The sequence below is a fragment of the Vigna angularis genome, chromosome 7, assembly GCF_016808095.1.
Source record: "Vigna angularis cultivar LongXiaoDou No.4 chromosome 7, ASM1680809v1, whole genome shotgun sequence".
In the NCBI taxonomy this organism is placed as follows: Eukaryota; Viridiplantae; Streptophyta; class Magnoliopsida; order Fabales; family Fabaceae; genus Vigna; species Vigna angularis.
This window is the reverse complement of record NC_068976.1, coordinates 13,083,897-13,155,985: the sequence shown is the minus strand read 5'-3', so window position 1 is coordinate 13,155,985 and position 72,089 is coordinate 13,083,897. Positions and strand designations below refer to the sequence as shown.

Sequence of the window (72,089 nt, the reverse complement as noted above, 5' to 3'; positions counted from 1 at the left end):
GAACACCACATCGATGTTAAGACTAAAATGACACCGTCGTAATCTTTTAGTTTTGTTAGAATTCAAAAACTTAATTATCGATCATTCGGTCTCCATCATACTCACTACTGCTCGGTCTCAACTTAATTATCGATCGCTCGATCTCATTCATGTCCGCTCGGTCTCAACTTAATTATCGATCGTTCGATCTCCATCATACTCACTACCGCTCGGTCTCATTCATGCTTCCGTTTTTGACCACTCGACTCTTCATTCATCACTACTCGGTTCCATCTTCCACCACTCGATTCTTCATCACCGCTCGGTCTCATCTTCCACCACTCGGTTCTTCATCACCGCTCGGTTCCATCTTCCACCACTCGATTTTTCATCACCGCTCGGTTTCATCTTTCATCACTCGGCTCTTCATCCCCACCACTCGGTTTCATCTTTCACCACTCGGTTCCTCATTCCACCGCTCGGTTTCCTGACCATCATCGCTTCTCTGACCAACTACTTATTGTTATGTGTAACTGCTTATTGTTTTCGTTTTTCTCTTTTCCTCTGTATAAATAGGCATTAACGCCTATCTCTTTGTATCGTTTTTCACATTAATCAAAATAATTTTCATTCTATCTTCTCATAGCGCTGTCTTTGTTCTTCTTCTCTTTCAGTCTCAGTTTGTAAGTTTGCTTTCTACTTTCTGCCATAATGCCTGCAAATGCACAACAATTTTGTCTACAATTTTTCTCGTGATGGTATCAGAGCTCTTCGAATGAAGAGCTCTATTGCGCCACTCTGATCCCTTATATTTTTTTTTCTTCTTCTTCTTGGTCTTCTTTTTGCTTTATTTGTTCATTCTTTCACAGGTTTTCTGCAAAAATTACGGATGTTCATGACCAATACTCCAATTACCTCTACCTACATCCTAGTGAAAGCCCTCATGTTTCTCTCGTTTCCCCTCTCCTTGAATAAACCAATTATCTCGCTTGGAGCAAATCCATGTTCACTGCCATGACAGATTTGTTCAATTATGAAGGCATCATACGTCAAACATCTTGCATTAAAACCCCTCAACAAAATGGTATAGTTGAGAGGAAACATCAACATCTTTTAAATGTTACTAGAGCTTTACTTTTTCACTCTAAAACTCCTCTGCATTTCTGGACTTATGCTCTTAACTATGCTGCTCTCCTCATTAATATTATGCCTACTTCTTTTCTCAATAATAACTCTCCACATGACATGTTATATCATACAATTTTTTATTTTTCCAGATTAAAGGTTTTTGGTTGCCTTTGTTATGTTAGCACCCTTCAAGCCAATAGGAAGAAACTTGATCCCCGTTCCAAACCTAGTCTCTTTCTTGGTTTGCATCCCACTACAAAAGGTCACATTACATATGACCTTGCCACTCATGATATTAAAGTTTCTCGAAATGTTGTCTTTCTTGAATCTGAATTTCCTAATCTTACTCATGATGGTGCTACTGACATTCCTTTTTCTCTACCTTTACATAATAACACACATGTTTATGATGATGATAACGTTCGGCCAATCGTTCCCCCTCATAATCCACCTATAATTGATAACCATGCCCGAGATAATGCAGAAAACAAATCTCACACCCCTAGACAAACGAATAGAGTTAGAAAAATCCCTACATACCTAAAAGATTTCCAAATATCTTCATACAGCACCACCAAAACTAAATATCCTATTGATAGTGTTTTTACTTTCGACAGATTATCGCCTGCCTATAAGTCCTTCATTTTTTCCATAGATAGTCTTGTTGATCCCCAAGACTACAAAGAAGCCACACAACATGCTCATTGGCGGAAAGCGATGCAAGAAGAACTCAATGCACTCGCTCAGAACAAAACTTGGACTCTCACCACTCTCCCTCCTCACAAGAAAGCCATCGGATGTAAGTGGGGTTATAAAACTAAGCACAAAACCGATGACACAATCGAAAGATTCAAGGCTCGTCTTGTCACAAAAGGGTATACACAATTAGAAGGTATTGATTATTTTGACACTTTCTCACCAGTTGTTAAACTTACTACCGTTTGGTTAGTTTTATCTCTGGCGGCTGCAAAGAATTGGCATCTAAGACAAGTAGACGTCAACAATGCCTTCTTGCACGGCGACTTAAACGAGGAAGTCTACATGCAACCCCCACCAGGTATCACTCTTTCCGCTCCAAATCAAGTGTGTCTCCTACACAAATCTCTCTATGGCTTGAAGCAAGCCAGTAGACAATGGTATGACAAGTTGTCTTCTTTCCTTCTCTCTCATCATTTTACTCAAACATATGGCAACCACTCTTTATTTACTCATCACAATGGTGATACAATCACTATATTATTAATTTATGTCGATGATATTATCCTTACTGGCAATAACATGCATACAATTGATAATATTACTGCTATGCTAAATGACAATTTCAAAATAAAAAATATGGGTAACTTGTGTTACTTCTTGGGTTTCAAGGTTGCTCGTAACTCTGCAGGAATTCGTTTATCGCAACGCAAATATGCTCTTGATCTTCTCAACGAAACTGGGATGCTCGCTGCTACCCCTGTTAGCACGCCCATGAATTTCTCCACAAAAATATCTTTTGAAGGATAGCTGCTTGACGACCCTACTGTTTTTCATCGATTGATTGGGCGCCTCATTTACCTAACCAACACCCGTCCGGACATCACATATGTCATTCACCGTCTTAGCCAGTATGTTGCATCACCAACTCAAGCTCACTACCAAGCTGCCTTCCGCATTCTTATGTACATCAAAAGTACTCGTGGTCAAGGTATATTTCTCAAAGCCACCAGCAATGTTGCCTAAAAGGCCTATAGTGATTCTGATTGGGCTGGATGTCCCAACTCTCGTAAATCCACCACCGGCTATATTGTCTACCTAGGAGATTCACCAATTTTAGGGAGGTCTAAAAAGCAATCCACTGTCTCTCGTAGTTCCTCTAAAGCCGAATATCGTGCCCTTCCACAATCCGTCTGCAAAATTCAATGGCTTAGCCACCTCATGAGTGATCTCCACCTCCCTTTCTCCCAACCTGCCACCATCTTCTGCGATAATCAATCCGTCATCAAGATTGCTACTAATCAAGTCTTCCACGAACGGACAAAACATATTGAGATAGACTGCCATTAAATCTGCGATAAAGTTCAGCAAGGAATCGTTAAAATTCTCCCTATTCATTCCACTCTCCAACTTGCTGATATTCTCACAAAACCGCTTCCTCCTTCTCCATTCCACAACATTAATTCCAAGCTTGGCACTATAGACATCTATGCCAACCTTGAGGGGGGCTCTCAGAATTCAAAAACTTAATTATCGATCGTTCGGTCTCAATCATACTCACTACCGCTTGGTCTCAACTTAATGATCGATCGCACGATCTTATTCATGCCCTCTCGGTCTAAACTTAATTATCGATCACTCGATCTCCATCATACTCACTACCGCTCGGTCTCATTCATGCTTTCGTCTTTCACCACTAGGCTCTTCATTCATCAACGCTCGGTTCCATCTTCCACCACTCGATTCTTCATCACCGCTCGGTTTCATCTTCCACCACTCTGTTCTTCATTACCGCTTGATTCCATCTTCCACCACTCGATTTTTCATCACCGCTCGGTTTCATCTTTCATCACTTGGCTCTTCATCCCCACCACTTGGTTCCATCTTTCACCACTCGGTTCCTCATTCCACCGCTTGGTTTCCTGACCATCATCGCTTCTCTGACCAACTACTTATTGTTATGTGTAACTGCTTATTGTTTTCTATTTTTCTCTTTTCCTCTGTATAAATAGGCATTAACGCCTATCTCTTTGTATTATTTTTCACATTAATCAAAATACTTTTCATTCTATCTTCTCATAGCACTGTCTCTGTTCTTCTTCTCTTTCAATCCACGATAAGTTTACCCACGATAGTTCACCCATGATAAGTTCACCCACGATAAGTTCACCCACCTATACGTTCACCAAACGATAAGTTCACCCACGATAAGATCAACCACGATAAGATCACCCATGATAAGATGACCGACGATAAGATCACCCACGATAAGTTCACCCACGATAAGTTTAGTCACGATAAGTTCAGCCATGATAAATTCACCAACGATAAGTTCACCAACGATAAGTTCCCCAAACAATAAGTTCACCACACATATGTTCACCCGCGATAAGTGCACCCAACGATAAGTTCACCAACGATAAGATCACCCACGATAAGATCACCCACGATAAGTTCACCCACGATAAGTTCATCAACGATAAGTTCACCCACGATAAGTTCACCCACAATAGTTCACCCACGATAACTTCACCCACGATAGTTCATCCACCTATACGTTCACCAAACGATAAGTTCACCCACGATAACTTCACCCACGATAAGATCACCAACGATAAAATCACCCATGATAAGATCACCCACGATAAGATCATCCACGATAAGTTCACCCATGATAAGTTTAGTCACGATAAGTTCAGCCACGATAAATTCACCCACGATAAGTTCACCAACAATAAGTTCCCCAAACGATTAGTTCACCCAACAAATGTTCACCCGTGATAAGTTCACCAACGATAGGTTCATCCAACGATAAGTTCACCAAACGATAAATTCACCAAAACGATAAATTCACCAAACGATAAATTCACCCGCCATAAGTTCACACAACAATAAGTTCACCCACGATAAGATATCCCATAACAAGATCACCAACGCTACGTTCACCCACGACAAGTTCACCCACCATAAGTTCACCCATGATAGGTTCACCCACGATAAGTTCACCCACGATAAGTTCACCCACGATAAGATCACCGACGATAAGATCACCCATGATAAAATCACCCACGATAAAATCACAGAAGATAAGATCATCGCACGATAAGTTCTCCCATGATATATTCACCGCACGATAAGTTCACCAACGATAAGATCACCCACGATAAGTTCACCCTCACCCACGATAAGATCAACTACAATAAGTTCACACAACGATAAGTTCACCCACGATAAGATCACCAACGATACATTCACCCACGACAAGTTCAGCCACTATAAGATCACCCATGATAAGTGTACCCACGATAAGATAACCCTGGATAAGATCACGTACGAGAAGATCACCCACGATAAGATCACCACGATAAGATTATCCACGATAAGATCACCCACGATAAGATCACGTTCGAGAAGATCACCCACGATAAGATCACCATGATAAAATTACCCACGATAAGATCACCCACGATAAGATCACACACGTTAAGTTCACCCACGTTAACTTCACCCACGATAAGCTCACCTACGATAAGATCATTCATAATAAGATCACAAACAATACGTTCACCCACGACAACTTTAGGGACAATAAAGTCACCCATGATAAGTTCACCAACGATAAGTTAACTCGCGATAAGTTTACCCACGATAAGATCACCCACTATAAGATCACCCAAGATAAGATCACCTACCATAAGTTCACCCACGATAAGTTCACCCTCACCCACGATAAGATCAACTACAATAAGTTCACACAACGATAAGTTCACCCATGATAAGATCACCAACGATACGTTCACCCACGACAAGTTCAGCCACTATAAGATCACCCATGATAAGTTTACCCACGATAAGATAACCCTAGATAAGATCACCCACGAGAATATCACGCACGATAAGATTACCCACGATAAGATCCCCCACGATAAGATCACCCACATTAAGTTCACCCACGTTAACTTCACCCACGATAAGCTCACTCACGATAAGATCACCCATAATAAGATCACAAACGAGACGTTCACCCACGACAATTTCAGGCACAATAAATTCACCCGTGATAAGTTCACCAACGATAAGTTAACTCACGATAAGTTTACCCACGATAAGATCACCCACGATATGATCACCCAAGATAAGATCACCTGTCATAAGTTCACCCACGAATACATCACACAAGATAAGTTAACTCATTATAAGTTCACCCATGATAAGATCACCCACGATGAGTTCACCCCCGATAAGTTCACCTACGATAAGATCACCCATGATAAGTTCACCGACGATAAGTTCACCCATGATAAGTTCACCCACGATAAGATCACCCACGATAAAATCACCGACGATAAGATCACCCACGATAACATCACCCACGATAAGATCAACTACGATAAGTTCAGCCACGATAAGTTCTCCCGTGATATGTTCACCGCACGATAAGTACAGCCACGATAAGTTCTCCCACGATATGTTCACCGCACGATCAGTTTACCCACGATAAGATCACCTACGATAAGTTCACCCTTACCCACGATAAGATCAACTACAATAAGTTCACACAACGATAAGTTCACTCACGATAAGACCACCAAAGATACGTTCACCCACGACAAGTTCAGCTACTATAAGATCACCCATGATAAGTTTACCCACGATAAGATAACCCTAGATAAGATCACCCACGAGAAGATCAACCACGATAAGATCACCACGATAAGATTACCCACGATAAGATCACCCACGATAAGATCACCCACGTTAAGATCACCCACGATAAGCTCACCCACGACAAGATCACCCACGACAACTTCAAGCACAATAAATTCACCCATGATAAGTTCACCAACGATAAGTTAACTCGCGATAAGTTTACCCACGATATGATCACCTAAGATAAGATCACTTACAATAAGTTCACCCAAGATAAGTTCACCCACTATAAGTTCACCCATGATAAGATCGCCCATGATGAGTTCACCCACGATAAGTTCACCCACGATAAGATCACCCATGATAAGTTCACCGATGATAAGTTCACCCATGATAAGTTCACCCACGATAAGATCACCCATGATAAGATCACCCACGATAAAATCACCAATGATAAGATCATCCACGATAAAATCACCCACGATAAGATCACCCACGATAAGATCACCCACGATAAGATCACCCATGATAAGTTTACGCACGATAAGATAACCCTAGATAAGATCACCCATGATAATATCACAACGATAAGATCACCCACGATAAGATCACCACGATAAGATTACCCACGATAAGATTACCCTCGATAAGATCACCCACGTTTAGATCACCCATGTTAACTTAGCCCACGATAAGCTCACCCACGAAAAGATCACCCATAATAAGTACACAAATGTTATGTTCACCCACGATAAGTTTAGCCACGAGAAATTCACCCATGATAAGTTCACCCAATGATAATTTCACCCAAGATATGTTCACCCAAAAATAAGTTCATCCGACGATAAGTTCACCAAACGTTAAATTCACCAAATGATAAGTTCACCCACGATGAGATCACCCACGATAAAATCACCCACTAAAAGATCACCCACGATAACATCACCCAAGATAAGATCACCCACGATAAGTTCACCCTCGATATGTTCACGCATTATAAGTTCACCCACGATAAGATCACCCACGATAAAATCACCGACGATAAGATCACCCACGATAAGATCATCCACGATAAGATCACCCACGATAAGATCACAAACGATAAGATCACCCACGATAAGTTCACCCACGGTAACTTCACCCACGGTAACTTCACCCACGATAAGATCACCCACGATAAGATCAATCACGATAAGATCAGCCACGATAAGTCCACCCACGGTAAGATCATCCAGGATAAGATCACCCACGCTAAGTTCACCCACGATAAGTCACCGACGATAAGATCACCCATAATAAGATCACAAACGATACGTTCACCCACGACAACTTTAGGCACAATAAATTCACCCATGATAAGTTCACCAACGATAAGTTAACTCGCGATAAGTTTACCCACGATAAGATTACCCACGATAAGATCACACTGATAAGATCAACCACGATAAGATCACCCACGATAAGATGACCTACCATAAGTTCACCCACGATAACATCACCCAAGATAAGTTCACCCATGATAAGATCACCCTCGATGAGTTCACCAACGGTAACGTCACCCAAGATGAGTTCACCCACGATAAGTCAACCATGATAAGATCACTCACGATAACATCACCCACGATAAGATCACCCACGATAAGATCACCCACGATAAAGTCACCCACGATAATATAACCCACGATAAGATCACCCACGATAATATCACCCACGATAAGATCACCCACGATAAGTTCACCCACGGTAACTTCACCCAAAATAAGATCACCCACGACAACATCACCCACGATTACATCACCTACAATAAGATCACCCACGATAAGATCACCCACGATAAGATCACCCACGATAACATCACCCACGATAAAATCAGCCACGTTAAGATCACCCACGATAAGATCACCCACGATAAGATCATCCACCATAAGATCACCCACGATAGTATCACCCAGGATAAGATCACCCAAGATAAGTTAACCCACGATAACTTCACTCACAATAAGATTACCGACGATAAGATCAGTCACGATAAGATAACCCACGATAACATCACCCACGATAAGATCAACTACGATAAGTTCAACCACGATAAGTTCTCCCATGATATGTTCACCGCACGATAAGTTCACCCACGATAAGATAACCCACATTTTGATCTCCCACGATATGTTCACCCAAGATAAGTTTAGCCACGATAAGTTAATCCACGAGAAATTCACTCATGATAAGTTCACCAAATGATAATTTCACCCAAGATATGTTCACCCACGATAAGTTAAGCCACAATAAGTTCACCCAACGATAAGTTCAATTACGATAGTTGCACCCACGATACGTTCGCCTACAATAAGTTCACCCACGGTAAGTTCATCAACGATAAGTTCGCTCAACGATAACCACGATAAGTTAACCCATGATAAGTTCACCCACTATAAGTTCACCTACGATAAGTTCACCCAACGATAAGTTCACCCAAGATAAGTTTAGCCACGATAAGTTCAGCCACGAGAAATTCACCCATGATAAGTTTACCCACGATAAGTGCACCCAATAATAAGTTCATCCGACGATAAGTTCACCAAACGTTAAATTCACCAAATGATAAGTTCACCCACGATAAGATCACTCACGATAACATCACCCACGATAAAATCACCCACGATAAGATCACCAACGCTAAGATCACCCACGATATCATCACCCACGATAAGATCACCCACGATAAGATCACCTACGATAAGATCACCGACAATAAGTTCACCCACTTTAAGTTCACCCACGATGAGTTCACCCACGATAAGATCACCCACGATAAAATCACCCATTCTAAGATCACCCACGATAACATCACCCAAGATAAATTCACCCACGATAAGTTCACCCACGATAAGTTCACCCAGGATAAGATCACCCACGATAAGATCACCTACGATAGGATCACCGACGATAAGTTCACCCACGATAAGTTCACCCACGATGAGTTCACCCACGATAAGATCACCCACGATAAAATCACCCATTATAAGATCACCCACGATAACATCACCCAAGATAAGTTCACCTACTATAAGTTCACCCACGATAACATCACCCACGATAAGTTCACCCACGATAACATCACCCACGATAAGATCAACTACGATAAGTTTAGCCACGATAATTTTAGCCACGATAAGTTCACCCACGATAAGATCACCCACGATAAGTTCACCCTCACCCACGATAAGATCACCAACGATACGTTGACCCACGATAAGTTCAGCCACGATAAGTTCACTCACGATAACGTCACCCAAGATATGTTCACCCATGATAAGCTCACCCACGATGAGTTCACCCACGATAAGTTCACCCACGATAAGATCACCAACGATAAGTTCACCCTCGATAAGTTCACGCATGATAAGTTCACCCACGATAAGATCACCCACGATAAGATCACCCACGATAAAATCACCCACGATAAAATCACCCACGATAAGATCACCCACGATAAGATCATCCACGATAAGATCACCCACGATAATATCACACACGATAAGATCACCCACGATAAGTTCACCCAAGGTAACTTCACCCACAATAAGATCACCCACGATAAGATCAATCACGGTAAGATCACCCACAATAAGATCACCCACGATAACATCTCATACGATAAGATCACCCACGATAAAATCACCCACGATAAAATCAGCCACGTTAAGATCACCCACGATAAGTCCACCCACGGTAAGTTCACCAACGATAAGATCACCCACGTTAAGTTCACCCACGATAAGCTCACCCACGATAAGATCACTCATAATAAGATCACAAATGAGACGTTCACCCACGACAACTTCAGGCACAATAAATTCACCCGTGATAAGTTCACCAACGATAAGTTAACTCACGATAAGTTTACCCACGATAAGATCACCCAAAATAAGATCACCTGTTATAAGTTCACCCACGATTACATCACCCAAGATAAGTTAACTCACTATAAGTTCACCCACGATAAGATCTCCTACGATAAAATCACGAAGATCAGATCAGCCACGATAAGATCAGCCACGATAAAATCACCCACCATAAATTCACCCACGGTAACTTCACCCACGATAACATCACCCACGATAAGTTCACCCACGGTAACTTCACCCATCATAACATCACCAACGATAAGATCACCCACAATAAAATTACCCACGATAAGATCACCCACAATAAGATAACCCAAGATAAGATCACCCACCATAAGTTCACCCACGGTAAGCTCACCCACGATAAGATCACCCATGATAACATCACCCACGATAAGTTCACCCATGGTAACTTCACCCACAATAAGTTCACCTACGGTAAGTTCATCAACGATAAGTTCGCCCAACGATAACCACGATAAGTTAACCCATGATAAGTTCACCCACTATAAGTTCATCTACGATAAGTTCACCCAACGATAAGTTCACCCAAGATAAGTTTAGCCACGATAAGTTCAGCCACGAGAAATTCACCCATGATAAGTTCACCCAACGATAATTTCACCCAAGATATGTTCACCCACGATAAGTGCACCCAATAATAAGTTCATCCGACGATAAGTTCACCAAACGTTAAATTCACCAAATGATAAGTTCACCCACGATAAGATCACTCACGATAAGATCACCCACGATAAAATCACCCACGATAAGATCACCAACGATAAGATCACCCACGATATCATCACCCACGATAAGTTCTCCCACGATGAGTTCACCCACGATAAGTTCACCCACGATAAGATCACCCATGATAAGTTCACCCATGATAAGTTCACGCACGATAAGATCACCCACGATAAGATCACCCACGATAAGATCAGCTACGATAAGATCAACCACGATAAGTTCACCCACGGTAACTTCACCCACAATAAGATCACCCACGATAAGATCAATCACGATAAGATCACCCACGATAAGATCACCCACGATAAGTTCACCCGCGGTAATTTCACCCATGATAAAATCACCCACGATAAGATCATAGACGATAAGTTCACCCACAATAACATCACTCACGATAAGCTCAACTACGATAAGTTTAGCCACGATAATTTTAGCCACGATAAGTTCTCCCATGATATGTTCACCGCACGATAAGTTTACCAACGATAAGATCACACACGATAAGTTCACCCACGATAAGTTCTCCCATTCTATCTTCTCATAGCGTTGTCTTTGTTCTTCTTCTCTTTCAATTCGCGATAAGTTTACCCACGATAGTTCACCCATGACAAGTTCACCCACGATAACTTCACCCACCTATACGTTCACCAAACGATAAGTTCACCCACGATAAGATCAACCACGTAAGATCACCCAAGATAAGATCACCTACCATAAGTTCACCCACGATAAGTTCACCCTCACCCACGATAAGATCAACTACAATAAGTTCACACAACGATAAGTTCACCAATGATAAGATCACCAACGATACGTTCACCCACGACAAGTTCAGCCACTATAAGATCACCCATGATAAGTTTACCCACGATAAGATTACCCTAGATAAGATCACCCACGAGAATATCACGCACGATAAGATTACCAACGATAAGATGACCCACGATAAGATCACCCACGTTAAGTTCACCCACGTTAAGTTCACCCACGTTAACTTCACCCACGATAAGCTCACCCACGATAAGATCACCCATAATAAGATCACAAATGAGACGTTCACCCACGACAACTTCAGGCACAATAAATTCACCCGTGATAAGTTCACCAACGATAAGTTAACTCACGATAAGTTTACCTACCATAAGATCACCTACGATAAGATAACCTGTTATAAGTTCACCCACGATTACATCACCCAAGATATGTTAACTCACTATAAGTTCACCCATGATAAGATCACCCAAACCGAGTTCACCGACGATAAGTTCACCCACGATAAGATCACCCATGATAAGTTCACCCATGATAAGTTCACCCATGATAAGATCACCCACGATAAAATCACCGACGATAAGATCACCCACGATAAAATCACCCACGATAAGATCAACTACGATAAGTTCAGCCACGATAAGTTCTCCCGTGATATGTTCACCGCACGATAAGTTCAGCCACGATAAGTTCTCCCATGATATGTTCACCGCACGATAAGTTTACCCACGATAAGATCACCCATGATAAGTTCACCCTTACCCACGATAAGATCAACTACAGCAAGTTCACACAACGATAAGTTCACCCACGATAAGACCACGAAAGATACGTTCACCCACGACAAGTTCAGCAACTATAAGATCACCCATGATAAGTTTACCTACGATAAGATAACCCTAGATAAGATCACCCACGAGAAGATCAACCACGATAAGATTACCCACGATAAGATCACCCAATATAAGATCACCCACGTTAAGATAACCCACGAAAAGCTCACCCACGATAAGCTCACCCACGACAACTTCAGGCACAATAAATTCACCCATGATAAGTTCACCAACGATAAGTTAACTCGCGATAAGTTTACCCACGATATGATCACCTAAGATAAGATCACTTACCATAATTTCACCCAAGATAACATCGCCCAAGATAAGTTCACCCTCTGTAAGTTCACACATGATAAGATCGCCCACGATGAGTTCACCCACGATAAGATCACCCATGATAAGTTCACCGATGATAAGTTCACCAATGATAAGTTCACCCACGATAAGATCACCCATGATAAGATCACCCACGATAAAATCACCGACGATAAGATCATCCACGATAAAATCACCCACGATAAGATCACCCACGATAAGATCACCCATGATAAGTTTACGCACAATAAGATAACCCTAGATAAGATCACCCATGATAATATCACAACGATAAGATCACCCACGATAAGATCACCACGATAAGATTACCCACGATAAGATCACCGACGCTAAGTTCACCTATGTTAACTTAACCCACGATAAGCTCACCCACGATAAGATCACCCATAATAAGATCACAAATGATACGTTCATCCACGACAACTTCAGGCACAATAAATTCACCCATGATAAGATCTCCAACGATAAGTTAACTTGCGATAAGTTTACCCACGATAAGTTCACCCACGATAACAACACCACGATAAGATCACCCAAGATAAGATGACCTACCATAAGTTCACACACGATAACATCACCCCAGATAAGTTCACCCACTATAAGTTCACCCATCATAAGATCACCCGCGATGAGTTCACCCACGATAAGTTCACCCACGATAAGATCGCCCATGATAAGTTCACCCACGATAAGATCCCCCACGATAAGATTACCCACGATAAAATCACCCACGATAAGATCACCAACGATAAGATCCCCCACGATATCATCACCCACGATAAGATCACCCACGATAAGTTCACCCACGATAACATCACCCACGATAAGATCAACTACGACAAGTTCACCCATGATATGTTCACCGCAGGATAAGTACACCCATGATAAGATAACCCATAATTAGATCTTCCACGATAACTTCACCCAAGATATGTTCACCCACAATAAGTTAACCCACAATAAGTTCACTCAACGATAAGTTCAATTACGACAGTTGCACCCACGATACGTTCGCCTACAATAAGTTCACCCACGGTAAGTTCATCAACGATAAGTTCGCCCAACGATAACCACGATAAGTTCACCATGATAAGTTCGCCCACTATAAGTTCACCTACGATAAGTTCACCCAACGATAAGTTCACTCAAGATAAGTTTACCCACGATAAGTTCAGCCACGAGAAATTCACCCATGATAAGTTCACCCAACGATAATTTCACCCAAGATATGTTCACCCACGATAAGTGCACCCAATAATAAGTTCATCCGACGATAAGTTCACCAAACGTTAAATTCACCAAATGATAAGTTCACCCACGATAAGATCACTAACGATAAGATCACCCACGATAAAATCACCCACGATAAGATCACCAACGATAAGATCACCCACGATATCATCACCCACAATAAGATCACCCACGATAAGATCACCGACGATAAGATCACCCACGATAAAATCACCCGTGATAAAATCACCCATTCTAAGATCACCCACGATAACATCACCCAAGATAAGTTGACCCTTTATAAGTTAACCCACGATAACATCACCCACGATAAGTTCACCCACGATAAGTTCACCCACGATAAGATCACCCACGATAATATCACACACGATAAGATCACCCATGATAAGTTCACCCAAGGTAACTTCACCCACAATAAGATCACCCACGATAAGATCACCCACGATAAGATCACCCACGATAACATCACCTACGATAAGATCACCCACGATAAAATCACCCACGATAAAATCAGCCACGTTAAGGTCACCCACGATAAGACCACCCACGGTAACATCACCTACGATAAGTATACCCATGATAAGATCACCCACGATGAGTTCACCCACGATAAGTTCACCCAAGATAAGTTCACCCATGATAAGTTCACCCACAATAAGTTCACCCACGATAAGTTCACCCATGATAAGTTCACCCACGATAAGATACCCCATGATAAAATCACCCACGATAAAATCACCCACGATAAGACCACCCACAATAAATTCACTAATAATAAGATCACTCACAATAAGATCACCCACGTTAACTTCACCCACGATAAGATAACCCACGATAAGATCACCCACGATTAGATCATCCACGATAAGATCACCCATAATAAGATCACAAACGATACGTTCACCCACGACAACTTTAGGCACAATAAATTCACCCATGATAAGTTCACCAACGATAAGTTAACTCGCGATAAGATCACCACGATAAGATGACCTACCCTAAGTTCACCCACGATACCATCACCAAAGATAAGTTGACCCATGAAGCTCACCCACGATAAGTCCACCCACGGTAAGATCACCCACGATAAGATCACCCACGATAAGATCACCCACGTTAAGATCACCCACGATAAGCTCACCAACGATAAGATCACCCACGACAACTTCAGGCACAATAAATTCACCCATGATAAGTTCACCAACGATAAGTTAACTCACGATAAGTTAACTCGCGATAAGTTTACCCACGATATGATCACCTAAGATAAGATCACTTACCATAAGTTCACCCACGATAAGATCAATCACGATAAAATCACCCACGATAAAATCAGCCACGTTAAGATCACCCACGATAAGATCACCCACAATAAGATCACCCACGTTAAGATCACCCACGATAAGCTCACCCACGATAAGTCCACCCACGGTAACATCACCTACGATAAGTTCACCCATGATAAGATCACCCACGATGAGTTCACCCACGATAAGTTCACCCAAGATAAGTTCACCCATGATAAGTTCACCCACGATAAGTTCACCCATGACAAGTTCACCCATGATAAGTTCACCCACGATAAGATCACCCACGATAAGATACCCCACGACAAAATCACCCACGATAAAATCACCCACGATAAGATTACCCATTATAAGATCATTCACGATAAGATCACCCACGATAATATCACACACGATAAGATCACCCACAATAAATTCACCGATAATAAGATCACCAACGATAAGATGACCCACTATAAGATCACCCACGTTAAGTTCACCCACGTTAACTTCACCCACGTTAACTTCACCCACGATAAGCTCACCCACGATAAGATCACCCATAATAAGATCACAAATGAGACGTTCACCCACGACAACTTCAGGCACAAGAAATTCACCCGTGATAAGTTCACCATCGATAAGTTAACTCACGATAAGTTTACCCACGATAAGATCACCTGTTATAAGTTCACCCACGATTACATCACCAGAGATATGTTAACTCACTATAAGTTCACCCATGATAAGATCACCCAAACCGAGTTCACCGACGATAAGTTCACCCACGATAAGATCACCCATGATAAGTTCACCGACGATAAGTTCACCCATGATAAGATCACCCACGATAAAATCACCGACGATAAGATCACCCACGATAACATCACCCACGATAAGATCAACTACGATAAGTTCAGCCACGATAAGTTCTCCCGTGATATGTTCACCGCACGATAAGTTCAGCCACGATAAGTTCCCCCATGATATGTTCACCGCACGATCAGTTTACCCACGATAAGATCACCCATGATAAGTTCACCCTTACCCACGATAAGATCAACTACAATAAGTTCACACAACGATAAGTTCACCCACGATAAGACCACGAAAGATACGTTCACCCACGACAAGTTCAGCAACTATAAGATCACCCATGATAAGTTTACCTACGATAAGATAACCCTAGATAAGATCACCCACGAGAAGATCAACCACGATAAGATTACCCACGATAAGATCACCCACGTTAAGATAACCCACGAAAAGCTCACCCACGATAAGCTCACCCACGACAACTTCAGGCACAATAAATTCACCCATGATAAGTTCACCAACGATAAGTTAACTCGCGATAAGTTTACCCACGATATGATCACCTAAGATAAGATCACTTACCATAATTTCACCCAAGATAACATCGCCCAAGATAAGTTCACCCTCTGTAAGTTCACACATGATAAGATCGCCCACGATGAGTTCACCCACGATAAGATCACCCATGATAAGTTCACCGATGATAAGTTCACCAATGATAAGTTCACCCACGATAAGATCACCCATGATAAGATCACCCACGATAAAATCACCGACGATAAGATCATCCACGATAAAATCACCCACGATAAGATCACCCACGATAAGATCAACCACGATAAGATCACCCATGATAAGTTTACGCACGATAAGATAACCCTAGATAAGATCACCCATGATAATATCACAACGATAAGATCACCCACGATAAGATCACCACGATAAGATTACCCACGATAAGATCACCCTCGATAAGATCACCGACGCTAAGTTCACCTATGTTAACTTAACCCACGATAAGCTCACCCACGATAAGATCACCCATAATAAGATCACAAATGATATGTTCACCCACGACAAGTTCAGCCACTATAAGATCACCCATGATAAGTTTACCCACGATAAGATAACCCTAGATAAGATCACCCACGAGAATATCACGCACGATAAGATTACCAACGATAAGATGACCCACGATAAGATCACCCACGTTAAGTTCACCCACGTTAACTTCACCCACGATAAGCTCACCCACGATAAGATCACCCATAATAAGATCACAAATGAGACGTTCACCCACGACAACTTCAGGCACAAGAAATTCACCCGTGATAAGTTCACCATCGATAAGTTAACTCACGATAAGTTTACCCACGATAAGATCACCTGTTATAAGTTCACCCACGATTACATCACCAGAGATATGTTAACTCACTATAAGTTCACCCATGATAAGATCACCCAAACCGAGTTCACCGACGATAAGTTCACCCACGATAAAATCACCCATGATAAGTTCACCGACGATAAGTTCACCCATGATAAGATCACCCACGATAAAATCACCGACGATAAGATCACCCACGATAACATCACCCACGATAAGATCAACTACGATAAGTTCAGCCACGATAAGTTCTCCCGTGATATGTTCACCGCACGATAAGTTCAGCCACGATAAGTTCTCCCATGATATGTTCATCGCACGATCAGTTTACCCACGATAAGATCAGCCATGATAAGTTCAGCCTTACCCACGATAAGATCAACTACAATAAGTTCACACAACGATAAGTTCACCCACGATAAGACCACGAAAGATACGTTCACCCACGACAAGTTCAGCAACTATAAGATCACCCATGATAAGTTTACCTACGATAAGATAACCCTAGATAAGATCACCCACGAGAAGATCAACCACGATAAGATTACCCACGATAAGATCACCCACGATAATATCACCCACGTTAAGATAACCCACGAAAAGCTCACCCACGATAAGCTCACCCACGACAACTTCAGGCACAATAAATTCACCCATGATAAGTTCACCAACGATAAGTTAACTCGCGATAAGTTTACCCACGATATGATCACCTAAGATAAGATCACTTACCATAATTTCACCCAAGATAACATCGCCCAAGATAAGTTCACCCTCTGTAAGTTCACACATGATAAGATCGCCCACGATGAGTTCACCCACGATAAGATCACCCATGATAAGTTCACCGATGATAAGTTCACCAATGATAAGTTCACCCACGATAAGATCACCCATGATAAGATCACCCACGATAAAATCACCGACGATAAGATCATCCACGATAAAATCACCCACGATAAGATCACCCACGATAAGATCAACCACGATAAGATCACCCATGATAAGTTTACACACGATAAGATAACCCTAGATAAGATCACCCATGATAATATCACAACGATAAGATCACCCACGATAAGATCACCACGATAAGATTACCCACGATAAGATCACCCTCGATAAGATCACCGACGCTAAGTTCACCTATGTTAACTTAACCCACGATAAGCTCACCCACGATAAGATCACCCATAATAAGATCACAAATGATACGTTCACCCACGACAAGTTCAGCCACTATAAGATCACCCATGATAAGTTTACCCACGATAAGATAACCCTAGATAAGATCACCCACGAGAATATCACGCACGATAAGATTACCAACGATAAGATGACCCACGATAAGATCACCCACGTTAAGTTCACCCACGTTAACTTCACCCACGATAAGCTCACCCACGATAAGATCACCCATAATAAGATCACAAATGAGACGTTCACCCACGACAACTTCAGGCACAAGAAATTCACCCGTGATAAGTTCACCATCGATAAGTTAACTCACGATAAGTTTACCCACGATAAGATCACCTGTTATAAGTTCACCCACGATTACATCACCAGAGATATGTTAACTCACTATAAGTTCACCCATGATAAGATCACCCAAACCGAGTTCACCGACGATAAGTTCACCCACGATAAAATCACCCATGATAAGTTCACCGACGATAAGTTCACCCATGATAAGATCACCCACGATAAAATCACCGACGATAAGATCACCCACGATAACATCACCCACGATAAGATCAACTACGATAAGTTCAGCCACGATAAGTTCTCCCGTGATATGTTCACCGCACGATAAGTTCAGCCACGATAAGTTCTCCCATGATATGTTCACCGCACGATCAGTTTACCCACGATAAGTTCACCCATGATAAGTTCACCCTTACGCACGATAAGATCAACTACAATAAGTTCACACAACGATAAGTTCACCCACGATAAGACCACGAAAGATACGTTCACCCACGACAAGTTCAGCAACTATAAGATTACCCATGATAAGTTTACCCACGATAAGATCACCCACGAGAAGATCAACCACGATAAGATTACCCACGATAAGATCAACCACGATAAGATCACCCACGTTAAGATAACCCACGAAAAGCTCACCCACGATAAGCTCACCCACGACAACTTCAGGCACAATAAATTCACCCATGATAAGTTCACCAACGATAAGTTAACTCGCGATAAGTTTACCCACGATATGATCACCTAAGATAAGATCACTTACCATAATTTCACCCAAGATAACATCGCCCAAGATAAGTTCACCCTCTGTAAGTTCACACATGATAAGATCGCCCACGATGAGTTCACCCACGATAAGATCACCCATGATAAATTCATCGATGATAAGTTCACCAATGATAAGTTCACCCACAATAAGATCACCCATGATAAGATCACCCACGATAAAATCACCGACGATAAGATCATCCACGATAAAATCACCCACGATAAGATTACCCACGATAAGATCACCCATGATAAGTTTACGCACGATAAGATAACCCTAGATAAGATCACCCATGATAATATCACAACGATAAGATCATCCACGATAAGATCACCCACGATAAGATCACCACGATAAGATTACCCACGATAAGATCACCCTCGATAAGATCACCCACGCTAAGTTCACCTATGTTAACTTAACCCACGATAAGCTCACCCACGATAAGATCACCCATAATAAGATCACAAATGATACGTTCATCCACGAAAACTTCAGGCACAATAAATTCACCCATGATAAGATCTCCAACGATAAGTTAACTTGTGATAAGTTTACCCACGATAAGTTCACCCACGATAACAACACCACGATAAGATCACCCAAGATAAGATGACCTACCATAAGTTCACACACGATAACATCACCCCAGATAAGTTCACCCACTATAAGTTCACCCATCATAAGATCACCCGCGATGAGTTCACCCACGATAAGTTCACCCACGATAAGATCGCCCATGATAAGTTCACCCACGATAAGATCCCCCACGATAAGATCACCCACGATAAAATCACCCACGATAAGATCACCAACGACAAGATCCCCCACGATATCATCACCCACGATAAGATCACCCACGATAAGATCCCCCACGATAAGATCACCCACGATAAAATCACCCACGATAAGATCACCAACGATAAGATCCCCCACGATATCATCACCCACGATAAGATCACCCACGATAACATCACCCACGATAAGATCAACTACGACAAGTTCACCCATGATATGTTCACCGCAGGATAAGTACACCCATGATAAGATAACCCATAATTAGATCTTCCACGATAACTTCACCCAAGATATGTTCACCCACAATAAGTTAACCCACAATAAGTTCACTCAACGATAAGTTCAATTACGACAATTGCACCCACGATACGTTCGCCTACAATAAGTTCACCCACGGTAAGTTCATCAACGATAAGTTCGCCCAACGATAACCACGATAAGTTCACCATGATAAGTTCGCCCACTATAAGTTCACCTACGATAAGTTCACCCAACGATAAGTTCACTCAAGATAAGTTTAGCCACGAGAAATTCACCCATGATAAGTTCACCCAACGATAATTTCACCCAAGATAAGTTCACCCACGATAAGTGCACCCAATAATAAGTTCATCCCACGATAAGTTCACCAAACGTTAAATTCACCAAATGATAAGTTCACCCACGATGAGTTCACCCACGATAAGATCACCCACGACAAAATCACCCATTATAAGATCACCCACGATAACATCACCAAAGATAAGTTCACCCACTATAAGTTCACCCATGATAAGATCACTCGCGATGAGTTTACCCACGATAAGTTCACCCACGATAAGATCACCCATGTTAAGTTCACCCACGATAAGATCACCCACGATAAGAACACCCATGATAAGCTCACCCACGATAAGATCACCCACGATAAGATCACCCACGATAAAATCACCCACGATAAGATCACCAACGATAAGATCACCCACGATATCATCACCCACAATAAGATCACCCACGATAAGATCACCGACGATAAGATCACCCACGATAAGATCACCTATGATGAGTTCACCCACGATGAGTTCACTCACGATAAGATCACCCACGATAAAATCACCCATTCTAAGATCACCCACGATAACATCACCCAAGATAAGTTCACCCACGATAAGTTCACCCACGATGAGTTCACTCACGATAAGATCACCCACGATAAAATCACCCATTCTAAGATCACCCACGATAACATCACCCAAGATAAGTTCACCCAAGATAAGATCACCCACGATAAGATCACCCATGATAAAATCACCCACGATAAGATCACCAACGATAAGATCACCCACGATATCATCACCCACAATAAGATCACCCACGATAAGATCACCGACGATAAGATCACCCACGATAAGATCACCTACGATAAGATCACCCACGATGAGTTCACCCACGATGAGTTCACTCACGATAAGATCACCCACGATAAAATCACCCATTCTAAGATCACCCACGATAACATCACCCAAGATAAGTTCACCCAAGATAAGTTCACCCACGATAAGTTCACCCACGATAAGATCACCCACGATAAGTTCACCCACTATAAGTTAACCCACGATAACATCACCCACGATAAGTTCACCCACGATAAGTTCACCCACGATAAGATCACCCACGATAAGATCAACTACGATAAGTTTAGGCACGATAATTTTAGCCACGATAAGTTCTCCCATTATATGTTCACTGCACGATAAGTTCACCCACGATAAGATCACCCACGATAAGTTCACCCTCACCCACGATAAGATCAACTACGATAAGTTTAGCCACGATAAGTTCTCCCATGATATGTTCACCGCACGATAAGTTCACCCTCACCCACGATAAGATCACCAACGATACGTTTACCCACGATAAGTTCACCCCGATAACATTACCCAAGATAAGTTCACGCAGGATAAGATCACCCACGATGAGTTCACCCACGATAAGTTCACCCACGATAAGATCACCCACGATAACTTCACCCTCACCCACGATAACATCACCCACGATAAGATCAACTACGATAAGTTTAGCCACGATAAGTTCTCCCATGATAAGTTCACCCACGATAAAATCACCCATTCTAAGATCACCCACGATAACATCACCCATTCTAAGATCACCCACGATAACATCACCCAAGATAAGTTCACCCAAGATAAGATCACCCACGATAAGATCACCCATGATAAAATCACCCACGATAAGATCACCAACGATAAGATCACCCACGATATCATCACCCACAATAAGATCACCCACGATAAGATCACCGACGATAAGATCACCCACGATAAGATCACCTACGATAAGATCACCCACGATGAGTTCACCCACGATGAGTTCACTCACGATAAGATCACCCACGATAAAATCACCCATTCTAAGATCACCCACGATAACATCACCCAAGATAAGTTCACCCAAGATAAGTTCACCCACGATAAGTTCACCCACGATAAGATCACCCACGATAAGTTCACCCACTATAAGTTAACCCACGATAACATCACCCACGATAAGTTCACCCACGATAAGTTCACCCACGATAAGATCACCCACGATAAGATCAACTACGATAAGTTTAGGCACGATAATTTTAGCCACGATAAGTTCTCCCATTATATGTTCACTGCACGATAAGTTCACCCACGATAAGATCACCCACGATAAGTTCACCCTCACCCACGATAAGATCAACTACGATAAGTTTAGCCACGATAAGTTCTCCCATGATATGTTCACCGCACGATAAGTTCACCCTCACCCACGATAAGATCACCAACGATACGTTTACGCACGATAAGTTCACCCCGATAACATTACCCAAGATAAGTTCACGCAGGATAAGATCACCCACGATGAGTTCACCCACGATAAGTTCACCCACGATAAGATCACCCACGATAAGTTCACCCTCACCCACGATAACATCACCCACGATAAGATCAACTACGATAAGTTTAGCCACGATAAGTTCTCCCATGATAACATCACCCACGATAACATCACCCACGATAAGATCACCCACGATGAGTTCACCCATGATAAGTTCACCCACGATAAGATCACCCACGATAAGATCACCCACGATAAAATCACCCGCGATAAGATCACCCACGATAAGATTATCCACGATAAGATCACCCACGATAATATCATACACGATAAGATCACCCATGATAAGTTCACCCAAGGTAACTTCACCCACAATAAGATCACCCACGATAAGATCAATTATGATAAGATCAATCACGATAAGATCACCCACGATAACATCACCCACGATAACATCACCTACGATAAGATCACCCACGATAAAATAACCCACGATAAAATCAGCCACGTTAAGGTCACCAACGATAAGTTCAGCCACTATAACATCAACTACAATAAGTTTACACAACGATAAGTTCACCCACGATAAGATTACCAACGATACGTTCATCCACGATAAGTTCAGCCACTATAAGATCACCCATGATAAGTGTATCCACGATAAGATAACCCTAGATAAGATCACGTACGAGAAGATCACCCACGATAAGATCACCACGATAAGATTACCCACGATAAGATCACCCACGATAAGATCACACACGTTAAGTTCACCCACGATAAGCTCACCTACGATAAGATCATTCATAATTAGATCACAAACGATACATTCACCCACGACAACTTTAGGGACAATAAAGTCACCCATGATAAGTTCACCAACGATAAGTTAACTCGCGATAAGTTTACCCACGATAAGATCACCCACAATAAGATCACCCAAGATAAGATCACCTACCATAAGTTCACCCACGATAAGTTCACCCTTATCCACGATAAGATCAACTACAATAAGTTCACACAACGATAAGTTCACCCATGATAAGATCACCAACGATACGTTCTCCCACGATAAGTTCAGCCACTATAAGATCACCCATGATAAGTTTACCCACAATAAGATAACCCTAGATAAGATCACCCACGAGAATATCACGCACGATAAGATCACCCACGATAAGATCACCCACGTTAAGTTCACTCACGTTAACTTCACCCACGATAAGCTCACCCACTGTAAGTTCACCCATGATAAGATCGCCCCCGATGAGTTCACCCACGATAAGTTCTCCCACGATAAGATCACTCATGATAAGTTCACCAATGATAAGTTCACTCATGATAAGTTCACCCACGATAAGATCACCCATGATAAGATCACCCACGATAAAATCACCGACAATAAGATCATCCACGATAAAATCACCCACGATAAGATCACCCATGATAAGTTTACCCACGATAAGATAAGATAAGATCACCCATGATAATATCACAACGATAAGATCACCCACGATAAGATCACCACGATAAGATTACCCACGATAAGATTACCCACGATAAGATTACCCTCGATAAGATCACCCACGTTAAGTTCACCCATGTTAACTTAACCCACGATAAGCTCACCCACGATAAGATCACCCATAATAAGATCACAAATGATACGTTCACAGACGATAAGTTCAGCCACGAGAAATTCACCCATGATAAGTTCACCCAACGATAATTTCACCCAAGATATGTTCACCCACGATAAGTGCACCCAATAATAAGTTCATCCGACGATAAGTTCACCAAACGTTAAATTCACCAAATGATAAGTTCACCCACGATGAGTTCACCCACGATAAAATCACCCATTATAAGATCACCCACGATAACATCACCCAAGATAACATCACCCACGATAAGATCACCCACGTTAAGATCACCCACGATAAGATCACCCACGACAACTTCAGGCACAATAAATTCACCCGTGATAAGTTCACCAACGATAAGTTAACTCGCGATAAGTTTACCCACGATATGATCACCTAAGATAAGATCACTTACCATAATTTCACCCAAGATAAGTTCACCCTCTGTAAGTTCACACATGATAAGATCGCCCACGATGAGTTCACCCACGATAAGATCACCCATGATAAATTCACCGATGATAAGTTCACCAATGATAAGTTCACCCACGACAAGTTCAGCAACTATAAGATCACCCATGATAAGTTTACCTACGATAAGATAACCCTAGATAAGATCACCCACGAGAAGATCAACCACGATAAGATTACCCACGATAAGATCACCCACGATAAGATCACCCACGTTAAGATAACCCACGAAAAGCTCACCCACGATAAGCTCACCCACGACAACTTCAGGCACAATAAATTCACCCATGATAAGTTCACCAACGATAAGTTAACTCGCGATAAGTTTACCCACGATATGATCACCTAAGATAAGATCACTTACCATAAGATCGCCCACGATGAGTTCACCCACGATAAGTTCACCCACGATAAGATCACCCATGATAAGTTCACCGATGATAAGTTCACCCATGATAAGTTCACCCACGATAAGATCACCCATGATAAGATCACCCACGATAAAATCACCGACGATAAGGTCATCCACGATAAAATCACCTACGATAAGATCACCCACGATAAGATCACCCACGATAAGATCACCCAGGATAAGATCATCCACGATAAGATCACCCACGATAAGTTCACGCATGATAAGTTCACGCATGATAAGGTCACCCACGATAAAATAACCCACGATAAAATAACCCACGATAAAATCACCCACGATAAGATAACCCACGATAAGATCATCCATGATAAGATCACCCACCATAAGATCACCCACCATAATATCACCCACGATAAGTTCACCCACTGTAACTTCACCTACAATAAGATCACCCACGATAAGATCAATCACGATAGGATCACCCATGATAAGATCACCCACGATAATATCACCTGCGATAAGATCACCCACGATAAGTTCACTCACGGTAATTTCACGCGCGATAAGATCACCCACGATAAGATCACCGACGATAAGTTCACCCACGATAACATCACCTACGATAAGAACAACTACGATAAGTTCAGCCACGATAAGTTCTTCCATGATATGTTCACCGCACGATAAGTTCACCCACGATAAGATAACCCACAATTAGATCTCCCACAATTAGATCTCCCACGATAAGTTCACCCAAGATAAGTTTAGCCATGATAAGTTAATCCACGAGAAATTAACTCATGATAAGTTTACCAAACGATAATTTCACCCAGGATACGTTCACCCACGATAGGTTAAGCTGCAATAAGTTCGCCCACGGTAAGTTCATCAACAATAAGTTCGTCCAACAATAACCACGATAAGTTCACCAAAGATAAGTTTAGCCACGATAAGTTCAGCCACGCGAAATTCACCCACGATAAGTTCACCCACGGTAATTTCACCCATGATAAGATCACCCACGATAAGATCACAGAGGATAAGTTCACCCACGATAAGATCAACTACGATAAGTTTAGCCACGATAATTTCAGCCACGATAAGTTCTCCCATGATATGTTCACCGCACGATAAGTTCACCCTCACCCACGATAAGATCACCAATGATACGTTGACCCACGATAAGTTCACCCACGATAAAATCACCCAAGATAAGTTCACCCACGATAAGATCACCCACGATAAGGTCACCCACGATAAAATCACCCACGATAAAATCACCCACGATAAGATCACCCACGATAAGATCATCCACGATAAGATCACCCACGATAATATCATCCACGATAAGATCACCCACGATAAGTTCACCCACGGTAACTTCACCCACAATAAGATCACCCACGATAAGATCAATCACGATAAGATCACCCAAGATAAGATCACCCACGATAACATCACCTACGATAAGATCACCCACGATAAAATCACCCACGTTAAGACAACCCACGATAAGTCCACCGACGGTAAGATCACCCAGGATAAAATCACCCACATTAAGTTCACCCACGTTTACTTCACCCAAGATAAGTCAGCCACGATAAGATCACCCATAATAAGATCACAAACGATACGATCACCCACGTTTAGGCACAATAAATTAACCAACGATAAGTTAACTCGCGATAAGTTTACCCACGATAAGATGACCCACTATAAGATCACCCAAGATAAGATCACCTACCATAAGTTCACCCACGATAAGTTCACCCTCACCCACGATAAGATCAACTACAATAAGTTCACACAACGATAAGTTCACCCATGATAAGATCACCAACGATACGTTCACCTACGACAAGTTCAGCCACTATAAGATCACCCATGATAAGTTTACCCACGATAAGATAACCCTAGATGAGATCACCCACGAGAATATCACGCACGATAAGATTACCCACGATAAGATCCCCCACGATAAGATCACCCACGTTAAGTTCACCCACGTTAACTTCACCCACGATAAGCTCACTCACGATAAGATCACCCATAATAAGATCACAAACGAGACGTTCACCCACGACAACTTCAGGCACAATAAATTCACCCGTGATAAGTTCACCAACGATAAGTTAACTCACGATAAGTTTACCCACGATAAGATCACCCAAGATAAGATCACCTGTCATAAGTTCACCCACGAATACATCACACAAGATAAGTTAACTCACTATAAGTTCACCCATGATAAGATCACCCACGATGAGTTCACCCCCGATAAGTTCACCTACGATAAGATCACCCATGATAAGTTCACCGACGATAAGTTCACCCATGATAAGTTCACCCACGATAAGATCACCCACGATAAAATCACCGACGATAAGATCACCCACGATAACATCACCCACGATAAGATCAACTACGATAAGTTCAGCCACGATAAGTTCTCCCGTGGTATCACCCACGATAAGATCACCGACGATAAGATCACCCACGATAAGATCACCTACGATAAGATCACCCACGATGAGTTCACCCACGATGAGTTCACTCACGATAAGATCACCCACGATAAAGTCACCCATTCTAAGATCACCCACGATAACATCACCCAAGATAAGTTCACCCTCGATAAGTTCACCCACGATAAGATCACCCACGATAAAATCACCGACGATAAGATCATCCACGATAAAATCACCCACGATAAGATCATCCACGATAACATCACCCACGATAAGATCACCCATGATAAGTTCACCCACGATAAGATCACCCACGATAAGATCACCCACGATAAAATCACCCGCGATAAGATCACCCACGATAAGATTATCCACGATAAGATCACCCACGATAATATCACACACGATAAGATCACCAATGATAAGTTCACCCAAGGTAACTTCACCCACAATAAGATCACCCACGATAAGATCAATTACGATAAGATCTATCACGATAAGATCACCCACGATAACATCACCCACGATAACATCACCTACGATAAGATCACCCACGATAAAATCACCCACGATAAAATCAGCCACGTTAAGGTCACCAACGATAAGTTCAGCCACTATAAGATCAACTATAATAAGTTTACACAACGATAAGGTCACCCACGATAAGATCACCAACGATACGTTCATCCACGATAAGTTCAGCCACTATAAGATCACCCATGATAAGTGTATCCACGATAAGATAACCCTAGATAAGATCACGTACGAGAAGATCACCCACGATAAGATCACCACGATAAGATTACCCACGATAAGATCACACACGTTAAGTTCACCCACGTTAACTTCACCCACGATAAGCTCACCTACGATAAGATCATTCATAATAAGATCACAAACGATACATTCACCCACGACAACTTTAGGGACAATAAAGTCACCCATGATAAGTTCACCAACGATAAGTTAACTCGCGATAAGTTTACCCACGATAAGATCACCCACAATAAGATCACCCAAGATAAGATCACCTACCATAAGTTCACCCTCATCCACGATAAGATCAACTACAATAAGTTCACACAACGATAAGTTCACCCATGATAAGATCACCAACGATACGTTCACCCACGATAAGTTCAGCCACTATAAGATCACCCATGATAAGTTTACCCACGATAAGATAACCCTAGATAAGATCACCCACGAGAATATCACGCACGATAAGATCACCCACGTTAAGTTCACTCACGTTAACTTCACCCACGATAAGCTCACCCACGATAAGATCACCCATAATAAGATCACAAACGAGATGTTCACCCACGACAACTTCAGGCACAATAAATTCACCCGTGATAAGTTCACCAACGATAAGTTAACTCACGATAAGTTTACCCACGATAAGATCACCCATAAGTCCACCCACGGTAGGATCACCCACGATAAGATCACCCATGATAAGCTCACCCACGTTAAGATCACCCACGGTAAGATCACCCACGATAAGATCACCCACGATAAGATCACCCACGTTAAGATCACCCACGATAAGATCAACTACGATAAGATCACCCACGACAACTTCAGGCACAATAAATTCACCGATGATAAGTTCACCAACGATAAGTTAACTCGCGATAAGTTTACCCACGATATGATCACCTAAGATAAGATCACTTACCATAAGTTCACCCATGATAAGTTCACCCAACGATAATTTCACCCAAGATATGTTCACCCACGATAAGTGCACCCAATAATAAGTTCATCCCACGATAAGTTCACCAAACGTTAAATTCACCAAATGATAAGTTCACCCACGATGAGTTCACCCACGATAAGATCACCCACGACAAAATCACCCATTATAAGATCACCCACGAAAACATCACCAAAGATAAGTTCACCCACTATAAGTTCACCCATGATAAGATCACCCGCGATGAGTTTACCCACGATAAGTTCACCCACGATAAGATCACCCATGTTAAGTTCACCCACGATAAGATCACCCACGATAACATCACCTAAGATAAGTTCACCCAAGATAAGATCACCCACGATAAGATCACCCACGATAAAATCACCCACGATAAGATCACCAACGATAAGTTCACCCACGATATCATCACCCACAATAAGATCATCCACGATAAGATCACCGACGATAAGATCACCCACGATAAGATCACCTACGATAAGATCACCCACGATGAGTTCACCCACGATGAGTTCACTCACGATAAGATCACCCACGATAAAATCACCCATTCTAAGATCACCCACGATAACATCACCCAAGATAAGTTGACCCACTATAAGTTAACCCACGATAACATCACGCACGATAAGTTCACCCACGATAAGATCACCCACGATAAGATCAACTACGATAAGTTTAGGCACGATAATTTTAGCCACGATAAGTTCTCCCATGATGTGTTCACTGCACGATAAGTTCACCCACGATAAGATCACCCACGATAAGTTCACCCTCACCCACGATAACATCACCCACGATAAGATCAACTACGATAAGTTTAGCCACGATAAGTTCTCCCATGATATGTTCACCGCACGGTAAGTTCACCCTCACCCACGATAAGATCACCAACGATACGTTTACCCACAATAAGTTCACCCCGATAACATTACCCAAGATAAGTTCACGCAGGATAAGATCACCCACGATGAGTTCACCCACGATAAGTTCACCCACGATAAGATCACCCACGATAAGTTCACCCTCGATAAGTTCACCCACGATAAGATCACCCACGATAAAATCACCGACGATAAGATCATCCACGATAAAATCACCCACGATAAAATCATCCACGATAACATCACCCACGATAAGATCACCAATGATAAGTTCACCCACGATAAGATCACCCACGATAAGATCACCCACGATAAAATCACCCGCGATAAGATCACCCACGATAAGATTATCCACGATAAGATCACCCACGACAATATCACACACGATAAGATCACCCATGATAAGTTCACCCAAGGTAACTTCACCCACAATAAGATCACCCACGATAAGATCAATTACGATAAGATCAATCACGATAACATCACCCATGATAAGTTCAACCACTATAAGATCAACTACAATAAGTTTACACAACGATAAGTTCACCCACGATAAGATGACCAACGATACGTTCATCCACGATAAGTTCAGCCACTATAAGATCACCCATGATAAGTGTATCCACGATAAGATAACCCTAGATAAGATCACGTACGAGAAGATCACCCACGATAAGATCACCACGATAAGATTACCCACGATAAGATCACCCACGATAAGATCACACACGTTAAGTTCACCCACGATAAGCTCACCTACGATAAGATCATTCATAATTAGATCACAAACGATACATTCACCCACGACAACTTTAGGGACAATAAAGTCACCCATGATAAGTTCACCAACGATAAGTTAACTCGCGATAAGTTTACCCACGATAAGATCACCCACAATAAGATATACCAAGATAAGATCACCTACCATAAGTTCACCCACGATAAGTTCACCCTCATCCACGATAAGATCAACTACAATAAGTTCACACAACGATAAGTTCACCCATGATAAGATCACCAACGATACGTTCTCCCACGATAAGTTCAGCCACTATAAGATCACCCATGATAAGTTTACCCACGATAAGATAACCCTCGATAAGATCACCCACGAGAATATCACGCACGATAAGATCACCCACGATAAGATCACCCACGTTAAGTTCACTCACGTTAACTTCACCCACGATAAGCTCACCCACGATAAGATCACCCATAATAAGATCACAAACGAGATGTTCACCCACGACAACTTCAGGCACAATAAATTCACCCGTGATAATTTCACCAACGATAAGTTAACTCACGATAAGTTTACCCACGATAAGATCACCCATAAGTCCACCCACGGTAAGATCACCCACGATAAGATCACCCACGATAAGCTCACCCACGTTAAGATCACCCACGGTAAGATCACCCACGATAAGATCACCCACGATAAGATCACCCACGTTAAGATCACCCACGATAAGATCACCCACGATAAGATCACCCACGTTAAGATCACCCACGATAAGATCAACTACGATAAGATCACCCACGACAACTTCAGGCACAATAAATTCACCGATGATAAGTTCACCAACGATAAGTGAACTCGCGATAAGTTTACCCACGATATGATCACCTAAGATAAGATCACTTACCATAAGTTCACCCATGATAAGTTCACCCAACGATAATTTGACCCAAGATATGTTCACCCACGATAAGTGCACCCAATAATAAGTTCATCCCACGATAAGTTCACCAAACGTTAAATTCACCAAATGATAAGTTCACCCACGATAAGATCACCCACGACAAAATCACCCATTATAAGATCACCCACGATAACATCACCAAAGATAAGTTCACCCACTATAAGTTCACCCATGATAAGATCACCCGCGATGAGTTTACCCACGATAAGTTCACCCACGATAAGATCACCCATGTTAAGTTCACCCACGATAAGATCACCCACGATAACATCACCCAAGATAAGTTCACCCAAGATAAGATCACCCACGATAAAATCACCCACGATAAGATCACCAACGATAAGATCACCCACGATATTATCACCCACAATAAGATCATCCACGATAAGATCACCGACGATAAGATCACCCACGATAAGATCACCTACGATAAGATCACCCACGATGAGTTCACCCACGATGAGTTCACTCACGATAAGATCACCCACGATAAAATCACCCATTCTAAGATCACCCACGATAACATCACCCAAGATAAGTTGACCCACTATAAGTTAACCCACGATAACATCACGCACGATAAGTTCACCCACGATAAGTTCACCCACGATAAGATCACCCACGATAAGATCAACTACGATAAGTTTAGGCACGATAATTTTAGCCACGATAAGTTCTCCCATGATGTGTTCACTGCACGATAAGTTCACCCACGATAAGATCACCCACGATAAGTTCACCCTCACCCACGATAACATCACCCACGATAAGATCAACTACGATAAGTTTAGCCACGATAAGTTCTCCCATGATATGTTCACCGCACGATAAGTTCACCCTCACCCACGATAACATCACCCACGATAAGATCAACTACGATAAGTTTAGCCACGATAAGTTCTCCCATGATATGTTCACCGCACGATAAGTTCACCCTCACCCACGATAAGATCACCAACGATACGTTTACCCACGATAAGTTCACCCCGATAACATTACCCAAGATAAGATCACCAATGATAAGTTCACCCACGATAAGATCACCCACGATAAGATCACCCACGATAAAATCACCCGTGATAAGATCACCCACGATAAGATTATCCACGATAAGATCACCCACGATAATATCACACACGATAAGATCACCCATGATAAGTTCACCCAAGGTAACTTCACCCACAATAAGATCACCCACGATAAGATCAATTACGATAAGATCAATCACGATAAGATCACCCACGATAACATCACCCACGATAACATCACCTACGATAAGATCACCCACGATAAAATCACCCACGATAAAATCAGCCACGTTAAGGTCACCAACGATAAGTTCAGCCACGATAAGCTCACTCACGATAAGATCACCCATAATAAGATCACAAACGAGACGTTCACCCACGACAACTTCAGGCACAATAAATTCACCCGTGATAAGTTCACCAACGATAAGTTAACTCACGATAAGTTTACCCACGATAAGATCACCCAAGATAAGATCACCTGTCATAAGTTCACCCACGAATACATCACACAAGATAAGTTAACTCACTATAAGTTCACCCATGATAAGATCACCCACGATGAGTTCACCCCCGATAAGTTCACCTACGATAAGATCACCCATGATAAGTTCACCGACGATAAGTTCACCCATGATAAGTTCACCCACGATAAGATCACCCACGATAAAATCACCGACGATAAGATCACCCACGATAACATCACCCACGATAAGATCAACTACGATAAGTTCAGCCACGATAAGTTCTCCCGTGGTATCACCCACGATAAGATCACCGACGATAAGATCACCCACGATAAGATCACCTACGATAAGATCACCCACGATGAGTTCACCCACGATGAGTTCACTCACGATAAGATCACCCACGATAAAGTCACCCATTCTAAGATCACCCACGATAACATCACCCAAGATAAGTTCACCCTCGATAAGTTCACCCACGATAAGATCACCCACGATAAAATCACCGACGATAAGATCATCCACGATAAAATCACCCACGATAAGATCATCCACGATAACATCACCCACGATAAGATCACCCATGATAAGTTCACCCACGATAAGATCACCCACGATAAGATCACCCACGATAAAATCACCCGCGATAAGATCACCCACGATAAGATTATCCACGATAAGATCACCCACGATAATATCACACACGATAAGATCACCAATGATAAGTTCACCCAAGGTAACTTCACCCACAATAAGATCACCCACGATAAGATCAATTACGATAAGATCTATCACGATAAGATCACCCACGATAACATCACCCACGATAACATCACCTACGATAAGATCACCCACGATAAAATCACCCACGATAAAATCAGCCACGTTAAGGTCACCAACGATAAGTTCAGCCACTATAAGATCAACTATAATAAGTTTACACAACGATAAGGTCACCCACGATAAGATCACCAACGATACGTTCATCCACGATAAGTTCAGCCACTATAAGATCACCCATGATAAGTGTATCCACGATAAGATAACCCTAGATAAGATCACGTACGAGAAGATCACCCACGATAAGATCACCACGATAAGATTACCCACGATAAGATCACACACGTTAAGTTCACCCACGTTAACTTCACCCACGATAAGCTCACCTACGATAAGATCATTCATAATAAGATCACAAACGATACATTCACCCACGACAACTTTAGGGACAATAAAGTCACCCATGATAAGTTCACCAACGATAAGTTAACTCGCGATAAGTTTACCCACGATAAGATCACCCACAATAAGATCACCCAAGATAAGATCACCTACCATAAGTTCACCCTCATCCACGATAAGATCAACTACAATAAGTTCACACAACGATAAGTTCACCCATGATAAGATCACCAACGATACGTTCACCCACGATAAGTTCAGCCACTATAAGATCACCCATGATAAGTTTACCCACGATAAGATAACCCTAGATAAGATCACCCACGAGAATATCACGCACGATAAGATCACCCACGTTAAGTTCACTCACGTTAACTTCACCCACGATAAGCTCACCCACGATAAGATCACCCATAATAAGATCACAAACGAGATGTTCACCCACGACAACTTCAGGCACAATAAATTCACCCGTGATAAGTTCACCAACGATAAGTTAACTCACGATAAGTTTACCCACGATAAGATCACCCATAAGTCCACCCACGGTAGGATCACCCACGATAAGATCACCCATGATAAGCTCACCCACGTTAAGATCACCCACGGTAAGATCACCCACGATAAGATCACCCACGATAAGATCACCCACGTTAAGATCACCCACGATAAGATCAACTACGATAAGATCACCCACGACAACTTCAGGCACAATAAATTCACCGATGATAAGTTCACCAACGATAAGTTAACTCGCGATAAGTTTACCCACGATATGATCACCTAAGATAAGATCACTTACCATAAGTTCACCCATGATAAGTTCACCCAACGATAATTTCACCCAAGATATGTTCACCCACGATAAGTGCACCCAATAATAAGTTCATCCCACGATAAGTTCACCAAACGTTAAATTCACCAAATGATAAGTTCACCCACGATGAGTTCACCCACGATAAGATCACCCACGACAAAATCACCCATTATAAGATCACCCACGAAAACATCACCAAAGATAAGTTCACCCACTATAAGTTCACCCATGATAAGATCACCCGCGATGAGTTTACCCACGATAAGTTCACCCACGATAAGATCACCCATGTTAAGTTCACCCACGATAAGATCACCCACGATAACATCACCTAAGATAAGTTCACCCAAGATAAGATCACCCACGATAAGATCACCCACGATAAAATCACCCACGATAAGATCACCAACGATAAGTTCACCCACGATATCATCACCCACAATAAGATCATCCACGATAAGATCACCGACGATAAGATCACCCACGATAAGATCACCTACGATAAGATCACCCACGATGAGTTCACCCACGATGAGTTCACTCACGATAAGATCACCCACGATAAAATCACCCATTCTAAGATCACCCACGATAACATCACCCAAGATAAGTTGACCCACTATAAGTTAACCCACGATAACATCACGCACGATAAGTTCACCCACGATAAGATCACCCACGATAAGATCAACTACGATAAGTTTAGGCACGATAATTTTAGCCACGATAAGTTCTCCCATGATGTGTTCACTGCACGATAAGTTCACCCACGATAAGATCACCCACGATAAGTTCACCCTCACCCACGATAACATCACCCACGATAAGATCAACTACGATAAGTTTAGCCACGATAAGTTCTCCCATGATATGTTCACCGCACGGTAAGTTCACCCTCACCCACGATAAGATCACCAACGATACGTTTACCCACAATAAGTTCACCCCGATAACATTACCCAAGATAAGTTCACGCAGGATAAGATCACCCACGATGAGTTCACCCACGATAAGTTCACCCACGATAAGATCACCCACGATAAGTTCACCCTCGATAAGTTCACCCACGATAAGATCACCCACGATAAAATCACCGACGATAAGATCATCCACGATAAAATCACCCACGATAAAATCATCCACGATAACATCACCCACGATAAGATCACCAATGATAAGTTCACCCACGATAAGATCACCCACGATAAGATCACCCACGATAAAATCACCCGCGATAAGATCACCCACGATAAGATTATCCACGATAAGATCACCCACGACAATATCACACACGATAAGATCACCCATGATAAGTTCACCCAAGGTAACTTCACCCACAATAAGATCACCCACGATAAGATCAATTACGATAAGATCAATCACGATAACATCACCCATGATAAGTTCAACCACTATAAGATCAACTACAATAAGTTTACACAACGATAAGTTCACCCACGATAAGATGACCAACGATACGTTCATCCACGATAAGTTCAGCCACTATAAGATCACCCATGATAAGTGTATCCACGATAAGATAACCCTAGATAAGATCACGTACGAGAAGATCACCCACGATAAGATCACCACGATAAGATTACCCACGATAAGATCACCCACGATAAGATCACACACGTTAAGTTCACCCACGATAAGCTCACCTACGATAAGATCATTCATAATTAGATCACAAACGATACATTCACCCACGACAACTTTAGGGACAATAAAGTCACCCATGATAAGTTCACCAACGATAAGTTAACTCGCGATAAGTTTACCCACGATAAGATCACCCACAATAAGATATACCAAGATAAGATCACCTACCATAAGTTCACCCACGATAAGTTCACCCTCATCCACGATAAGATCAACTACAATAAGTTCACACAACGATAAGTTCACCCATGATAAGATCACCAACGATACGTTCTCCCACGATAAGTTCAGCCACTATAAGATCACCCATGATAAGTTTACCCACGATAAGATAACCCTCGATAAGATCACCCACGAGAATATCACGCACGATAAGATCACCCACGATAAGATCACCCACGTTAAGTTCACTCACGTTAACTTCACCCACGATAAGCTCACCCACGATAAGATCACCCATAATAACATCACAAACGAGATGTTCACCCACGACAACTTCAGGCACAATAAATTCACCCGTGATAATTTCACCAACGATAAGTTAACTCACGATAAGTTTACCCACGATAAGATCACCCATAAGTCCACCCACGGTAAGATCACCCACGATAAGATCACCCACGATAAGCTCACCCACGTTAAGATCACCCACGGTAAGATCACCCACGATAAGATCACCCACGATAAGATCACCCACGTTAAGATCACCCACGATAAGATCACCCACGATAAGATCACCCACGTTAAGATCACCCACGATAAGATCAACTACGATAAGATCACCCACGACAACTTCAGGCACAATAAATTCACCGATGATAAGTTCACCAACGATAAGTGAACTCGCGATAAGTTTACCCACGATATGATCACCTAAGATAAGATCACTTACCATAAGTTCACCCATGATAAGTTCACCCAACGATAATTTGACCCAAGATATGTTCACCCACGATAAGTGCACCCAATAATAAGTTCATCCCACGATAAGTTCACCAAACGTTAAATTCACCAAATGATAAGTTCACCCACGATAAGATCACCCACGACAAAATCACCCATTATAAGATCACCCACGATAACATCACCAAAGATAAGTTCACCCACTATAAGTTCACCCATGATAAGATCACCCGCGATGAGTTTACCCACGATAAGTTCACCCACGATAAGATCACCCATGTTAAGTTCACCCACGATAAGATCACCCACGATAACATCACCCAAGATAAGTTCACCCAAGATAAGATCACCCACGATAAAATCACCCACGATAAGATCACCAACGATAAGATCACCCACGATATTATCACCCACAATAAGATCATCCACGATAAGATCACCGACGATAAGATCACCCACGATAAGATCACCTACGATAAGATCACCCACGATGAGTTCACCCACGATGAGTTCACTCACGATAAGATCACCCACGATAAAATCACCCATTCTAAGATCACCCACGATAACATCACCCAAGATAAGTTGACCCACTATAAGTTAACCCACGATAACATCACGCACGATAAGTTCACCCACGATAAGTTCACCCACGATAAGATCACCCACGATAAGATCAACTACGATAAGTTTAGGCACGATAATTTTAGCCACGATAAGTTCTCCCATGATGTGTTCACTACACGATAAGTTCACCCACGATAAGATCACCCACGATAAGTTCACCCTCACCCACGATAACATCACCCACGATAAGATCAACTACGATAAGTTTAGCCACGATAAGTTCTCCCATGATATGTTCACCGCACGATAAGTTCACCCTCACCCACGATAACATCACCCACGATAAGATCAACTACGATAAGTTTAGCCACGATAAGTTCTCCCATGATATGTTCACCGCACGATAAGTTCACCCTCACCCACGATAAGATCACCAACGATACGTTTACCCACGATAAGTTCACCCCGATAACATTACCCAAGATAAGATCACCAATGATAAGTTCACCCACGATAAGATCACCCACGATAAGATCACCCACGATAAAATCACCCGTGATAAGATCACCCACGATAAGATTATCCACGATAAGATCACCCACGATAATATCACACACGATAAGATCACCCATGATAAGTTCACCCAAGGTAACTTCACCCACAATAAGATCACCCACGATAAGATCAATTACGATAAGATCAATCACGATAAGATCACCCACGATAACATCACCCACGATAACATCACCTACGATAAGATCACCCACGATAAAATCACCCACGATAAAATCAGCCACGTTAAGGTCACCAACGATAAGTTCAGCCACTATAAGATCAACTACAATAAGTTTACACAACGATAAGTTCACCCACGATAAGATGACCAACTATACGTTCATCCACGATAAGTTCAGCCACTATAAGATCACCCATGATAAGTGTATCCACGATAAGATAACCCTAGATAAGATCACGTACGAGAAGATCACCCACGATAAGATCACCACGATAAGATTACCCACGATAAGATCACCCACGATAAGATCACACACGTTAAGTTCACCCACGATAAGATCATTCATAATTAGATCACAAACGATACATTCACCCACGACAACTTTAGGGACAATAAAGTCACCCATGATAAGTTCACCAACGATAAGTTAACTCGCGATAAGTTTACCCACGATAAGATCACCCACAATAAGATATACCAAGATAAGATCACCTACCATAAGTTCACCCACGATAAGTTCACCCTCATCCACGATAAGATCAACTACAATAAGTTCACACAACGATAAGTTCACCCATGATAAGATCACCAACGATACGTTCTCCCACGATAAGTTCCGCCACTATAAGATCACCCATGATAAGTTTACCCACGATAAGATAACCCTCGATAAGATCACCCACGAGAATATCACGCACGATAAGATCACCCACGATAAGATCACCCACGTTAAGTTCACTCACGTTAACTTCACCCACGATAAGCTCACCCACGATAAGATCACCCATAATAAGATCACAAACGAGATGTTCACCCACGACAACTTCAGGCACAATAAATTCACCCGTGATAATTTCACCAACGATAAGTTAACTCACGATAAGTTTACCCACGATAAGATCACCCATAAGTCCACCCACGGTAAGATCACCCACGATAAGATCACCCACGATAAGCTCACCCACGTTAAGATCACCCACGGTAAGATCACCCATGATAAGATCACCCACGATAAGATCACCCACGTTAAGATCACCCACGATAAGCTCACCCACGATAAGATCACCCACGACAACTTCAGGCACAATAAATTCACCCATGATATGTTCACCAACGATAAGTTAACTCGCGATAAGTTTACCCACGATATGATCACCTAAGATAAGATCACTTACCATAAGTTCACCCAAGATAAGTTCACCCACTGTAAGTTCACCCATGATAAGATCGCCCCCGATGAGTTCACCCACGATAAGTTCTCCCACGATAAGATCACCCATGATAAGTTCAGCAATGATAAGTTCACTCATGATAAGTTCACCCACGATAAGATCACCCATGATAAGATCACCCACGATAAAATCACCGACAATAAGATCATCCACGATAAAATCACCCACGATAAGATCACCCACGATAAGATCACCCATGATAAGTTTACCCATGATAAGATAACCCTAGATAAGATCACCCATGATAATATCACAACGATAAGATCACCCACGATAAGATCACCACGATAAGATTACCCACGATAAGATTACCCACGATAAGATTAACCTCGATAAGATCACCCACGTTAAGTTCACCCATGTTAACTTAACCCACGATAAGCTCACCCACGATAAGATCACCCATAATAAGATCACAAATGATACGTTCACCGACGATAAGTTCAGCCACGAGAAATTCACCCATGATAAGTTCACCCAACGATAATTTCACCCAAGATATGTTCACCCACGATAAGTGCACCCAATAATAAGTTCATCCGACGATAAGTTCACCAAACGTTAAATTCACCAAATGATAAGTTCACCCACGATGAGTTCACCCACGATAAAATCACCCATTATAAGATCACCCACGATAACATCACCCAAGACAACATCACCCACGATAAGATCACCCACGTTAAGATCACCCACGACAACTTCAGGCACAATAAATTCACCCATGATAAGTTCACCAACGATAAGTTAACTCGCGATAAGTTTACCCACGATATGATCACCTAAGATAAGATCACTTACCATAAGATCGCCCACGATGAGTTCACCCACGATAAGTTCACCCACGATAAGATCACCCATGATAAGTTCACCGATGATAAGTTCACCCATGATAAGTTCACCCACGATAAGATCACCCATGATAAGATCACCCACGATAAAATCACCGACGATAAGGTCATCCACGATAAAATCACCTACGATAAGATCACCCACGATAAGATCACCCACGATAAGATCACCCACGATAAGATCACCCAGGATAAGATCATCCACGATAAGATCACCCACGATAAGTTCACGCATGATAAGTTCACGCATGATAAGGTCACCCACGATAAAATAACCCACGATAAAATCACCCACGATATGATAACCCACGATAAGATCACCCACGATAAGATCATCCATGATAAGATCACCCACCATAATATCACCCACGATAAGATCACCCACGATAAGTTCACCCACTGTAACTTCACCTACAATAAGATCACCCACGATAAGATCAATCACGATAGGATCACCCATGATAAGATCACCCACGATAATATCACCTGCGATAAGATCACCCACGATAAGTTCACTCACGGTAATTTCACGCGCGATAAGATCACCCACGATAAGATCACCGACGATAAGTTCACCCACGATAACTTCACCTACGATAAGATCAACTACGATAAGTTTAGCCACGATAAGTTCTCCCATGATATGTTCACCGCACGATAAGTTCACCCTCACCCACGATAACATCACCCACGATAAGATCAACTACGATAAGTTTAGCCACGATAAGTTCTCCCATGATATGTTCACCGCACGATAAGTTCACCCTCACCCACGATAAGATCACCAACGATACGTTTACCCACGATAAGTTCACCCCGATAACATTACCCAAGATAAGATCACCAATGATAAGTTCACCCACGATAAGATCACCCACGATAAGATCACCCACGATAAAATCACCCGTGATAAGATCACCCACGATAAGATTATCCACGATAAGATCACCCACGATAATATCACACACGATAAGATCACCCATGATAAGTTCACCCAAGGTAACTTCACCCACAATAAGATCACCCACGATAAGATCAATTACGATAAGATCAATCACGATAAGATCACCCACGATAACATCACCCACGATAACATCACCTACGATAAGATCACCCACGATAAAATCACCCACGATAAAATCAGCCACGTTAAGGTCACCAACGATAAGTTCAGCCACTATAAGATCAACTACAATAAGTTTACACAACGATAAGTTCACCCACGATAAGATGACCAACTATACGTTCATCCACGATAAGTTCAGCCACTATAAGATCACCCATGATAAGTGTATCCACGATAAGATAACCCTAGATAAGATCACGTACGAGAAGATCACCCACGATAAGATCACCACGATAAGATTACCCACGATAAGATCACCCACGATAAGATCACACACGTTAAGTTCACCCACGATAAGATCATTCATAATTAGATCACAAACGATACATTCACCCACGACAACTTTAGGGACAATAAAGTCACCCATGATAAGTTCACCAACGATAAGTTAACTCGCGATAAGTTTACCCACGATAAGATCACCCACAATAAGATATACCAAGATAAGATCACCTACCATAAGTTCACCCACGATAAGTTCACCCTCATCCACGATAAGATCAACTACAATAAGTTCACACAACGATAAGTTCACCCATGATAAGATCACCAACGATACGTTCTCCCACGATAAGTTCCGCCACTATAAGATCACCCATGATAAGTTTACCCACGATAAGATAACCCTCGATAAGATCACCCACGAGAATATCACGCACGATAAGATCACCCACGATAAGATCACCCACGTTAAGTTCACTCACGTTAACTTCACCCACGATAAGCTCACCCACGATAAGATCACCCATAATAAGATCACAAACGAGATGTTCACCCACGACAACTTCAGGCACAATAAATTCACCCGTGATAATTTCACCAACGATAAGTTAACTCACGATAAGTTTACCCACGATAAGATCACCCATAAGTCCACCCACGGTAAGATCACCCACGATAAGATCACCCACGATAAGCTCACCCACGTTAAGATCACCCACGGTAAGATCACCCATGATAAGATCACCCACGATAAGATCACCCACGTTAAGATCACCCACGATAAGCTCACCCACGATAAGATCACCCACGACAACTTCAGGCACAATAAATTCACCCATGATATGTTCACCAACGATAAGTTAACTCGCGATAAGTTTACCCACGATATGATCACCTAAGATAAGATCACTTACCATAAGTTCACCCAAGATAAGTTCACCCACTGTAAGTTCACCCATGATAAGATCGCCCCCGATGAGTTCACCCACGATAAGTTCTCCCACGATAAGATCACCCATGATAAGTTCAGCAATGATAAGTTCACTCATGATAAGTTCACCCACGATAAGATCACCCATGATAAGATCACCCACGATAAAATCACCGACAATAAGATCATCCACGATAAAATCACCCACGATAAGATCACCCACGATAAGATCACCCATGATAAGTTTACCCATGATAAGATAACCCTAGATAAGATCACCCATGATAATATCACAACGATAAGATCACCCACGATAAGATCACCACGATAAGATTACCCACGATAAGATTACCCACGATAAGATTAACCTCGATAAGATCACCCACGTTAAGTTCACCCATGTTAACTTAACCCACGATAAGCTCACCCACGATAAGATCACCCATAATAAGATCACAAATGATACGTTCACCGACGATAAGTTCAGCCACGAGAAATTCACCCATGATAAGTTCACCCAACGATAATTTCACCCAAGATATGTTCACCCACGATAAGTGCACCCAATAATAAGTTCATCCGACGATAAGTTCACCAAACGTTAAATTCACCAAATGATAAGTTCACCCACGATGAGTTCACCCACGATAAAATCACCCATTATAAGATCACCCACGATAACATCACCCAAGACAACATCACCCACGATAAGATCACCCACGTTAAGATCACCCACGACAACTTCAGGCACAATAAATTCACCCATGATAAGTTCACCAACGATAAGTTAACTCGCGATAAGTTTACCCACGATATGATCACCTAAGATAAGATCACTTACCATAAGATCGCCCACGATGAGTTCACCCACGATAAGTTCACCCACGATAAGATCACCCATGATAAGTTCACCGATGATAAGTTCACCCATGATAAGTTCACCCACGATAAGATCACCCATGATAAGATCACCCACGATAAAATCACCGACGATAAGGTCATCCACGATAAAATCACCTACGATAAGATCACCCACGATAAGATCACCCACGATAAGATCACCCACGATAAGATCACCCAGGATAAGATCATCCACGATAAGATCACCCACGATAAGTTCACGCATGATAAGTTCACGCATGATAAGGTCACCCACGATAAAATAACCCACGATAAAATCACCCACGATATGATAACCCACGATAAGATCACCCACGATAAGATCATCCATGATAAGATCACCCACCATAATATCACCCACGATAAGATCACCCACGATAAGTTCACCCACTGTAACTTCACCTACAATAAGATCACCCACGATAAGATCAATCACGATAGGATCACCCATGATAAGATCACCCACGATAATATCACCTGCGATAAGATCACCCACGATAAGTTCACTCACGGTAATTTCACGCGCGATAAGATCACCCACGATAAGATCACCGACGATAAGTTCACCCACGATAACTTCACCTACGATAAGAACAACTACGATAAGTTCAGCCACGATAAGTTCTCCCATGATATGTTCACCGCACGATAAGTTCACCCACGATAAGATAACCCACAATTAGATCTCCCACGATAAGTTCACCCAAGATAAGTTTAGCCATGATAAGTTAATCCACGAGAAATTAACTCATGATAAGTTTACCAAACGATAATTTCACCCAAGATACGTTCACCCACGATAAGTTAAGCTGCAATAAGTTCACCCAACGATAAGTTCAATTAAGATAGTTCATGCACGACAGGTTGGCCTACAATAAGTTCACCCACGGTAAGTTCATCAACAATAAGTTCGCCCAACGATAACCACGATAAGTTCACCAAAGATAAGTTTAGCCACGATAAGTTCAGCCACGCGAAATTCACCCACGATAAGTTCACCCACGGTAATTTCACCCATGATAAGATCACCCACGATAAGATCACAGAGGATAAGTTCACCCACGATAAGATCAACTACGATAAGTTTAGCCACGATAATTTCAGCCACGATAAGTTCTCCCATGATATGTTCACCGCACGATAAGTTCACCCTCACCCACGATAAGATCACCAACGATACGTTGACCCACGATAAGTTCACCCACGATAAAATCACCCAAGATAAGTTCACCCATGATAAGAGCACCCACGATGAGTTCCCCCACGATAAGATCACCCACGATAAGTTCATCCTCGATAAGTTCACGCAACATAAGTTCACCCACGATAAGATCACCCACGATAAGGTCACCCACGATAAAATCACCCACGATAAGATCACCCACGATAAGATCATCCACGATAAGATCACCCACGATAATATCATCCACGATAAGATCACCCACGATAAGTTCACCCACGGTAACTTCACCCACAATAAGATCACCCACGATAAGATCAATCACGATAAGATCACCCAAGATAAGATCACCCACGATAACATCACCTACGATAAGATCACCCACGATAAAATCACCCACGTTAAGACAACCCACGATAAGTCCACCGACGGTAAGATCACCCAGGATAAAATCAGCCACATTAAGTTCACCCACGTTTACTTCACCCAGGATAAGTCAGCCACGATAAGATCACCCATAATAAGATCACAAACGATACGATCACCCACGTTTAGGCACAATAAATTCACCCATGATTAGTTCACCAACGATAAGTTAACTCGCGATAAGTTTACCCACGATAAGATGACCCACTATAAGATCACCCAAGATAAGATCACCTACCATAAGTTCACCCACGATAAGTTCACCCTCACCCACGATAAGATCAACTATAATAAGTTCACACAACGATAAGTTCACCCATGATAAGATCACCAACGATACGTTCACCCACGACAAGTTCAGCCACTATAAGATCACCCATGATAAGTTTACTCACGATAAGATAACCCTAGATAAGATCACCCACGAGAATATCACGCACGATAAGATTACCCACGATAAGATCCCCCACGATAAGATCACCCACGTTAAGTTCACCCACGTTAACTTCACCCACGATAAGTTCACTCACGATAAGATCACCCATAATAAGATCACAAACGAGACGTTCACCCACGACAACTTCAGGCACAATAAATTCACCCGTGATAATTTCACCAACGATAAGTTAACTCACGATAAGTTTACCCACGATAAGATCCCCCACGATAAGATCACCCAAGATAAGATCACCTGTCATAAGTTCACCCACGAATACATCACACAAGATAAGTTAACTCACTATAAGTTCACCCATGATAAGATCACCCACGGTGAGTTCACCCCCGATAAGTTCACCTACGATAAGATCACCCATGATAAGTTCACCGACGATAAGTTCACCCATGATAAGTTCACCCACGATAAGATCACCCACGATAAAATCACCGACGATAAGATCACCCACGATAACATCACCCACGATAAGATCAACTACGATAAGTTCAGCCACGATAAGTTCTCCCGTGGTATGTTCACCGCACGATAAGTACAGCCACGATAAGTTCTCCCACGATATGTTCACCGCACGATCAGTTTACCCACGATAAGATCACCTACGATAAGTTCACCCTTACCCACGATAAGATCAACTACAATAAGTTCACACAACGATAAGTTCACTCACGATAAAACCACCAAAGATACGTTCACCCACGACAAGTTCAGCTACTATAAGATCACCCATGATAAGTTTACCCACGATAAGATAACCCTAGATAAGATCACCCACGAGAAGATCAACCACGATAAGATCACCACGATAAGATTACCCACGATAAGATCACCCACGATAAGATCACCCACGTTAAGATCACCCACGATAAGCTCACCCACGATAAGATCACCCACGACAACTTCAAGCACAATAAATTCACCCATGATAAGTTCACCAACGATAAGTTAACTCGCGATAAGTTTACCCACTATAAGTTCACCCATGATAAGATCGCCCATGATGAGTTCACCCACGATAAGTTCACCCACGATAAGATCACCCATGATAAGTTCACCGATGATAAGTTCACCCATGATAAGTTCACCCACGATAAGATCACCCATGATAAGATCACCCACGATAAAATCACCGACGATAAGATCATCCACGATAAAATCACCCACGATAAGATCACCCACGATAAGATCACCCATGATAAGTTTACGCACGATAAGATAACCCTAGATAAGATCACCCATGATAATATCACCACGATAAGATTACCCACGATAAGATTACCCTCGATAAGATCACCCACGTTAAGTTCACCCATGTTAACTTAGCCCACGATAAGCTCACCCACGAAAAGATCACCCATAATAAGATCACAAATGATATGTTCACCCACGATAAGTTTAGCCACGAGAAATTCACCCATGATAAGTTCACCCAACGCTAATTTCACCCAAGATATGTTCACCCAATAATAAGTTCATCCGACGATAAGTTCACCAAACGTTAAATTCACCAAATGATAAGTTCACCCACGATGAGTTCACCCACGATAAGATCACCCACGATAAAATCACCCACTATAAGATCACCCACGATAACATCACCCAAGATAAGATCACCCACGATAAGTTCACCCTCGATATGTTCACGCATTATAAGTTCACCCACGATAAGATCACCCACGATAAGATCACCCACGATAAAATCACTGAGGATAAGATCACCCACGATAAGATCATCCACGATAAGATCACCCACGATAAGATCACACACGATAAGATCACCCACGATAAGTTCACCCACGGTAACTTCACCCACGGTAACTTCACCCACGATAAGATCAATCACGATAAGATCAGCCACGATAAGTCCACCCACGGTAAGTTCATCCACGATAAGATCACCCACGCTAAGTTCACCCACGATAAGTCACCCACGATAAGATCACCCATAATAAGATCACAAACGATACGTTCACCCACGACAACTTTAGGCACAATAAATTCACCCATGATAAGTTCACCAACGATAAGTTAACTCGCAATAAGTTTACCCACGATAAAATTACCCACGATAAGATCACACTGATAAGATCAACCACGATAAGATGACCTACCATAAGTTCACCCACGATAACATCACCCAAGATAAGTTCACCCATGATAAGATCACCCTCGATGAGTTCACCAACGATAACGTCACCCAAGATGAGTTCACCCACGATAAGTCAACCATGATAAGATCACTCACGATAACATCACCCACGATAAGATCACCCACGATAAAGTCACCCACGATAATATAACCCACGATAAGATCACCCACGATAATATCACCCACGATAAGATCACCCACGATAAGTTCACCCACGGTAACTTCACCCAAAATAAGATCACCCACGACAACGTCACCCACGATTACATCACCTACAATAAGATCACCCACGATAAGATCACTCACGATAAGATCACCCACGATAACATCAGCCACGATAAAATCAGCCACGTTAAGATCACCCACGTTAAGATCACCCACGATAAGATCATCCACCATAAGATCACCCACGATAGTATCACCCAGGATAAGATCACCCAAGATAAGTTAACCCACGGTAACTTCACTCACAATAAGATTACCGACGATAAGATCAGTCACGATAAGATAACCCACGATAAGTTCACCCACGATAACATCACCCATGATAAGATCAACTACGATAAGTTCAGCCACGATAACTTCTCCCATGATATGTTCACCGCACGATAAGTTCACCCACGATAAGATAACCCACATTTTGATCTCCCACGATAAGTTCACCCAAGATAAGTTTAGCCACGCTAAGTTAATCCACGAGAAATTCACTCATGATAAGTTCACCAAATGATAATTTCACCCAAGATATGTTCACCCACGATAAGTTAAGCCAGAATAAGTTCACCCAACGATAAGTTCAATTACGATAGTTGCACCCACGATACGTTTGCCTACAATAAGTTCACCCACGGTAAGTTCATCAACGATAAGTTTGCCCAACGATAACCACGATAAGTTCACCCATGATAAGTTGACCCACTATAAGTTCACCTACGATCTGTTCACCAAACGATAAGTTCACCGAAGATAAGTTTAGCCACGATAAGTTCAGCCACGAGAAATTCACCCATGATAAGTTCACCAAACGATAATTTCACCCAAGATATGTTCACCCACGATAAGTGCCCCAATAATAAGTTCATCCAACGATAAGTTCACCAAACGATAAATTCACCAAATGATAAGTTCACCCACGATATGTTCACCCACGATAAGTTCACCCACGATAAAATCACCCATTATAAGATCACTAACGATAAGATCACCCACGATAAGTTCACCCACGATAAGTTTACCCACGGTAACTTCACCCACGATAAAATCGCCCACGAGAAGATCACCATGATAAGATCACCCACGATAAGATCACCCACCACAGGATCATCCATGAAAAGATCACCCACGATAATATCACCCACGATAAGATCACCATTGATAAGTTTCCCGTTGATAAGATAACCCTAGATAAGATCACCAACGATAAGATCACACCGATAAGATCACCCACGATAAGATCACACACGGTAAGATCACCTACGATAAGATCACCCACGATAAAACAACCCATGATAAAATCACCTACGATAAGATCACCAACGATAAGATCACCCACGATAGGATCATCCATGAAAAGATCACCCACGATAAGATCACCCACGATAAGTTCACCCACTGTAACTTCACCTACAATAAGATCACCCACGATAAGATCAATCACGATAAGATCACCCACGATAACATCACCCACGATAACATCACCTACGATAAGTTCACCCACGACAAGTTCACCCACGGTAATTTCACGCACGATAAGATCACCCACGATAAGATCACCGACAATAAGTTCACCCACGATAACATCACCCACGATAAGATCAACTACGATAAGTTCAGCCACGATAAGTTCTCCCATGATATGTTCACCGCACGATAACTTCACCCACGATAACATCACCTACGATAAGATCACCCACGATAAAATCAGCCACGTTAAGGTCACCAACGATAAGTTCAGCCACTATAAGATCAACTACAATAAGTTTACACAACGATAAGGTCACCCACGATAAGATCACCAACGATACGTTCATCCACGATAAGTTCAGCCACTATAAGATCACCCATGATAAGTGTATCCACGATAAGATAACCCTAGATAAGATCACGTACGAGAAGATCACCCACGATAAGATCACCACGATAAGATTACCCACGATAAGATCACCCACGATAAGATCACACACGTTAAGTTCACCCACGTTAACTTCACCCACGATAAGCTCACCTACGATAAGATCATTCATAATAAGATCACAAACGATACATTCACCCACGACAACTTTAGGGACAATAAAGTCACCCATGATAAGTTCACCAACGATAAGTTAACTCGCGATAAGTTTACCCACGATAAGATCACCCACAATAAGATCACCCAAGATAAGATCACCTACCATAAGTTCACCCACGATAAGTTCACCCTCATCCACGATAAGATCAACTACAATAAGTTCACACAACGATAAGTTCACCCATGATAAGATCACCAACGATACGTTCACCCACGATAAGTTCAGCCACTATAAGATCACCCATGATAAGTTTACCCACGATAAGATAACCCTAGATAAGATCACCCACGAGAATATCACGCACGATAAGATTACCCACGATAAGATCACCCACGATAAGATCACCCACGTTAAGTTAACTCACGTTAACTTCACCCACGATAAGCTCACCCACGATAAGATCACCCATAATAATATCACAAACGAGATGTTCACCGACGACAACTTCAGGCACAATAAATTCACCCGTGATAAGTTCACCAACGATAAGTTAACTCACGATAAGTTTACCCACGATAAGATCACCCAAGATAAGATCACCTGTCATAAGTTCACCCACGATTACATCACCCAAGATAAGTTAACTCACTATAAGTTCACCCATGATAAGATCACCCACGATGAGTTCACCCCCGATAACTTCACCCGACGATAAGATCACCCATGATAAGTTCACCGACGATAAGTTCACTCATGATAAGTTCACCCACGTTAAGATCACCCACGATAAAATCACCCACGATAAAATCACCCACGATAAGATCAACTACGATAAGTTTAGCCACGATAAGTTCTCCCGTGATATGTTCACCGCACGATCAGTTTACCCACGATAAGATCACCCACGATAAGTTCACTCTTACCCACGATAAGATCAACTACAATAAGTTCACACAACGATAAGTTCACCCACGATAAGACCACCAAAAATACGTTCACCCACGACAAGCTCAGCCACTATAAGATCACCCAAGATAAGTTTACCGAGGATAAGATAACACTAGATAAGATCACCCACGAGAAGATCAACCACGATAAGATAACCACGATATGATTACCCACGATAAGTTCAGGCACAATAAATTCACCCATGATAAGTTCACCAACGATAAGTTAACTCGCGATAAGTTTACCCACGATATGATCACCTAAGATAAGATCACTTACCATAAGTTCACCCAAGATAAGTTCACCCACTGTAAGTTCACCCATGATAAGATCGCCCACGATGAGTTCACCCACGATAAGATCACCCATGATAAGTTCACCGATGATAAGTTCACCCATGATAAGTTCACCCACGATAAGATAACCCATGATAAGATCACCCACGATAAAATCACCGACGATAAGATCATCCACGATAAAATCACCCACGATAAGATCACCCACGATAAGATCACCCATGATAAGTTTACCCACGATAAGGTAACCGTAGATAAGATCACCCATGATAATATCACAACGATAAGATCACCCACGATAAGATCACCACGATAAGATTACCGACGATAAGATTACCCTCGATAAGATCACCCACGTTAAGTTCACCCATGTTAACTTAACCCACGATAAGCTCACCCACGATAAGATCACCCATAATAAGATCACAAATGATACGTTCACCAACGATAAGTTCAGCCACGAGAAATTCACCCATGATAAGTTCACCCAACGATAATTTGACCCAAGATATGTTCACCCACGATAAGTGCACCCAATAATAAGTTCATCCGACGATAAGTTCACTAAACGTTAAATTCACCAAATGATAAGTTCACCCACGATGAGTTCACCCACGATAAAATCACCCATTATAAGATCACCCACGATAACATCACCCAAGATAACATCACCCAGGATAAGTTCACCCTCGATAAGTTCACGCATGATAAGTTCCCCCACGATAAGATCACCCACGATAAAATCACCCACGATAAGATCACCCACGATAAGATCACCCACGGTAACTTCACCCACGGTAACATCACCCACGATAAGATCACCCACGATAAGATCAATCACGATTAAATAACCCACGATAAAATCAGCCACGTTAAGATCACCCACGATAAGTCCACCCACGGTAAGATCACCCAAGATAAGATCACCCACGTTAAGATCACCCACGATAAGTCCACCCACGGTAAGATCACCCACGATAAGATCACCCACGATAAGATCACCCACGATAAGATCACCCACGTTAAGATCACCCACGTTAAGATCACCCACGATAAGATCACCAACGATAAGTTAACTCGCGATAAGTTTACCCACGATATGATCACCCACGATAAGATCACCCACGATAAGATCACCCACGTTAAGATCACCCACGTTAAGATCACCCACGATAAGATCACCAACGATAAGTTAACTCGCGATAAGTTTACCCACGATAAGATCACCCACGATAAGATCACCCACGATAAGATCACCCACGTTAAGATCAGCCACGTTAAGATCACCCACGATAAGATCACCAACGATAAGTTAACTCGCGATAAGTTTACCCACGATATGATCACCTAAGATAAGATCACTTACCATATGTTCACCCACGATAAGATCAATCACAATAAAATCACCCACGATAAGATCGCCCACGATGAGTTCACCCACGATAAGTTCACCCACGACAAGATCACCCATGATAAGTTCACCGATGATAAGTTCACCCATGATAAGTTCACCCACGATAAGATCACCCATGATAATATCACCCACGATAAAATCACCGACGATAAGATCATCCACGATAAAATCACCCACGATAAGATCACCCACGATAAGATCACCCATGATAAGTTTACCCACGATAAGATAACCCTAAATAAGATCACCCATGATAATATCACAACGATAAGATCACTCACGATAAGATCAGCACGATAAGATTACCCACGATAAGATTACCCTCGATAAGATTACCCACGTTAAGTTCACCCATGTTAACTTAACCCACGATAAGCTCACCCACGATAAGATCACCCATAATAAGATCAAAAATGATACGTTCACCCACGATAAGTTCAGCCACGAAAAATTCACCCATGATAAGTTCAGCCAACGATAATTTCACCCAAGATATGTTCACCCACGATAAGTGCACCCAATAATAAGTTCATCCGACGATAAGTTCACCAAATGTTAAATTCACCAAATAATAAGTTCACCCATTATAAGATCACCCACGATAAAATCACCCATAATAAGATCACCCACGATAACATCACCCAAGATAACGTCACCCATGTTAAGCTCACCCACTATAAGCTCACCCACGATAAGATCACCCACGACAACTTCAGGCACAATAAATTCACCCATGATAAGTTCACCAACGATAAGTTAACTCGCGATAAGTTTACCCACGATATGATCACCTAAGATAAGATCACTTACCATAAGTTCATCCAAGATAAGTTCACCCACTGTAAGTTCACCCATGATAAGTTCACCCATTGTAAGTTCACCCATGATAAGTTCACCCACTGTAAGTTCATCCACGATAAGATCACCCATGATAAGTTCACCGATGATAAGTTCACCCATGATAAGTTCACCCACGATAAGATAACCCATGATAAGATCACCCACGATAAAATCACCGACGATAAGATCATCCACGATAAAATCACCCACGATAAGATCACCCACGATAAGATCACCCATGATAAGTTTACCCACGATAAGGTAACCGTAGATAAGATCACCCATAATAATATCACAACGATAAGATCACCCACGATAAGATCACCCACGATAAGATCATCCACGATAAGATCACCCACGATAAGATCACCCACGATAAGATCACCCACGAAAAGATAAAACACGATAAAATCACCTACGATAAAATCAGCCACGTTAAGATCAGCCACGATAAGTCAACCCACGGTAAGATCACCCACGATAAGATCACCCACGATAAGATCACCCACGATAAGATCACCCACGTTAAGATCACCCACGATAAGCTCAACCACGATAAGTCCGCCCACAGTAAGATCACCCACGATAAGATCACCCACGATAAGATCACCCACGATAAAATCACCCACGATAAGATTACCCACGATAAGATCATCCTAGATAAGATCACCCACGATAATATCACACACGATAAGATCACCCACAGTAAATTCACCGATAATAAGATCACTCACGATAAGATCACCCACGTTAAGTTCACCCACGATAAGATCACCCACGATAAGCTCACCCACGATAAGTCTGCCCACGGTAAGATCACCCACGATAAAATCATCCAAGATAAGATCACCCACGATAATATCACACACGATAAGATCACCCACAATAAATTCACCGATAATAAGATCACCCACGATAAGATCACCCACGTTAAGTTCACCCACGATAAGATCACCCACAATAAGATCACCCACGTTAAGATCACCCACGATAAGCTCACCCACGATAAGATCATCCACGATAAGATCACCCACGATAAGATCACCCACGATAAAATCACCCATGATAAAATCAGCCATGTTAAGATCACCCACGATAAGATCACCCACGATAAGATCACCCAAAAAGTTAACTCGCGTTAAGTTTACCCACGATATGATCACCTAAGATAAGATAACTTACCATAAGTTCACCCACGATAAGATCAATCACCATAAAATCACCCACGATAAGATCACCCACGTTAAGATCACCCACGATAAGTTCACCCACGATAAGTTCACCGATGATAAGTTCACTCATGATAAGTTCACCCACGATAAGATCACCCATGATAAGATCACCCATGATAAAATCACCGACGATAAGATCATCCACGATAAAATCACCCACGATAAGATCACCCACGATAAGATCACCCATGATAATATCACAACGATAAGATCACCCACGATAAGATCACCACGATAAGACTACCCACGCTAAGATTACCCTCGATAAGATCACCCACGTTAAGTTCACTCATGTTAACTTAACCCACGATAAGCTCACCCACGATAAGATCACCCATAATAAGATCACAAATGATACGTTCACCCACGATAAGTTCAGCCACGAGAAATTCACCCATGATAAGTTCACCTAACGATAATTTCACCCAATATATGTTCACCCACGATAAGTGCACCCAATAATAAGTTCATCCGACGATAAGTTCACCAAACGTTAAATTCACCAAATGATAAGTTCACCCACGATAAAATCACCCATTATAAGATCACCCACGATAACATCACCGAAGATAACATCACCCACGATAAGTTCACCCTCGATAAGTTCACGCATGATAAGTTCACCCACGATAAGATCACCCACGATAAAATCACCCACGATAAGATCACCCACGATAAGATCACCCACGGTAACTTCACCCACGGTAACTTCACCCACGATAAGATCACCCACGATAAGATCAATCACGATAAGATCACCCACGATAAAATCACCCACGATAAGATCACCCACGATAAGATCACCCACGATAAGATCACCCACGATAAGATCACCCACGATAAGATCATCCACGATAAGATCACCCACGATAAGATCACCCACGACAACTTCAGGCACAATAAATTCACCCGTGATAAGTTCACCAACGATAAGTTAACTCGCGATAAGTTTACCCACGATATGATCACCTAAGATAAGATCACTTACCATAAGATCGCCCACGATGAGTTCACCCACGATAAGATCACCCACGATAAAATCACCGACGATAAGATCATCCACGATAAAATCACCCACGATAAGATTACCCACGATAAGATCATCCACGATAAGATCACCCACGAAAAGATCAATCACGATAAAATCACCTACGATAAAATCAGCCACGTTAAGATCACCCACGATAAGTCCACCCACGGTAAGATCACCCACGATAAGATCACCCACGATAAGATCACCCACGTTAAGATCACCCACGATAAGCTCAACCACGATAAGTCCGCCCACGGTAAGATCACCCACGATAAGATCACCCACGATAAAATCAACCACGAAAAGATCAATCACGATAAAATCACCTACGATAAAATCAGCCACGTTAAGATCACCCACGATAAGTCCACCCACGGTAAGATCACCCACGATAAGATCACCCACGATACGATCACCCACGTTAAGATCACCCACGATAATCTCAACCACGATAAGTCCGACCACGGTAAGATCACCCACGATAAGATCACCCACGATAAGATCACCCACGATAAAATCACCCACGATAAGATTACCCACGATAAGATCATCCACGATAAGATCACCCACGATAATATCAAACACGATAAGATCACCCACAGTAAATTCACCGATAATAAGATCACCCACGATAAGTCTGCCCACGGTAAGATCACCCACGATAAGATCACCACGATAAGATTACCCACGATAAGATTACCCACGATAAGATCACCCATGTTAACTTAACCCACGATAAGCTCACCCAAGATAAGATCACCAATGATAAGTTCACCCACGATAAGATCACCCACGATAAGATCACCCACGATAAAATCACCCGTGATAAGATCACCCACGATAAGATTATCCACGATAAGATCACCCACGATAATATCACACACGATAAGATCACCCACAATAAATTCACCGATAATAAGATCACCCACGATAAGATCACCCACGTTAAGTTCACCCACGATAAGATCACCCACGATAAGCTCACCCACGATAAGTCTGCCCACGGTAAGATCACCCACGATAAAATCACCCACGATAAGATTACCCACGATAAGATCATCCACGATAAGATCACCCACGATAATATCACACACGATAAGATCACCCACAGTAAATTCACCGATAATAAGATCACCCACGTTAAGTTCACCCACGATAAGATCACCCACGATAAGCTCAACCACGATAAGTCCGCCCACGGTAAGATCACCCAATAAGATCACCCACGATAAAATCACCCACGATAAGATTACCCACGATAAGATCATCCACGATAAGATCACCCACGATAATATCAAACACGATAAGATCACCCACAGTAAATTCACCGATAATAAGATCACCCACGATAAGTCTGCCCACGGTAAGATCACCCACGATAAGATCACCACGATAAGATTACCCACGATAAGATTACCCACGATAAGATCACCCATGTTAACTTAACCCACGATAAGCTCACCCACGATAAGATCACCCATAATAAGATCACAAATGATACGTTCACCCACGATAAGTTCAGCCACGAGAAATTCACCCATGATAAGTTCACCCAACGATAATTTCACCCAAGATATGTTGACCCACGATAAGTGCACCCAATAATAAGTTCATCCGACGATAAGTTAACCAAACGTTAAATTCACCAATTGATAAGTTCACCCACGATGAGTTCACCCACGATAAAATCACCCATTATAAGATCACCCACGATAACATCACCCAAGATAACATCACCCACGATAAGTTCACCCTCGATAAGTTCACCCATGATAAGTTCACCAACGATAAGATCACCCACGATAAGATCAATCACGATAAAATCACCCACGATAAAATCAGCCACGTTAAGATCACCCACGATAAGTCCACCCACAGTAAGATCACCCACGATAAGATCACCCACGATAAGATCACCCACGTTAAGATCACCCACGATAAGCTCACCCACGATAAGTCCACCCACGGTAAGATCACCCACGATAAGATCACCCACGATAAGAACACTTACCTTAAGTTCACCCAAGATAAGTTCACCCATAGTAAGTTCACCCATTATAAGATCGCCCACGATGAGTTCACCCACGATAAGTTCACCCACGATAAGATCACCCTTGATAAGTTCACCGATGATAAGTTCACCCATGATAAGTTCACCCACGATAAGATCACCCATGATAGGATCACCCACGATAAAATCACCGACGATAAGATCATCCACACTAAAACCACCCACGATAAGATCACCCACGATAAGATCACCCATGATAAGTTTACCCACGATAAGATAACCCTAGATAAGATCACCCATAATAATATCACAACGATAAGATCACCGACGATAAGATCACCACGATAAGATTACCCACGATAAGATTACCCTCGATAAGATTACCCTCGATGAGATCAGCCACGTTAAGTTCACCCATGTTAACTTAACCCACGATAAGCTCACCCACGATAAGATCACCCATAATAAGATCACAAATGATACGTTCACCGACGATAAGTTCAGCGACGAGAAATTCACCCATGATAAGTTCACCCAATGATAATTTCACCCAAGATATGTTCACCCACGATAAGTGTACCCAATAATAAGTTCATCCGACGATAAGTTCACCAAACGTTAAATTCACCAAATGATAAGTTCACCCACGATGAGTTCACCCACGATAAAATCACCCACGATAAAATCACCCATTATAAGATCACCCATTATAAGATCACCCACGATAACATCACCCAAAATAACATCACCCACGATAAGTTCACCCTTGATAAGTTCACGCATGATAAGTTCACCGACGATAAGATCACCCACGATAAAATCACCCACGATAAGATCATCCACGATAAGATCACCCACGATAAGATCACCCACGATAACATCACCCACGATAAGTTCACCCACGGTAACTTCACCCACGATAACTTCACCCACGATAAGATCACCCACGATAAGATCAATCACGATAAGATCACCCACGATAACATCACCTACGATAAGATCACCCACGATAAAATCACCAAAGATAAAATCACCCACGTTAAGATCACCCATGATAAGTCCACCCACAGTAAGATCACCCACGATAAGATCACCCACAATAAGATCACCCACGATAAGTTCACCCACGATGAGATCACCAATTATAAGATCACCCACGATAAAATCACCGACGATAAGATCATCCACGATAAAATCACCCACGATAAGATCACCCACGATAAGATCACCCATGATAAGTTTACCCACGATAAGATAACCCTGGATAAGATCACCCATGATAATATCACAACGATAAGATCACCCACGATAAGATCACCACGATAAGATTACCCACGATAAGATTACCCACGATAAGATCACCCATATTAACTTAACCCACGATAAGCTCACCCACGATAAGATCACCCATAATAAGATCACAAATGATACGTTCACCCACGATAAGTTCAGCCGTGAGAAATTCACCCATGATAAGTTCACCCAATGATAATTTCACCCAAGATATGTTCACCCACGATAAGTGCACCCAATAATAAGTTCATCCAACGATGAGTTCACCAAACATTAAATTCACCAAATGATAAGTTCACCCACAATGAGTTCACCCACGATAAGATCACCCACGATAAGATCACCCACGATAAAATCACCCATTATAAGATCACCCACGATAACATCACCCAAGATAAGAGCACCCACGATAAGTTCACCCTCGATAAGTTCACGCATGATAAGTTCACCCACGATGAGTTCACCCACGATAAAATCACCCACGATAAAATCACCCATTATAAGATCACCCATTATAAGATCACCCACGATAACATCACCCAAAATAACATCACCCACGATAAGTTCACCCTTGATAAGTTCACGCATGATAAGTTCACCGACGATAAGATCACCCACGATAAAATCACCCACGATAAGATCATCCACGATAAGATCACCCACGATAAGATCACCCACGATAACATCACCCACGATAAGTTCACCCACGGTAACTTCACCCACGATAACTTCACCCACGATAAGATCACCCACGATAAGATCAATCACGATAAGATCACCCACGATAACATCACCTACGATAAGATCACCCACGATAAAATCACCAAAGATAAAATCACCCACGTTAAGATCACCCATGATAAGTCCACCCACAGTAAGATCACCCACGATAAGATCACCCACAATAAGATCACCCACGATAAGTTCACCCACGATGAGATCACCAATTATAAGATCACCCACGATAAAATCACCGACGATAAGATCATCCACGATAAAATCACCCACGATAAGATCACCCACGATAAGATCACCCATGATAAGTTTACCCACGATAAGATAACCCTGGATAAGATCACCCATGATAATATCACAACGATAAGATCACCCACGATAAGATCACCACGATAAGATTACCCACGATAAGATTACCCACGATAAGATCACCCATATTAACTTAACCCACGATAAGCTCACCCACGATAAGATCACCCATAATAAGATCACAAATGATACGTTCACCCACGATAAGTTCAGCCGTGAGAAATTCACCCATGATAAGTTCACCCAATGATAATTTCACCCAAGATATGTTCACCCACGATAAGTGCACCCAATAATAAGTTCATCCAACGATGAGTTCACCAAACATTAAATTCACCAAATGATAAGTTCACCCACAATGAGTTCACCCACGATAAGATCACCCACGATAAGATCACCCACGATAAAATCACCCATTATAAGATCACCCACGATAACATCACCCAAGATAAGAGCACCCACGATAAGTTCACCCTCGATAAGTTCACGCATGATAAGTTCACCCACGATAAGATCACCCACGATAAGATCACCCACGATAAAATCACCCACGATAAGATCACCCACGATAAGATCATCCACGATAACATCACCCACGATAAGATCAACTACGATAAGTTCAGCCACGATAAGTTCTCCCATGATATGTTCACCGCACGATAAGTTCACCCACAATTATAGTGGGTAAACCCACGATAAGATAACCCACGATTAGATCTCCCATGATAAGTTCACCCATGATAAGTTCACCCAAGATAAGTTTAGCCACGATATGTTAATCCACGAGAAATTCAGTCATGATAAGTTCAGCAAACGATAATTTCACCCAAGATATGTTCACCCACGATAAGTTAAGCCATAATAAGTTCACCCAACGATAAGTTCAATTACGACAGTTGCACCCACGATACGTTCGCCTACAATAAATTCATCAACGATAAGTTCTCCCAACGATAACCACGATAAGTTCACCCATGATAAGTTCACCCACTATAAGTTCACCTACGATATGTTCACCAGACGATAAGTTCACCCAAGATAAGTTTAGCCACGATAAGTTCAGCCACGAGAAATTCACCCATGATAAGTTCACCAAATGATAATTTTACCCAAGATATGTTCACCCACGATAAGTGCACCCAATAATAAGTTCATCCAACGATAAGTTCACCAAACGATAAATTCACCAAATGATAAGTTCACCCACGATAAGTTCACCCACGATGAGTTCACCCACGATAAGATCACCCACGATAAAATCACCCATTATAAGATCACTCACGATAAGATCACCCACGATAAGTTCACCCACGATAAGTTTACCCACGGTAACTTCACCCATGATAAAATGGCCCACGAGAAGATCACCATGATAAGATCACCCACGATAAGATCACCCACGATAAGATCACCGACGATAATATCACCCACCATCAGATCACCCACGATAAGTTCACGCACGATAAGTTCACCCACGGTAACTTCACCCACGATAAAATCACCCACGATAAGATCACCGATGATAAGTTCACCCACGATAACATCACCCACAATAAGATAAACTACGATAAGTTCAGCCACAAAATGCGTCAGAATTGTGTTTATCTATAAATTGACGCGAATTTGATTTCTGTAAGAACTTTTGTCAATCTAACAGTTTATGATATTTTGCAAAAAGTGCATTCTTACAGAGAAAGAAAAAGTGCTCCAAGAAACAAGAAGTGACCGTGGTGATCATCTACTTGTGGATTCTTGAAGAGCAAGTTAACTACACTTACAAAGGTTGATCATATCTGCACATTGGGTGTAAGTGAAAGATCAGAGGCTATAATCTTGTAAAGATTGGATTGAGGTTTCCCTGTTGTGATTACAGGAAGAAGAACGTGCTGCGTTCTTGACTTTGAGGGTGGCTCAAAGGGTTGGACTGCAGGAGAGGGGATTCTTGCTGCTAGTCTGTTTTGTATATGCCTATATTTTTATTAGAGGGTTAGAGAGCTGTTTTATATTTTTGACGTGAGGTTGCTATAAAAACCTTGTTATAAAAACCTTGATCATTATAGTGCATTGGCTTCCTATGGTTGGAAGGACACTGGATGTAGGCTTGGCTGAACCAGTATAAAAACTCAATGTTTGATCTTTCTATCCCTGCCCTTTTTTATGCAGTCGACTTCATACTGTACTTAATCGATTATATTTTCGCTGCTTAAACAAATCTTTTTCCTTGCGTTTCAAGAAAGCTTTTAAAGGCATCCACTTTGCGAAAAAGATTTAAAGAAAACATTGTTTTTACATTTCACCAATTCACCCTTCTCTTGGTGTGAGAAATTAAGCCATTCTATTTTCAACACAAAATGTGAGTGTGTGCAGAAATAACAATAACAGAGTCCAAAACAGGCTTTATTGGTTCAATTCTAAAAAATTTAAAAGCATTAAAATTCACTTGAACCTTAGAGAACTCAATTGGAAAGCTCAATTCAGAATAAACCTGAGTTCTTTGTTCACTGGCTACCTCATCAGAATCAATCCCAGCCATTTTGCAAAGTAGCTTATTTGCCTCTGTTGGGGTCTTGTCTAGTAGAGAACCTACAGCTGCTGCATCAACCAACACCTTGTCTTTGTAAAGCAGGCCCTCATAAAAGTAGACCAGAAGCCTGGGCTCTGAAATCTGATGGTTGGGGCAAGGTGTGCATAGATTGCTTAATCTTTCCCAATATTCAGCCAAACTCTCTTCCTTAAACTAGGCAATAGCAGTGATCTCCCTCTTGAGGTTAACTCCTTTGGCTGCTAGAAGTACTTGTTGAGGAATATTTTTTGCATCTCTGGCCAACTCACAAAAGGTTGTTGCTGGTACAGAAACCAGTCTCTTGATGCACCTTGCAGAGACAATGAAAATGCCTTAATCTTCATTGTTTCCTCTGGAATTCCAGTAGGCTTCATGGAGGAACACACCCAACTAAACTCCTTGATGTGCTTGTGTGGGTCTTCATGTGCTAGACCATGGAACTTGGGTATCCTCTTGATCAGCTTGTACATCCAATCATGAGAATCATCCATCTCTTCAACTCTTGTACAGATCCTGTCTAAACCTGGATTTCACTTCAAGCAAAGGTCATACCAAGGACACAAGAATAACATGGAAAACCACCATTGTTTACAGATTAAAAAAAATCAGAAACTGAACCTAAATGAACAAAATGCAAATGGAGAAAAATAGAAGCTTATAAGGCTAACTCTACAACTCTAAAACTTAAGTCGCCAAAGTCCCTGGCAACGACACCATTTGTTGAAAGGCTTTTGGTCGCACAAAAGTCAACAAACCTAAATTCCCACTAATGTAATATAGGAGCAACTTAGGGTATCAATCCAAGGACTTGGTACTTATTAAATTTAGAATTGTAGAATTTAACCTAAATATTTATTTACTAAAAAACTAAAACTAGGTGGGTAAAAGAAAAATTAATGAAATCTAAAAGAAAAAACTAATTATTAACGTATGTATGATATCTATATTGAATGCAAAAAATATAACCTAAACAATGAACACTATTACTCATGCAATGCAATATAACAAAACCTACATCTATGAATCACTAAAATAAGCAACAGAAACTAAAATGGAAAACTGGGAATAGATGCATGAAACATATGATCAATTAATATGAAAGAAATCCTAATTTGGTAATTAACTAAGTGAATGAACAATAAGGACTAACATGGGAATGAATGCTAAGAAAGAAAATAGAACAGTAACATGGAAACTAGAAAATCTAATAACACCCAAAAACAGAATTAACATCTAATCCTCTGAAACAAATTACCCAAAATCAAATCCTAGACTAATCTATACTACAACGTGCAACAAAGGTAAAGAGAAACTTAGCTAAGTATATAATGAACAATGATCATCTTCAGAATGTAAAATGAACATGAAAAAAATGAAACCTATGAACATAAAGGATGCAAGAACTTCAAACAAAACCAAACTAAATTCAGGAAATGTAAACTGACAATGTAATCAAACTAAAACACAGAATTAACAAAGTAAAAGGCTAGAAAATTAAATTACAGAAAAGAAGATCGAAATAAAGACAATCAAGAATGTAAAATGAAACAACTCAAAACATAGAACTTGTATTAAAATCTGAAATCAAAGTACAGAATACCAGAGTTTCCCAAATATCCACTGTCTGTCACCCAATGGAATGATCCAAGAATCCCCAGTAAAGGAGAGTGTATCTGCTTCTACGAAAGCTTTGAAAATCTACACTAAAGCATGAGAAATCGAAAACCTAATCTAAGCATATCGTCTGTCACCTAGTGCGTGTCTAAACCTAAGAATGGTGTCTGTCACCCACCACCTGTGTCTTTACACTTTACAAGACTTCCCTTTATATAGGGAAAGTCTAAAACAGAAAAAGAAAAAGAAAAGGGGAAAGGGGGGAAGAACTACCAACTAACTCTGGAAGCTTCTCGAGTATCATCTTCAACTAACTCTCGAACCGCTTCGCGCTCCTTCCTCAGCCCATTCAGCTTCGCACGTGCCTCCGCTCATTCTGACCGATCAACACTATGGACTGGCCTCCTTTGGTCTGATTATCCTTTTGGGCTTTCTTCCTCTGGACCGTGGAGCTCGCATCGCTGCTTCTTCTCCTCGTTGACGAACCTTAAGTGCTGGGTCGAGAGAATTTGGGAGAAAATCCCAATTCGATTTTAGCCTCTCTTGCACAAATGAAGCTTTGAGAAGGATCCCTCAGCTTTGGCCAACAGCAGCATGAAACGTTGCGTTTCATTAAAACAACCCAAGGGCTTTAGCTCAATCCCGACTCAATTAAATCAGTGCTGGCCCAATTAACTTCAGCAGCTTCAACACAACATCATATTCTCTGTTCTTCTCCACTTAAAACGTACATCATTATTGATTTTCACCCACCAAGAAATGGCCCAAAAGCAGCTTCAGCAACACATTGTTCAGCCAATTTCAATTTTTATTCCAGCCCATAATTTCTACTCCCTTTTATTTCCAAACACTTAATCTACAAAAGAATTAGGAGTTAAACAGAAAGAAAAAAAAACAAAACAATTTTATTTTAACATTTAAAGAAAAGAGCAAAGCAATTATTTAGTAAAAAATACTATTTATTATCTAAAAATACAAAATTAACATTATTTTAACAAAAACCTATTTTTATCTATTTATACTAATCTACCTTAATTCTAGAAAATTAAAAACTAAAATAACCTAAAAAAAGAAAATTAACATAGAAAAACGGGAAAAAAATAGAGAGTTAACATTCACCCACTAAAAGTTCACCCACGATAAGATCACCAACGATAAGATCGCCCACGGTAAGATCACCCACAATAAGATCACCCAAGATAAGTTCACCCACGATAAGTTTAGCCATGATAAGTTCAGGCATGATAAATTCACCCACGATAAGTTCACCAATGATAATTTCACCAAACGATAAGTTCACCCAAGATATTATCACCCACGATAAGTGCACCCAACGATAAGTGCACCCAACGATAAGTTCATCCAACAATAAGTTCACCAAATGATAAATTCACCAAAAAATAAATTCACCAAACGATAAGTTCACCCACGATAAGTTCACCCACGATAAGTTCACCCACGCTAAGATCACCCACGATAAGATCACCCACGATAAGATAACCCACGATAAGTTCAGCCACGATTAGTTTAGCCACGATCAGTTTAGCCACGATAATTTCAGCCACGACAAGTTGACGCACGATAAGTTCACCAACGATTATTTCACTAAACGATAATGATGGAAACTGATCCCAGCTGGAAACGTGCAAACAGAGGCTCCAGACCGGAAGAAACCAGTAGTGAATGATGGTGTAGTGGATTGATGAAATGGTGCAGTGTTTGAGGTGTTTTAATGGAGGAAAGGTGTATAGGTGAAGCCTCACAGCTCAGAGGGCCTTCCTACAGAGGAAGGAAGCTTAAGGAAAGGAGAAGAAGTAGTAAATCAAAGGTGACTTAAGAGCAGAAAAGCTGGAAAGCAAATTCTACAGCATATCATTAAGCTCAAAAGTGAGAAAATACAAAGAAGAGGCCCTCTTATTTATAGGTGAAGAGGAGCCTAATTTCTGACTTAATTCCCTCCTAAATTCAAATTATTTAGCATAGGAGGCACGTTCATTTTGATCCAGCAAGGTCCATGCCTCATTCCAGCTCAGCCAGCAAGGTGCATGCTTCATTCCAAATCAGCCAAGTCACGTGGATTGCTCTTCTCTCGGGTGAAAAATGTTGGTGCATTTCCCATTCCGCAAGCACCTCCCTTTTTGGCTCCTTTGCTTGCCTTTATTGATTTAACTTCTTGGATGGCTCAATCATGGTCTCCAAGATTTATTAGTTCCTACAAAACAAAGTATAAGTGCTTTAGTTAAGAGAAGAAGAATTTTTATAAGTAACCTTCCATAGAAGTAAAATGTTAGGTGATCCTTCTTCTTCTTGAATCTTCCTTGCCATGGCTATAGTAAGAGGTCCAATGTGATTTCTTGAAGGTCTTCCATCAGATAAATTCACCCAAGATAAGTTCACCCTACGATAAGTTCACCCACATATAATTTTACCCTCGATAAGTTCACCCATGATATGTTCACCCACGATAACTTCACCCAATATAAGATCACCCACGACAAGATCACCCACGATAAGATCACCCACGATAAGATCACCCACGATCAGATCACCCACGATAAGTTCACCCACGATAACTTCACGCACGATAACTTCACCCACGATAAGTTCACCCAAGATAAGATCACCCACAGATAAGGTCACCGCCGATAAGTTCACCCATAATAAGTTCACCAATGATAAGTTAACCAAACGACAAGTTCACCTAAGATAACTTCACTCACGATAATTTCACCCAACGATAAGTTCACCAAACGATAAGTTCACCAAACTATAAGTTCACTCACGATAAGTTCACTGACGATAAGTTCACCAAACGATAAATTCACCAAACAATAAATTCATCAAACGATGACTTCACCATACAATAACTCCACCAAACGATAATTATAAGCCCACCCTCGATTAGTTCACCATAATAAGTTCACCCACGATAAGTTCACCGACGATAAGTACACCCCACAGTAAGGTCACCCAACGATAAGTTCACCCACCGATAAGTTCACCCACAATAACTTCACCGACGATAAATTCACCCACGATAAGATCACCCACGATAAGATCACCCACGTTAAGTTCAGCCACGATAAGTTTAGCCATGACAAGTTCAATCACGATAAGTTCACTCACGATAAGTTCACCCACGATAAGTTCACCAAAGATAAGTTCAATCACGATAAGTTCACCCACGATAAGTTCACCAAAGATAAGTTCACTCAACGATATGTTCACCAAACGATAAGTTCACCAAACTATAAGTTCACTCATGATAAGTTCACCGACGATAAGTTAACCAAACGATAAGATCATCCAACGAAAAATTCACGAAACGATAATATTATCAAATGATAAATTCACCAAACGATGACTTCACCATACGATAACTCCACAAAACGATAACTATAAGTTCACACACAATTAGTTCACCCACAATAAGTTCACCCACGATAACTTCACCCACGACAAGTTCACCCATGATAAGTTCACCCCGATAAGTTCACCCACGATAAGTTCATCTCACGATAAGTTCACCCAACGATAAGTTCACCCATCGATAAGTTTACCCATGATAAGTTCACTGACGATAAGTTCACCCACGATAAGATCACACTAAGATCACCCATGATAAATTGAACCACGATAAGTTCAGCCACAATAAGTTCATGCACGATAAGTTCACCAATGATAATTTCACCAAACGATAAGTTCACCTAAGATAAGTTATCCCACGATAAGTTCACCCCAATAATTTCACCCACGATAAGTTCATCACATGATAAGTTAATCCAACAATAAGTTCACCCACGATATGTTCACCCACGATAACTTCACCCAATATAAGATCACCCACGATAAGATCACCCACGATAAGTTCACCCATTATAACTTCACCCACGATAAGTTCACCCATGATAAGTTCACCCCAAGATAATTTCACCCAATGATAAGTTCACCCAATGATAAGTTCACCCACCAATAAGTTCACCCACAATAATTTCATCGACGATAAGTTCACCCACGATAAGTTCACCCACGATAAGATAACCCACGATAAAATCACCCACGATAAGTTCACCCACGATAAGTTCACCCACGATAAGTTCACCCACGATAAGTTCACTCACGATAAATTCACTCACGAGAAGTTCACCCACGATAAGTTTACCCATGATAAGTTCAACCACGATAAGATCACCCACGATAAGATCACCCACGATAAGTTCAACCACCATAAGTTTAGCCACGATAAGTTTAGCCATGATAAGATCACCATCTATAAGTTCACCAACGATAAGTTCACCAATGATAAGGTCACCCAAGATAAGTTCACCCACGATAAGTTCACGCAACGAGAAGCTCACCCAACGATAAGTTCACCCACGATAAGTTCACCCAACGATAAGCTCACCAAACGATAAGTTCCCCAAACGATAAGTTCACTTACGATAACTTCACCGACGATAAGTTCACCAAACGATAAGTTCACCCAACGATAGATTCATCAAACGATAAATTTACCAAGTGATAAATTCACCAAACGATAAATTCACCAAACGATAAATTCACCAAACGATAAATTCACCAAACGATGACTTCACCATATGATATCTTCACCAAACGATAACTATAAGTTCCACCACATTAAGTTCACCCACGATAAGTTCACCCACGATAAGTTCACTCAACGATAAGTTCACCCAACGATAAGTTCACCAAACGATAAGTTCACCAAACGATAAGTTCATCAAACGATAAGTTCACCAAACGATAAGTTCACCAAACGATAAGTTCACCCACCATAAGTTCACGCACGATATGTTCACCCACGATAAGTTCACTCACGATAAGTTCACCCACGATAAGTTCACCCACGATAAGTTCACCCACGATAAGTTCACTCACGGATAAGTTCACTCACGATAAGTTCACCGACGATAATTTCACCAAACGATAAGTTTACCCAAGATAAATTCTTAACTTATTTGTTAAGGATAATTATATGAAGCTCACCGTTTCAATTTTATTTTCTTTTTTATCCATTTATTAAACTATTTTTATTTTATTTTTTTATCTTATTAAGTGGTTACAACCTAACATGATTTTACATGTACTTTTGTATTTGATTATTATTTATTTTTAAATTTCATTCTTCACTATTGTTTATGTGAGTAAAAAACACGAGAACATTATTATAAATGGAAGTCAAAATTAAAATTGGAAACTTTAATGTAATTTAAGGAGAATTTAAAAACTATCAAGATCAAATTAAATAGCAGTGAAATGCAGGTTGAAAACATGAGAGGATGAATAACAAGTTAAAAATTCACTGCAAAAGAACTATCGTAAATTTGTGAAAATTACAAAAAAAACAGATAATAAAAATTGCAGTTTGTTGTACTTTCAAATTTAAATTAATCTTTTCATTAAAATTTATTTATATTTTATATAGTAATGCTTTGCGGTTTGTTATACATTCAAATTTGGATGAAACAACATTTGTGTTTACATTAATAATAAATAAAAAAATTAAAGATAATAAGAAATTAAATATAAAAAATTATCATTGAAAAAAATTAAATAAACTATAATGTGTCTAAAGTAACCTCTAGTTTATGAACTAAAAACTCTTAAAACAAAGAATTTTGAGTACCTTATCAAATACTTTTATATTCATAAGTTAGACAGTGACAATTTCATTACTTTATCAAACATACATTTAATGTAAGAAGTTAGAAATTTGTAAACTACCACC

At 41.5% G+C, this 72,089-nt stretch overlaps 2 protein-coding genes across 2 annotated transcripts; both read right to left on the bottom strand.

Moving 5' to 3' along the window:
• Positions 1-24,733: 24,733 nt before the first annotated feature.
• On the bottom strand, positions 24,734-30,131 carry LOC128197823 (uncharacterized). The gene is made up of 10 exons (XM_052880637.1): positions 30,071-30,131; positions 29,659-29,739; positions 29,479-29,538; positions 29,314-29,377; positions 28,714-28,793; positions 28,151-28,290; positions 27,900-28,056; positions 26,586-26,716; positions 25,776-25,967; positions 24,734-24,844 (listed from the first exon to the last, which is right to left on the bottom strand). The coding sequence occupies exons 1-10, from the start codon at positions 30,129-30,131 to the stop codon at positions 24,734-24,736; spliced, it is 1,077 nt and encodes a 358-aa protein (XP_052736597.1).
• A 7,783-nt stretch (positions 30,132-37,914) lies between these two features.
• On the bottom strand, positions 37,915-59,961 carry LOC128197822 (uncharacterized). Its single transcript, XM_052880636.1, has 18 exons — positions 59,763-59,961; positions 58,026-58,141; positions 51,826-51,912; positions 51,625-51,715; positions 51,299-51,444; positions 51,076-51,221; positions 49,452-49,576; positions 47,854-47,909; positions 47,408-47,582; positions 45,985-46,089; positions 43,968-44,063; positions 43,563-43,622; positions 42,815-42,919; positions 40,798-40,893; positions 40,393-40,452; positions 38,264-38,359; positions 38,118-38,143; positions 37,915-38,025 (listed from the first exon to the last, which is right to left on the bottom strand). Exons 1-18 carry the CDS (start codon positions 59,959-59,961, stop codon positions 37,915-37,917), a joined length of 1,896 nt encoding a protein of 631 aa, XP_052736596.1.
• Between the last annotated feature and the right edge of the window lie 12,128 nt (positions 59,962-72,089).

Excerpts from the sequence above, each read along its gene's own strand:
- LOC128197823 (XM_052880637.1), bottom strand. The coding sequence starts at position 30,131 with ATGGGTGATCTTATCGTGGGTGATCCTACCGTGGGTGGACTTATGGGT. Across the intron at positions 26,717-27,899 it reads AGTGGGTCATCTTATCGTGG|GTGATATTATCGTGGGTGAT; the intron begins GTAAACTTATCG and ends ATCTTATCGCAG. Across the intron at positions 24,845-25,775 it reads TTATCTTGGGTGAAATTATG|GGTTATCTTATTGTGGGTAA; the intron begins GTAAGTGATCTT and ends GATCTTATCTAG.
- LOC128197822 (XM_052880636.1), bottom strand. The coding sequence starts at position 59,961 with ATGGGTGAACTTATCATCGGTGAACTTATCAAGGGTGATCTTATCGTG. Across the intron at positions 58,142-59,762 it reads CGTGGGTGGACTTATCGTGG|GTGATTTTATCGTGATTGAT; the intron begins GTGAGCTTATCG and ends ATTTTATCGTAG. Across the intron at positions 43,623-43,967 it reads TGTGGGTGATCTTATCGTGG|TTGATCTTATAGTGGCTGAA; the intron begins GTAAACTTATCG and ends AACTTATTGTAG.